Source organism: Anser brachyrhynchus, assembly GCF_964034855.1.
Source record: "Anser brachyrhynchus genome assembly, chromosome: 26".
In the NCBI taxonomy this organism is placed as follows: Eukaryota; Metazoa; Chordata; class Aves; order Anseriformes; family Anatidae; genus Anser; species Anser brachyrhynchus.
The window spans coordinates 2,090,722-2,159,955 of record NC_137719.1 but is presented as its reverse complement, the minus strand read 5'-3'; the positions used below and the strand labels follow the sequence as shown (position 1 = coordinate 2,159,955).

General features: G+C 55.8%; 2 protein-coding genes and 1 long non-coding RNA gene across 6 annotated transcripts; 1 reads left to right on the top strand and 2 right to left on the bottom strand.

The window, feature by feature from the left end:
• Positions 1 to 12,192: 12,192 nt before the first annotated feature.
• On the bottom strand, positions 12,193 to 17,058 carry LOC308182953 (uncharacterized protein; the record flags this gene model as incomplete). The annotated part of the gene is made up of 10 exons (XM_080568378.1): positions 12,193 to 12,229; positions 12,533 to 12,657; positions 12,900 to 12,974; positions 13,634 to 13,771; positions 14,267 to 14,381; positions 14,832 to 14,949; positions 15,892 to 15,962; positions 16,168 to 16,285; positions 16,582 to 16,682; positions 16,889 to 17,058. The coding sequence occupies 10 exons, from the start codon at positions 17,056 to 17,058 to the stop codon at positions 12,193 to 12,195; spliced, it is 1,068 nt and encodes a 355-aa protein (XP_080424504.1).
• An 8,257-nt stretch (positions 17,059 to 25,315) lies between these two features.
• Positions 25,316 to 35,619, bottom strand: ANXA4 (annexin A4). 4 transcript variants are annotated; one of them, XM_080568584.1, is made up of 14 exons: positions 35,407 to 35,619; positions 32,423 to 32,479; positions 31,202 to 31,277; positions 30,341 to 30,435; positions 29,944 to 30,057; positions 29,691 to 29,781; positions 29,152 to 29,231; positions 28,718 to 28,774; positions 28,156 to 28,249; positions 27,521 to 27,616; positions 26,987 to 27,045; positions 26,542 to 26,664; positions 26,205 to 26,274; positions 25,316 to 25,687 (listed from the first exon to the last, which is right to left on the bottom strand). In XM_080568584.1, the coding sequence occupies exons 2-13, from the start codon at positions 32,423 to 32,425 to the stop codon at positions 26,215 to 26,217; spliced, it is 948 nt and encodes a 315-aa protein (XP_080424710.1). In that variant the 5' UTR covers positions 32,426 to 32,479; positions 35,407 to 35,619; the 3' UTR covers positions 25,316 to 25,687; positions 26,205 to 26,214. The 4 variants fall into 4 exon arrangements, with proteins under 4 accessions (XP_080424710.1, XP_080424709.1, XP_080424708.1 ...); XM_080568583.1 differs by adding an exon at positions 33,569 to 33,705 and having other exon boundaries at positions 25,316 to 26,274; positions 35,407 to 35,617; XM_080568582.1 differs by adding an exon at positions 33,569 to 33,626 and having other exon boundaries at positions 25,316 to 26,274; positions 35,407 to 35,617.
• Positions 35,620 to 62,137: 26,518 nt separating this feature from the next.
• LOC308182854 lies at positions 62,138 to 64,195 on the top strand. The gene is made up of 2 exons (XR_013942132.1): positions 62,138 to 63,220; positions 63,334 to 64,195. It is a non-coding gene; the product is annotated as an uncharacterized lncRNA (long non-coding RNA).
• Positions 64,196 to 69,234: the final 5,039 nt, after the last annotated feature.

The window sequence follows — 69,234 nt, the reverse complement described above, 5'->3', positions numbered from 1 at the left end:
AATCTTTGTCCATGGGTTCTGCCGAAAGGACAGAGATGTGGCAGATGAGGCCCGAGAAAGGGTCCCATTGCCCACAAAGGCAGCACGCCTTGCCACTGCTCAGCGTAGCTCCCTCAGGGAAACCCTCCCCCTGCACCCCTTTTGCTGGCAGCACAACAGAACTCGCCCTGCTCTTGTGCTCTGTCCCCAAGCTGCTGGGAGTGGGATCCCAGGCTAGGGAGGTGTCTGGCTTGAGCCTCAGAAAGAGCCCTGGAAAAAATGTTAAACTTACGGAGAGCAGACATTCTAAGACAGTTCCAGTCCCATCAATGGCGAGGAGAAACTGTGTGTGGTATCTCATTGTGAGGATCTTGTTTCGGCTCATCAGACAACCGATGCCCTTGAAAACAAGGTCGTAATCCTCCCCCAGTCCGGCACCCCAGCTGAAGAGTACCACGATGTCGTTCACACACTCCTTCACCAGCTTCTCGGGAATGGATGTCTTTTGTGACAATTGAGAATAGTCCAGGGGGACAACTTTGAGATCATCTAGAAAACAGCAAAAGAGGAACAGCGTCAGGTGGGCAGCGGCTCAGCAGCCCGACGGCGCCGCAAGGCTTAGCAAAGGCTTTGTGCCTTCAGCCTACCGGGGATGTCGCTGCTGGTGTAGCTGAGCCCCTGCGCCTGCGCGACCCTCTCCGACAGGTGAAACCTGGGCACAACCATGTCCCTGTTCACCTCGCTGCTGTGCTTCCGCTGTATGTAGAAAACGCCAAGCACATCTACGGCCACACCCTGCGGAGAGCAGAGAACAGGAGAAGTGCTTTTAGCAGGACAAATGGACTCGTCGGAGTGAGATGCTGGCATTCTGTGCTTCCTCCGCTCCGGAGGTGCGAGGAGGTGGGATGGGGCTCTTCAGAAAGAGTTGGAGAAGAGCCGCTGAGCAGAAGACGTGTTCTTTTCTCCTGTCTCCTCTTCCCCCTTATAGCACAGAAGGAGAGTAAAAGCCAAACAAGCATCTTGGAGCTCTGTAAGGCCCGAGGGGTGCTCTGTAAGGCTCACCGAGGGGTGATCCCTGAGAAGTGCCCCAGGCTTCCTGCTGGGCCTCTGCCTTCCAGCAGTGAGGGCTGGGAGGTGCCAGGAAGGCTTGAAGCCTCTCTTCTACCAGAGCCAAATTCCCTCCTTGGCATCGGATGCCACAGCAGCAGCGCTGCCCCACCTCCATGCCCTTCAGGAGCATTTCAGAGAATTGGGTGGACGGCTGCATTCGATGGCAGCGGGGCTGCCAGGACTGCGGAAAGCATCCACGTGCCAGGAGGAATAGGAGGAACAGCTCACCTTTTTCAGTGCAAACTGCTGGAGCATGTACTGGGACACACCGTCCCAAATTCTTATGACATCTGAAAAGCAAGGGAGAGACACGTCAGGCTCTGGGCCAGCAAGCCCACCGCCATTCAGCGCCTGCCCAGGCACGGAGCTGGCACGCGCAGCGGTCGGCAGAGGTGTCAGCAGGAGCAAGTGTACGCGGGGGCTGCAGGGCCGAGCTCTTGGCGGCCTTCAGGCTCTCAGCCTCAGGGTGAGCCCGAGAGAGGGCTGGGCTCAGCCAGGGGCAGCAGAAGGGACTTGGGCACTGGCATCCCACCAGCTGGCATCTGCAAGGGGAAGCGGCCCCGCAGCTCCAGGCCCCTTCTGCCCGCCTGGAAAGACCAGAAGAGCCAGCGGGGAACAGCCAGAGGCTGTGACTGGTTGCAAGGAAAGCCCAGATCGCCAACACATGCGTTTCAGGCGGTGTCTAGAAATGCAGGGAGGTCAGCCGGCCTTCAACAGGATCCCCTGCCCTTCCCTTCTCTGCCCTTCTCTCCCCTTCGCTTCTAATGCTGATTTCCAGAGCTGACCCTCTCCCTGGGGAAGTGTTACCACAGATTTCCTGCCACTGTCACCCCTCAGCCATACGGGACAACCACTTGGGGCCCCCTGAATTTCTCCCCAGCCCTCCCCGCCGCTGCAATTTTGGGTACTGATATCGCCCAATAACACTGGTGGCAGAGCTCCTGAAGGCCTTACCGTCCAGGCTGAGCACCCGCAGCGCGGGGAGCTTGACAAAGGGAAACTGCATCCTTGTGGTGGGGATTCCCAGTAGGAAACTCCTTCTCCACTCTCCTCCTCTGCACTTCTGCGCAGTGTGGACAGTGCATATGGTGATATGGCAGCTGTCATTGTGACATAAAGGGTCCCACTCTGACCTCAAGCATGACAGCACTGTGATGCTGTCACAGACCGTGTCAGAGATGGGGCAGAGCACGGCCCCACAGACAGGACCCCGGGCAGCCACATGGAGCCCTACGGGACAATCGGTCCCCGCTGCATCGCAGAGGGCAGTTCTGCCCCTTCTGCTCTCAGGTGCATTTGGGGTGTGTTTTTTTGTGTGCTTTAAAGTGGCAATTTGAAGCACTTGCGTTCCCGTGAAATCCGAATCCAAACAGTTACTCCTCCAGTTACTCACCAGCCTCGGGGAGAGATCCCTCCCTGCTGCGAGCTCTTGATGTGTGCAGAGCCAGCTCTGCCCCATGTGTCACCAGGGGACCTGCTCAGCCAGCTCGTCCCAGGGCAGAGCTCTGCAGGGCGCCTTTGGGCCACCCAGTCCCTCCTCCTGTCTCTGTTCCTCGGGAGGAAGTTGTAGACCTCACTGAGGTCTGCCCTCAGTCTCCTCTTCTCCAGGCCGAACAGTCCAACTGACTTCAGCCGCTCTTCATATGTATACCCCTGGAGACCCTTTCCCATCTTTGTTGCCCTCCTTTGGACACTCTCTAATAGCTTTATACCTTTCTTTGGCACCCAGAACTGTACACAGTACTGGATGTGAGGCCGCACCAGCACAGAGTAGAGTGGGACAGTCACTTCACCAACTTGCAAGGTCTTTCTCGATGCACCCCAGGACCCAGTTGGCCCACCTGGCCACCAAGGCACTCTGCTGGCTCATGCTCAGCTCGCTATCAATCAAAACTCCCAAATCCCTCTCTGTGGAGCTGCTCTCCAGCTTCTCATCCCCCAGTCTGTATGTACAGCCAGGGTTGCCCCTTCCCAGGTGCAGAATCTGGCACTTGCTCTTGCTGAACTTCATACTTTGGTGATTGCCCAGCTCTCTAATTTGTCCACATCTCTCTGCAAGGCCTTACCACCCTCGATGGAGTCAACAGCTCCACCCAATTTTGTATCATCCATGAACTTACTCAAAAATCCTTCAAGTCCTACATCCAAATCATTTTCACAAACACTGAAGAGGATTGGTGCTAAAATGGAGCCCAGGGGAGCCCCACCAGTGACAGGTCACCAGCCTGATGTAACCCTATTTACAAGAACCCTCTGGGCCCGACCCATCAGCCAATTGTTCTCCCATCTTATTATGCTTTTATTCAACTGTATTCTGGTTGTTTTGTCCAGAAGGATACTGTGAGAGACAGTATTGAAAGCTTTACTGAAATCCAGAACAATTACATCGACTGACTTCCTTTGGTCAACTAGCCGGGTGATCTCGTTGTAGAAGGAAATTAAGTTGGTTAGACGTGACCTTCCCCTAGTGAACCCGTGTTGGCTCTGACCAAGGTCTGCATTGTCATTTAGGTGTTTTTCAGTAAATCCCAGAATAATCTCCATAATTTTGCCAGGCACTGAAGTGAGACTGACAGGCCTGTAATTGCCAGGATCTTCTTTCTTGCCCTTCTTGAAAATTGGGACCACATTTGCCAGCTTCCAGTCAACTGGGACCTCTCTGGATTCCCAAGGGGAAATACTAGGGCCCTGTGGCACCAACCTCCTTGGAGAAGGAGGCACCATGGCCTCTTGTGACCCATGGGAGCAAGATATCGCCTCACTCCTCTTCCATGTATGTAATAACCAGCAACAGATATGAAGCCTTGTCAGTGGACAAAAATAACGAGCAAGATTTGCAGGGATAAACCGCACAAGCAGCATACAACAAAGGCTGCAAAAGGAAGTGGTGAGTGCTGGTAGTGGATGGCCCTGCTGAGAGGCACTGAAGCACCCATCTGCCGACCTGGGACACAGTCGAGGGAAGTCTGCTGATGGCCAGGAACCGCGATCCTGGGGTGTCACAGAGAGACTGCCACTACTAGTTAAAAGCCCATCCTGCTATCCCCTGCTTCTTTTCTGTGTGGGCACCAATGACACGTTAAAGCAAAACATGGGCAAGATCAAGCAGGACTTCAGAGCACAGAGGGCACAAGAGAGAGGGCCGGTGCCCAATGATCTCCATCTTGCCAGAGGTGCTGGCAGAAGTTGGCACATCGTGCAGATCAATGCCCAGTTTTGTGGCTGGTGCCACCACCAGAGCTTTGGCTTCTATGATCATGGATCCACCTTTGAGAATCCGGGTCTTTTAGGAGCTGATGAGCTTCACCTTACCAAGGGGGGAAAGAGTCTTCACCAACAAGCTGGCTAGACTTACAAGGAGAGCTTCAAACTAGACAGAGCCAGGGAAGGGGATGGAGTTTTGGGTAACAGAGAAGAGGCAGGGGCTGCTAATGTATTAAGATCCAACAGTGAAACTCCTTTGAATTGCCTCAAAGGAATTAGGGCGTGCTCCTCTATAAAGGTGACATGGCTGATAGCCTGACTGAAGAGCCTCTGCAGCAATGCACGTAGCTTGGGTAACAAACAGGAGGTGTCAGAAGCCACTGCAGCTAGAAAGCTCTGATCTAATCGCTATTGCTGAAACTTGGTGGGATGAATCACAAAACTGGAGCGCTGCAATGCATGGCTATAAAATGTTCAGAAGGGACAGGCAAGGAAGGAGGGGCAGGCGGGTGCCCTGTACGTGAAGAAGTGGATTGACTGTACAGAGCTGGCTTTGGAAAGCGGCAATGGTCAGGTTGAGAGCTTGCGGGTAAAAATTAGAGGCCAAGCCAACAAAGGAAACCTCATGGTCAGTGTTTACGACAGGCTGCTTCATAAAGAGGAGCCTGCTGATGAGCGTTCTTACTTCAGCTACAGGAAGCATCACGCATGCAGACACTGATCTTGGTGAGCTGCTCTGCAGAGCTGCTCCCAGCCGGGCTTTCACCTGGACCGGCTCAGGGACCCTTTTTCTCCTCGTCCTGGTGAAGCAGCCCCCGGCTCCAGGCCCCTTCTGCCCATCTGGAAAGACCAAAAGAGCCAGCGGGGAACAGCCAGAGGTCGTGGCTGGTTGAAAGGAAAGCCCAGATTGCCAGCACGGGAGTTTCAGGTGGTCTCTAAAGACCCAGGGATGTCAGCCTGCCTCTGGCAGGACCCCCTGCCCTTCCCTCCCTGTGCCCCGCTGATCTCCAGGGCCGACCCTCTCCCCCAGGCTCTCCCCAGCCGGGGACAGCTGTCCCCCAGGGGACCCAACACAGCCACCCGAGCGCCTCCAGCTCCTTCACCAGCCAGGAGCTCGGGGCCAGCACCCGCTGTGACGCACGCAGTAACCCTCGGTGCCGGGACTTCTGCCAGGACAAGGCACCGGCAGAGCCCGGCCCCGCAGCCAGGACCCTGGGCAGCCACCCGGAGCCATACGGGACAGTCGGTCCCCGCCGAGTTCTGCCCCTTCTGCTCTCAAATATCTCCACGGTGTTTTTTCTCTGGTTGTTTTAAAATGGCAATCCAAGCACGTGGCACTCAGCGAAGTCCCAAATCCAAACAGCCGCCTCCAGCTGCTCAGCAGCCAAGGGAAGGAACGCCTTGGTGGTGTGGGCCCATCCTTCATGTGACCTGTCTCTAAATTTGCCTCCCGGCCCTCGCCATGTCTTCCAAGACTTGGTGCCCTCTCCCATACATGCAAAGCAGACCGTGCCCTCCAGGCAAGCTCACAACCCCTCCGCCCTCCCAGCCTTGGGCATGCCCCAGTGCCCGCCCTGCTTGCTCACATCCCTTCTCCTCCCCGAGCACCCGCGTCCTGTTCCTTCGTGCTCACATCCCATTTATTCTCCAGCCTGGAGCTCTCACGTCTCCTCCTTTCTTGGGATGCTCTGAATCCCTTCTCGCTCTCCCCGCATGCTTACATCTCCTCCATTCCCCTCGCTGAGCAAAGACACTCTGCTTGCCACCGTACCTGCTCAGATCCCTTCCATTGGGCTCCTCTCTTCCCCTCCCTGCACACCCACACCCACATGTGCGTGGCCACCCCAAGGGCTGCTGCTGGGCCTCCCCGCTGTCCCCGTGCCCGTCCTTGCCCAAACTCTTCCTTTGCCCCCCTGCCACCCCTTCCAACACCAGACAAGCTTCAGGCCCTGGCTGGGGGCTGCCAGACACCGCTGTTGGAGGTGCCCAGGGCAGCCCTGTGCCAGGGGAAAGCAGGGGGGCACCCCCCAGCTGTGGGATCCCGGACATGCTCATGGCAGCGCTGCTGTCCCCGGCCACGGGGCTGCTGTGATCCCGTCCCTGCTCCAGGCGGGGAGGCAGAAGCCTCCTTCCTGGCAGCCTCCTCCCCGAAGCTGGTTTTCTCTTTGCCTGCCTGTACCCCACCCTCTCCTCCCCGCTGTTCCCGGGCCGGGGGCAGCCCGGTGGCAAGTCTTGGGGTGTCACCGACTGCTGCTTCGCCCGCAGGGGAAGCAGAGGATGGTCGGAGCCTCCATCCCGTGCCCGCACCACCCAGCACGAGAGGAGCCGCCACGAACTCTCTGCCCTGGCCACAGAAACCTGCGGCGAGGAGCAGTCTTGCAGCAGGGATGCTGGGGCTGGGAGCCAGGAGCCGCCTCAGCAGCCTGCGGGGCACCACCCGGGTGCCGCTGGTGGCACCAGAGTCGGGGCAGGGAAGGGCTATTTGCAGAGCAGGAACAAGGCAGGCAAATCCCACGGCGGTTCCAGTCCAGGGGTGTGAATACCGGCGATGCCGCCGAAGAGCCCGGGAGCCCTCTAGTGATTGTACAGCCAGCTCCGCAGCGCCCAGCTCTGAGGCCGCTTTTCTCCACCCAGTCAAAATTCAAGGCTCCATCCCTCGCCCACTGAAGCTAGCGGACGTTTTCATTTCTTCTTTCGGATGGATTTTACGCCACCGTGCTTGGGAGACTAGACCTACTTCTTCGCATTAAAACCAACATCAGCACAGACTTCCAAACCATGTCCTATTCGTAAAAGAAAGCTGCTAGTCACACCACTGGAAGTCTGGTGAATAAACAGGCCCCGGGGAGCTCCCTGCTGCAGTCTGGCTGCAGCCACCTCCAGCTGGGGCCTCGAGCAGCCTGAGCCAAGCTCCGGGGCGAGCTCCGAAGGACCAGCGCAGCGCCATGGAGCCATGGGATCGGTCGGGTTGGAGATCTAGGACCTCTAGGATCTTGGATCTCTAGGATCATCCAGTCCAACCCTTTAACCCAGCCCTGACAAGCCCACCGCTAAACCGTGCTACCAAGCTCTGCATCTCCACGCTTCCTGAAGACCTCCAGGGATGGTGGCTCAGCCACTGCCCCGGGCAGCCCGTCCCACTGCCACACAACCCTTTCGGGAAAGACATTTCTCCTCCTATCCAACCGAAACCTCTCCTGGTGCAACTTGAGGCCATTTCCCCTCGTCGTGTCCCCTGGAGCAGAGCCCGATCCCCACCTCGCCCCAACCTCCCTTAAGGTCACTGTAATTCACACTAAGGTCTCTCCTGAGCCTTTCTCCGAGCTAAACAACCACGGCTCCCGCCGCCGCTCCTCGTAAGCCTTGTTCCGCGCCCTACAGAGGCGGCGCTGCCCATCCCTGGGGACGTTCACAAGTCCTGGGCTCTGGGGGGCCCTGCCTGAGCGAAGTTTGGGGCTGGAGGAGGGGGAGTCTCGGCAGGAGGGCTCCTTCGCTGCCGCAGAAAGCACCCCAGCGGCACCCAGCGGCCCCAGGACGTGGCCTTGGCCCGAGGGCCCCCAAATCCCTGCAGGGGCGCTCAGAGCCCGGAGCCCCCCCCTCGGGGCCGGGCCCTACACCTCCCCCCGGCGGCGGCCGGCAGGGGGCGCTGCGGGCACCTGGCGAGCGCGTCCCCGCGCGCAGGGCGCGTGCGCAGCGCCCCGCGGCACGCTGGGAGATGTAGTCCGCGGCGCGCCCCCTGCTGCTGGGGAGCCCCGAGGGAGGGGGGCTCCGCTGGCCTGGCCACGCGCGTGGGAGAGATTTCCGTCCCGATTCCTGGTGTAGACCTACCCTGCCTGAGCTTAAAGCTGCCCCCCTTGCCCTAGGACTCTCTCAGAGGCCCCTTTAGGTCATGGCAGGGTGCAATGAGGTTTTCCCCAAAGCCTTCCCCCATCAGCCCGCTGCCCGTGCTCCTCCTGGGGCAGCCCGGGTTGTGGTTGGCTTTCTGGACCGCAAGCGGACGTGCTGGCAAATCATGGAATCATTAAGGCTGGAAAAGACCTCCAGGATCATCTGGCCCAACCGTCCCCCTACCACCGTCACCCACTAAACCATGTCCCTAGGCACCACGTCCAACCTTTCCTTGAACACCCCCAGGGACGGCGACTCCAGATTCGTGGAGGAACTCCAAGCAAATGAGTTATAAAGTAGGCATGTGGTTTATTTCGGCGCCGGGCGCATGCGGGATAGCTCCCAAAGGCATGCGCGCCCCAATGCAGCAACTTGCCTTGGTTATATGCAGTAAAGAGTTACATATGCATGAACTTTCCCAATACGCCTATACATATGCGTAACCTATCCCCGCTTCGTATTAAAATTAGTTCCAAGAAGTCATTTCCATAAACTCCTCCTGTCTGCACTTGCGCAGTGCCTTCTGGTGGTGGTCGCTGGGGGTTGTGGGGATGAAGGCTGATAACTCTTCTTCATCACCGCTAGTTGACCCCCTGCCTTTGTGCAGACTCAGCTGCTCCTTGGCTCTTGTCCAAACCACAAGGTCGGTCTCAGCTGCTTTTTGAGACAGGTTCCCCATTTTTGTCAGGAACCATCCTTTATGAGGGGCCCCAAGTCTCCTTGTTTCAGTTAATTTGCACAGTAGTAAGCAAAGACATTCAGCAACATCTATTTTTAATGTGATTAAGCAAGCCCCCATTCTTCCATTCCTGGCTTTAATAATTACGATTGTTTTATTTAGAAATCATTAATGCGATTAAGCAAGCCCCCGTTCTTCTATCCCTGGCTTCACCACCACCTCCCTGGGCAACCCATTCCACTGCCTGACTGCTCTTTCTGAGAAGAAATGTCTCCTCATTTCCAACCCAAACCTCACCTGGTGCAACCTGAGGCCATTCCCTCTAGTCCTATCACTAGTTACCTGCGAGAAGAGGCCGACCCCCAGCTCCCCACACCTTCCTTTCAGGCAGTTGCAGAGAGCAATAAGGTCTGCCCTGAGCCTTCTCTTCTCCAGCCCAAACACCCCCAGTTCCCTCAGATGCTCCTCACAGGACTTGTGTCCCAGGCCCTTCACCAGCTTCGTAGCCCTTCTCTGGACACGCTGCAGGGCCTCGATGTCCTTCTTGTAGTGAGGGGCCCAAAACTGAGCACAGCACTCGAGGTGCGGCCTCACCAGAGCAGGACACAAGGGGAGTATTGTCGAGTTTGCCATCCACAAGGATCCCGCCGAGTCCTGCTCTGAGCAGAGCTGCTCTCAATTCACTCACCCCCCAGCCTGTGCTGATGGCTGGGATTGCCCTGACCCAGTGCAGCACCTTGCGCTTGGTCTCGTTGAACCTCACACGGTCCCACCTCTCAGGCCTGTCCGGGTCCCTCTGGACGGCAATGTTGTGTTTCCAAAGTGAGTTTTTCTGCTTCTCTCTGCCAACTGAGTGAGCCACTGCTGTGCTTGGGACGCTGTCCAGGACTAACCCCTTCCAAGGAATGGTTCCCAAGGAACACCATGCTTGCTCTGTCTGTTTTGTGATAGGGGTGTCTTCATGGGCAGTCTCATGGAGCAGCGGTGGTGAACTTTCACAGCACACACTTGAAATGCAAAGGAACAGAGAACACCTCCACAACATTGCCCTCATTGCTAATCAAGTGCAAAAAGTTTGGGCAGCACCAGGAGCATATGCAACTGCCAAAAGAGTAACCAATAGCTGCCCAACCTGTCAATGAGGTTTTGAGACCCACCTGTGAATTAGGGAGCGGCTGTGGGCCTAATTCCCTTTTCAAAGACTACAGATAGACAGAATGGAAAATGGTTAAAAAAATCTACTGCTAATAGCAGATCAATTGTCTGGATGGGTGGAGCTTTCCCTGCAAGAAAGGCCAGTGTAAAATGGGGTAGCTAAGGCTCTGTTAAATGATATAATGCCAAGATATGAAGTCTCACAAATGATCGAATCAGAGGGACTCATTTTATGGCCAGTCATAAAACAACTTTATAAAATCTCAGGGATCAAACAGGACCTACACACTCCCTATCGCCCACCTCAAAATGGTGGAGCGAATAAATCAGACATTAAAAGAGAAAAATAACAAAAGTATGTATCCATACAGGATTAAGGTGGCCAGAAGCCCTGAACTTAGCCCTATGGGATGTCTGGAATGCCCAAGGCGAACCCAAGGGCTAACACCAGCCAAATTCTCTTTGTTAGACATTTGGCTATACCAGGAACTTTTATCCCAGCTAAGCCCAGCCTGTTGGACAGAGATGAATGAGTAACCCAATACATAATGTAGTTGCCAAAGCTGAGAGCAGACATAAATATGCACAACGGTATCAGCTGGTACCACCCGGATTATAGGTGCATGACATACAGCCAGGGAATGAGGTAGTAATTAAAATATCTCCAGAGAAAACCAAGCTAGACCCAAAATGGGAAGGACCGTATACGGTCAATGATTTACACAAATTATTAGAGCATATATGAGATAATGGACAGAAAATCTTTATCACCGTCCGTCATGATACAAAGGAAATACACCATGTTCTGGAGAGGGTTAGGAAGGATGGTGGATACCACTCGTGGGAAGTACTGTTGGGATGGTCTTCCACTACTACCGGGGTTTGAAATCTTATGTTACATTCAGTCCTCGTATTGATTATAATGTTAGTCTTGGTGTGCTTGCTTCCTATAATCCTCTATTGCACGTGTGTGGAGATTATACATAAAAACACAGAGGCAGAGCGAACGTTTGAAATGTATGTATTATAGAATGCAGGGATACTCGTAAAAACAAAGGGAGGACACTATAAGAGAAACAAGGTGCTGGTATGTAAGGAATTTGAGTCTAGAGGAGGGCTACAAAGATGATCAGAGGGTGGGAGCACCTCTCCTATGAAGAAAGGGTGAGATAGCTGCCCATACTCAGCCTGGAGAAGGCTCCAGCGAGACCTCATTGTGGACTTTCAATACTTAAAGGGGTCTTATAAAAGGGATGGAGAAGGATTCTTTACTCGGGTAGATAATGATAGGACAAGGGGGAATGGTCTTAAACACAGAGGGAACAGATTTAGATTAGACATTAGGAGGAAATTCTTCACTGTAAGGGTGGCGAGGCACTGGAACGGGTTGCCCAGAGCAGCTGGGGCTGCCCCATCCCTGGAGGTGTTCAAGGCCAGGCTGGATGGGGCCTTGGCCAACCTGATCCAGTGGGTGGCATCCCTGCCTATGGCAGGGGGGTTGGAGTTGGATGGTCTTTGAGGTCCCTTCCAACCCAAGCCATTCTATGATTCTATGAATTCGGGTGGCTGTTGTTTCACATTCGTAGAGTAAATTTAGTGAAGCCTTAGGCCATGGCATGAGCTCTGCGTCACCTGGTATGTAGTGCTGACTGAGCACCAGTGAGTGGCATTGTGTGGGGGCCTGGGTGGCACTGATGGGGAAGGGGGGACGTGCTGACCGGAGCCTGCAAGATAGCAGAAGCCACCTTGCCTTGGGAGGTAACAGGAGCCATCCTGTCCTGCAATAAAGAACCACCAATCTGAAGGAACAAAACGTATCTATATATTCAGAACTGAGTATAGCGGACAAAATGAAGGTTGTATGGGTATAAGAAGCCAGAGAAAGTGTTGGGTGGGGTCCTTGCAAGGTTTCTTGCTGCTTTAACTAAGAGTTGACTCTGGGTGAATCTCGGACGGCTGGGGAGACCCATTTGGCTAGTTGGAAACAACAGGATTCCTTCACAGCGGTGTCATTCTGCAGCCAGCTGGTGTTGCTGGTGCCTCCTCCCCCTGCAGGAAGGCAAGGCACCAGCCCTGCTCGGATACACCAGAGGAACCAGGCACACTCTTGTTGTGAGCCCTGAATGGGTTTTGCTCTTTCTGTTCTTCTGCTCTTCCCCAGCCGGCTCCGTCGACCTCTAAAACTTTGCCCGGATGGCTGGCAGTGCTTGATGGCTGCAACAGAGGGACAACGTTGCTCTCACCTGCTGGCTCAGGCCCCTCCTGCCCTAGGCCTGCCCCACCCCTCACACCCATGGTCCCATTTGTTCCCACACCCTTGAGGTTAGAAGCCCTAAGAATTCACTTGGAGTTGTAGAGAGGTACCTGGAGCCAGGGGTAAGACAGGGACATACCCAGGCCAGGAGAAATTGCAGGATGCTGCATGCAGCCCCTGAGCTGTGCCAGGGACGGGGTCCTTGGCCCAACGCTGTCTCGCTGCCACTGAACCAGGACATGGCAGGAGCTGTGCACACTTACCACTGCAGTGAGGTCTTCACTGGTATATGCTTTGGCTCCTTTCCCCACACCTCCCTCCTCTCCTGGAGCTCTCTGTCATACTCCCTTCTTATGGTGTAGGATGGAGGAGGGGACCAGTAGGATTTCTGGAGAGAGAGAGAGGCTTATCAAGCAGCGGGCAAATGAGTGTGCCCAGAAGCACCAGCCCAGTGGGGGACTGCATCAGGGACACTGCAGATGTGCTGGGGGATTTTGGAGAATCACCGCTGCAAATCCCCATGGAGGTGCCAAGGTCAGAGCAGGGGCTCGCTGCGCTTCCCAAGTGGCACAGCTGAGACACCGCAGTTACCTGCTGGGGACCTCATTTTATTTTGTATAAACTTCTTACCAGGTTATCGTCGTTTTCTCTTTTCTCCGTTTTGGCTATTTTAGCAATCTCCAGCTTCCATGCAGCACGTGCTCTCTGTTGTACAATGAGGGAAAGAAAAAAAAGGAGAGTATTTTGGCTCGAGGGGCCAGCAAAGGAACGATCCCTGCACAGCACAGCACAGGAGGCACCTGGGGATCACACAGCCTTTCTCCGGACACTCAGCCTAGTCTGCTCTTCCAAGCACAAGAGCATTGAAGGCATCATCTTTCAAGCACTGAAGCCAAAGGAACAAATTTCTTTCTTTTTATATCAGGGTGGCTGGTGAAGTCCAGAGGCTTCGGTCACAAATCAGACTTAAAAACCTTACTGTACTACGAGGGAAAAACGAGTACATCACGCCTGTAGCAGAACAGGTGAGCACGAAGAGCTGCCCTGCGCCCAGCTCTCCCCTGCAGGCAGCAGCCCGGGGCTGGGATAGCCCTTGCCTGGGAGAGCTCCTGCTCCAGTGCCAGGGCTGGCAGCCTTGGCGGAGCCTCCCCAGGTTCAAGGCAGGAAGGAGAGGGCTGTTTTTGTCTGCTAGTTGACGAATTGTCCACTGAGTCTGGTATTGACCGATTCTCTCTCCTGGACAGGAGCAGAGGAGACTCAGAGACAGCAGCGAGTTGCCCCCCGGGTTTTGGGGAAACAACTCGGCAGCCCTGCCAGGGGAGAGAAATGCCAGTCCTCCGCGTGGCTGAGGTCACTGTGCGTACCTGGGCGTGCAGCGCTGCCATCCTGGCCTTCCAGGCCTGCAGTTCTGCCCGCTCAGCCCTTTCTTGCTCTTCCTTCTGCTTCAGCAGGGCTGCCCGCAGACTTTGTTCCTCTTGCTGCATGCACAGGTAGCAGACCTCCTGGGGGGCGACAGACACACAACAGACAGAGTTAATCTCAGGGCTGGGGGGCTCCTGTGCCTCGTACTGAGCACCCCGCTCCTAATGCCCTGCTCTGAACAAGGCACAACAGGGAGCGTCTTCTTCCTTCCCACGGACACCTAACTGCTCCCCTTTGGTCCTAAGACCTTCTAGCAAGACGAAACTTCGCTCAGTGCAACTTGTACCCACTGCCCCTTGTCTTCTCCATGTTCGCCCTTGTGAAAGGAGAGCTTCTGTTGGCTTTGTAGCCACCCTTTAAATACTGGAATACTGTGATGAGGTCCTCCCAAGCCTTCACTTTTCAAGGGTGAAAAGACCCAGGTTCCTCAGTCTCTCCTCGCAGGGCAGATTCTCCAGCCCTTTGATCATCTCCGTGACCCTCCTTTGGACTCCCTCCAGTCTTTTGGGCACGACCATAAGCGCTTCTCCACTCCTCAATGCAACGCAGAAGTGACATGGGGCAAGACCACGTACCTGTCCTGCTCTCTGATGGCCTTTGCAGGCAGGGATTTCAGTTTTCCTCCTGACGCGGTGCGTCATTTTGCTCTTGCCCTCCTTGGAATAGTCCCTCTCAATGTCTGGTAGCACACTAAAAATACAAAGTGGGTAGTGTTGGGACTCCACCAAATATACTTGCGTCTACTTTGCAAGCCCGTGCCTCTGCAGCAGAAGGTGGTTGTTGAGCAGAGCTGGGTAGCCAATGCCTTGTGTTCTCAAAGACAGAGAAAGAGGTGCTCAGGACTAAGCCCTCTCTGAGTGGGACAAAGAGAAAGACAGCATCATCTGAGATGATGGTCTCGTGCAAAGGCCCCAGCTGACAGTGACTTGGAAGACTGTCGGGTGGTCACGCTGCTGTTCTTAGGGTTGCAGGGACAGTGTGAAAGGAGACAGGGATGTAGGGAGAAAAGCAGCACTGCCAGTTATCTCCTGCAGGAAAACTTCCATGCCCTTTTGCCCAGCAGTGTAGCTGACACAAACATCTCCCTGCCACCAGGACCAGGGCACACCGGTGCTCGCTGCGTCTCTCCAAAGCTCTCACCTCTCAGGAGGATTGTCTCCTGCAGCTTGCTCTCCCCGTCCGTCCTCTGGTTTCAGCACAGGAAGTGTCACCGGGGAAAGCCTCCTTCGGGGCAGCAGGGGCTTCTTGGGAGGACGCCCTTGAAGCAAAACATGAGAAAGGCCTTCAGACCTTCAGGCCAAAGCCACGTCCTTGGGGCAGCTCAGACCAGAGGCGCATGCCGAGCTGCTGGGTGCCGTTGGGATGCTTTCTGTGGCAGCGACCCCAATGGCCCTGGAGTCACATTTCGTTGTGGGGTGGAGGCCCCTGAGAACCCTTTATCTCATCCAACTCTGCAGGTCCAGAGAGCAACTCTCACCCCTGGGTTTTCTTTGTCCAGTATTCTTTTCCCTAGGACACCTCCTGAGGAGCAGGGCCTGCCAGGGAGTGCTGGAGACCTCACAGAGACTTGGTGGGGCAGATGGCATCAGGCATGGGGAGGAGATTCCCGCCTGCCTGCACTGCTCCCTGGGACACGTTTGCTCCTAGGGGCACGGTCTGCGCAGGGCCCTGTTTGTGAGCAGCCCGGGAGCAGCTCCACCAGGAGGGAGCGAGTCACCAGCTCCCAAGCTGAAATGGTGTTTGAGCACCCGCCGGGAGACTTCTGACAGTCTTCCCAACACATCCTTCCTCATCAGATGAAAGCGCACTGAATCTCTAGGATACGCCCCCCGCCTCGACCTTCCCTCAAGGCAGAAGGTATCTGCAGTGAGGACGGACAGCCCGCCTTCCTTTCTCCCCCCAGCACAAGCCCACCCCTCACGCAGAGCTTGGCGAGTCACGCTAGGGCACGGGGCGCAGCGGGGACGTCCCTCAGCAGAGCAACTGCAGCGTGGGGCATGGTGCTGGGCCAGGGTCCTCCTCCACCGTGAGCCCTGAAGATGGACCCTCTGGGGCAAACCCAGCCGTGTGAGAGACATTTTGCTGTCCCAGCAACCACACAGAGCCCTGGCTGCCTCTGCACACACTAAGGCACGAGGGAAGCCCACAAGCCTGTGCCAGGGCCCATCCGCTACCTCTCCTTCTTTCTCACCCTCCTTACCTATGCCTTCTTTTCCACGGGGGTGTTGGAGCAGCCCCGGAGTGGCAGATGGTGTTTGGCAGGGCTCAGACCTGGGAACAAGACAGGCACAAAGCTGAAGCTGACACGATGCGGGGGTCTCACCGTGCCACGCCGTGCCGGGCTCTCCAGCAGGAAATGTGCACACGTCCAAAGAGCCCTCCCGAGCTGACAGAGGCGACACGGCCAACACAAACATCTCCCTGCCACCAGGACCAGGGCACACCGGTGCCCGCTGCGTCTCTCCAAAGCTCTCACCTCTCAGGGGGCTTGTCTCCTGCAGCTTGCTCTCCCCGTCCGTCCTCTGGTTTCAGCACAGGAAGTGTCACCGGGGAAAGCCTCCTTCGGGGCAGCAGGGGCTTCTTGGGAGGACGCCCTTGAAGCAAAACATGAGAAAGGCCTTCAGACCTTCAGGCCAAAGCCACGTCCTTGGGGCAGCTCAGACCAGAGGCACATGCCGAGCTGCTGGGTGCCGTTGGGATGCTTTCTGTGGCAGCGACCCTGATGGAGTCGCATTTCCTAGGAGGCCCCTCGGTCCTGTGACAGTGCTCAAGTGAAAGAGCACTCGGCAAGCTCTGCTCGGGAATGGGGTGGCGTGGGGAAGTGTCCTTCTGCAGAGGAGCCGCAACTTGGGGCAGTGGGCATGCTTTAGGTAGTCTGGGCTTGCATTACCTTCACTCTCTCTCTCCTTCGCCAGGTCTTCTGCCAAGACTTCCTGTTTTTCAGCCTCAAACTTTGTCTGCAGGCTGGCTAACAGTACGCTAAACTCATTGCTGGATAGACAGAAGGTGAAAAGGAATGAGGCTGACCCCCGTGTCTCACAGAACACTGCCGTACACCTACAGTCTGGCTGGCAAACACCAGCCCTTCTGAGATGTGCTAATAGCCTTTCAGAGCTAACAGAGATGGCATGTCCAAGAGAAATCTCTCGCTCCCGTGACCATCTCATTGCCCTTATCTGCTTGCCCAAGAGCCTTACCTGTCCGGAGTCTTCCTTCTACTGTCCTGTTGCCCTTTCTTGTCCTTCGCCGCTTTCAGGACGTTTCTTTTCAGTGGACGTTTCTTTTGGTGGTGGAGAGGCTTAGCCTGAGGGCTGCCTGCTGCTGGGAAAGAAGACACCTCTTCAGAACAGCGTCTTTGTGACCACATGGACAAGAGGAGGTGCAGACCTGCTCAGTCCTTACTCGGACAGTCCTTACTTTCTTTCTCACTGTCTCGCTCAGTGGAGGAAAGCTCTTCGGCTTTTCTGCCAGGGGGTAGCTTAATCTTAAACCTAGAAAGAAGAAGACATGAGCTGGAAGAAAGGGCTCCACCTCCCCTGAGCAGGCGGTGACAGTGATAGCTGGCGGTCACTACAGGGCCTCCAGATCACTAAAGCAGTGTGTCCAGACTATTTACCACCTTGGAGGGCTCTCACTGGGTGGCACAGACCAGAGCCCCTCGGCCTCCAGCAGTCCCTCCCTGCTGCAAGCTCTTGATGTGTGCAGAGCCAGCTCTGCCCCTTGTGCCATCAGGGGACCTGCTCAGCTGGGCTTGTCCCAGCGCAGAGCTCTGCAGGGCCCCACTGGACCCCAGAGCCGCCCTTCGGGCCACCAAGTCCCTCCTCCACTCTCTGTTGCTCCAAGAGGAAGAAGGCCTTTAGGAGACCTTTCCTTCACTGCAGTCTGAGGAAAGTCTGGGAAATGTCCCCAGCACGACTTGTACCAGGCCTTTGAGCAGCTGAACTACCCTTGAGAGGCCTCTCAGGTACAAGCCAGGAGAGAGGACACTTGAGAAGCTGCCTTTTCAAATGCTTTTTGCCACCGCCCCACCAAGAAAGGGAACGAGGAGATGAATCTCGATGGGAAAGGATGCCTGAATTGCTCTCCAGGTCCAATCCATGCTGGCAGTGCAGAGCACAATCCCTCCTCCATACTAAAGCAGGTGAGGACAGCCAGCGTCCAGAAGCAGAAAGCACGCGTGGAGGAAGCTGGCCGTCCTTCCATCACGGAGGGATTCCTGGCTATCCGCAGGAGCAGGCAGCTCTGGCGACAGCCCTACCAAGGAGGAGCTGAGGAGCCAAGGGCTGCACAAGTGCATGTACTCACGCTGGAAGCACGCGGATCCCACCGGGACGCACGTGGAAAGGTTCGGGTTCTTTGCCTGATAGCACGCAAATCTTTGTCCATGGGTTCTGCCGAAAGGACAGAGATGTGGCAGATGAGGCCCGAGAAAGGGTCCCATTGCCCACAAAGGCAGCACGCCTTGCCACTGCTCAGCGTAGCTCCCTCAGGGAAACCCTCCCCCTGCACCCCTTTTGCTGGCAGCACAACAGAACTCGCCCTGCTCTTGTGCTCTGTCCCCAAGCTGCTGGGAGTGGGATCCCAGGCTAGGGAGGTGTCTGGCTTGAGCCTCAGAAAGAGCCCTGGAAAAAATGTTAAACTTACGGAGAGCAGACATTCTAAGACAGTTCCAGTCCCATCAATGGCGAGGAGAAACTGTGTGTGGTATCTCATTGTGAGGATCTTGTTTCGGCTCATCAGACAACCGATGCCCTTGAAAACAAGGTCGTAATCCTCCCCCAGTCCGGCACCCCAGCTGAAGAGTACCACGATGTCGTTCACACACTCCTTCACCAGCTTCTCGGGAATGGATGTCTTTTGTGACAATTGAGAATAGTCCAGGGGGACAACTTTGAGATCATCTAGAAAACAGCAAAAGAGGAACAGCGTCAGGTGGGCAGCGGCTCAGCAGCCCGACGGCGCCGCAAGGCTTAGCAAAGGCTTTGTGCCTTCAGCCTACCGGGGATGTCGCTGCTGGTGTAGCTGAGCCCCTGCGCCTGCGCGACCCTCTCCGACAGGTGAAACCTGGGCACAACCATGTCCCTGTTCACCTCGCTGCTGTGCTTCCGCTGTATGTAGAAAACGCCAAGCACATCTACGGCCACACCCTGCGGAGAGCAGAGAACAGGAGAAGTGCTTTTAGCAGGACAAATGGACTCGTCGGAGTGAGATGCTGGCATTCTGTGCTTCCTCCGCTCCGGAGGTGCGAGGAGGTGGGATGGGGCTCTTCAGAAAGAGTTGGAGAAGAGCCGCTGAGCAGAAGACGTGTTCTTTTCTCCTGTCTCCTCTTCCCCCTTATAGCACAGAAGGAGAGTAAAAGCCAAACAAGCATCTTGGAGCTCTGTAAGGCCCGAGGGGTGCTCTGTAAGGCTCACCGAGGGGTGATCCCTGAGAAGTGCCCCAGGCTTCCTGCTGGGCCTCTGCCTTCCAGCAGTGAGGGCTGGGAGGTGCCAGGAAGGCTTGAAGCCTCTCTTCTACCAGAGCCAAATTCCCTCCTTGGCATCGGATGCCACAGCAGCAGCGCTGCCCCACCTCCATGCCCTTCAGGAGCATTTCAGAGAATTGGGTGGACGGCTGCATTCGATGGCAGCGGGGCTGCCAGGACTGCGGAAAGCATCCACGTGCCAGGAGGAATAGGAGGAACAGCTCACCTTTTTCAGTGCAAACTGCTGGAGCATGTACTGGGACACACCGTCCCAAATTCTTATGACATCTGAAAAGCAAGGGAGAGACACGTCAGGCTCTGGGCCAGCAAGCCCACCGCCATTCAGCGCCTGCCCAGGCACGGAGCTGGCACGCGCAGCGGTCGGCAGAGGTGTCAGCAGGAGCAAGTGTACGCGGGGGCTGCAGGGCCGAGCTCTTGGCGGCCTTCAGGCTCTCAGCCTCAGGGTGAGCCCGAGAGAGGGCTGGGCTCAGCCAGGGGCAGCAGAAGGGACTTGGGCACTGGCATCCCACCAGCTGGCATCTGCAAGGGGAAGCGGCCCCGCAGCTCCAGGCCCCTTCTGCCCGCCTGGAAAGACCAGAAGAGCCAGCGGGGAACAGCCAGAGGCTGTGACTGGTTGCAAGGAAAGCCCAGATCGCCAACACATGCGTTTCAGGCGGTGTCTAGAAATGCAGGGAGGTCAGCCGGCCTTCAACAGGATCCCCTGCCCTTCCCTTCTCTGCCCTTCTCTCCCCTTCGCTTCTAATGCTGATTTCCAGAGCTGACCCTCTCCCTGGGGAAGTGTTACCACAGATTTCCTGCCACTGTCACCCCTCAGCCATACGGGACAACCACTTGGGGCCCCCTGAATTTCTCCCCAGCCCTCCCCGCCGCTGCAATTTTGGGTACTGATATCGCCCAATAACACTGGTGGCAGAGCTCCTGAAGGCCTTACCGTCCAGGCTGAGCACCCGCAGCGCGGGGAGCTTGACAAAGGGAAACTGCATCCTTGTGGTGGGGATTCCCAGTAGGAAACTCCTTCTCCACTCTCCTCCTCTGCACTTCTGCGCAGTGTGGACAGTGCATATGGTGATATGGCAGCTGTCATTGTGACATAAAGGGTCCCACTCTGACCTCAAGCATGACAGCACTGTGATGCTGTCACAGACCGTGTCAGAGATGGGGCAGAGCACGGCCCCACAGACAGGACCCCGGGCAGCCACATGGAGCCCTACGGGACAATCGGTCCCCGCTGCATCGCAGAGGGCAGTTCTGCCCCTTCTGCTCTCAGGTGCATTTGGGGTGTGTTTTTTTGTGTGCTTTAAAGTGGCAATTTGAAGCACTTGCGTTCCCGTGAAATCCGAATCCAAACAGTTACTCCTCCAGTTACTCACCAGCCTCGGGGAGAGATCCCTCCCTGCTGCGAGCTCTTGATGTGTGCAGAGCCAGCTCTGCCCCATGTGTCACCAGGGGACCTGCTCAGCCAGCTCGTCCCAGGGCAGAGCTCTGCAGGGCGCCTTTGGGCCACCCAGTCCCTCCTCCTGTCTCTGTTCCTCGGGAGGAAGTTGTAGACCTCACTGAGGTCTGCCCTCAGTCTCCTCTTCTCCAGGCCGAACAGTCCAACTGACTTCAGCCGCTCTTCATATGTATACCCCTGGAGACCCTTTCCCATCTTTGTTGCCCTCCTTTGGACACTCTCTAATAGCTTTATACCTTTCTTTGGCACCCAGAACTGTACACAGTACTGGATGTGAGGCCGCACCAGCACAGAGTAGAGTGGGACAGTCACTTCACCAACTTGCAAGGTCTTTCTCGATGCACCCCAGGACCCAGTTGGCCCACCTGGCCACCAAGGCACTCTGCTGGCTCATGCTCAGCTCGCTATCAATCAAAACTCCCAAATCCCTCTCTGTGGAGCTGCTCTCCAGCTTCTCATCCCCCAGTCTGTATGTACAGCCAGGGTTGCCCCTTCCCAGGTGCAGAATCTGGCACTTGCTCTTGCTGAACTTCATACTTTGGTGATTGCCCAGCTCTCTAATTTGTCCACATATCTCTGCAAGGCCTCACCACCCTCGCTGGAGTCAACAGCTCCACCCAATTTTGTATCATCCATGAACTTACTCAAAAATCCTTCAAGTCCTACATCCAAATAATTTTCTCAAACACTGAAGAGGATTGGTGCTAAAATGGAGCCCAGGGGAGCCCCACCAGTGACAGGTCACCAGCCTGATGTAACCCTATTTACAAGAACCCTCTGGGCCCGACCCATCAGCCAATTGTTCTCCCATCTTATTATGCTTTTATTCAACTGTATTCTGGTTGTTTTGTCCAGAAGGATACAGTGAGAGACAGTATTGAAAGCTTTACTGAAATCCAGAACAATTACATCGACTGACTTCCTTCGGTCAACTAGCCGGGTGATCTCGTTGTAGAAGGAAATTAAGTTGGTTAGACGTGACCTTCCCCTAGTGAACCCGTGTTGGCTCTGACCAAGGTCTGCATTGTCATTTAGGTGTTTTTCAGTAAATCCCAGAATAATCTCCATAATTTTGCCAGGCACTGAAGTGAGACTGACAGGCCTGTAATTGCCAGGATCTTCTTTCTTGCCCTTCTTGAAAATTGGGACCACATTTGCCAGCTTCCAGTCAACTGGGACCTCTCTGGATTCCCAAGGGGAAATACTAGGGCCCTGTGGCACCAACCTCCTTGGAGAAGGAGGCACCATGGCCTCTTGTGACCCATGGGAGCAAGATATCGCCTCACTCCTCTTCCATGTATGTAATAACCAGCAACAGATATGAAGCCTTGTCAGTGGACAAAAATAACGAGCAAGATTTGCAGGGATAAACCGCACAAGCAGCATACAACAAAGGCTGCAAAAGGAAGTGGTGAGTGCTGGTAGTGGATGGCCCTGCTGAGAGGCACTGAAGCACCCATCTGCCGACCTGGGACACAGTCGAGGGAAGTCTGCTGGTGGCCAGGAACCGCGATCCTGGGGTGTCACAGAGAGACTGCCACTACTAGTTAAAAGCCCATCCTGCTATCCCCTGCTTCTTTTCTGTGTGGGCACCAATGACACGTTAAAGCAAAACATGGGCAAGATCAAGCAGGACTTCAGAGCACAGAGGGCACAAGAGAGAGGGCCGGTGCCCAATGATCTCCATCTTGCCAGAGGTGCTGGCAGAAGTTGGCACATCGTGCAGATCAATGCCCAGTTTTGTGGCTGGTGCCACCACCAGAGCTTTGGCTTCTATGATCATGGATCCACCTTTGAGAATCCGGGTCTTTTAGGAGCTGATGAGCTTCACCTTACCAAGGGGGGAAAGAGTCTTCACCAACAAGCTGGCTAGACTTACAAGGAGAGCTTCAAACTAGACAGAGCCAGGGAAGGGGATGGAGTTTTGGGTAACAGAGAAGAGGCAGGGGCTGCTAATGTATTAAGATCCAACAGTGAAACTCCTTTGAATTGCCTCAAAGGAATTAGGGCGTGCTCCTCTATAAAGGTGACATGGCTGATAGCCTGACTGAAGAGCCTCTGCAGCAATGCACGTAGCTTGGGTAACAAACAGGAGGTGTCAGAAGCCACTGCAGCTAGAAAGCTCTGATCTAATCACTATTGCTGAAACTTGGTGGGATGAATCACAAAACTGGAGTGCTGCAATGCATGGCTATAAAATGTTCAGAAGGGACAGGCAAGGAAGGAGGGGCAGGCGGGTGCCCTGTACGTGAAGAAGTGGATTGACTGTACAGAGCTGGCTTTGGAAAGCGGCAATGGTCAGGTTGAGAGCTTGCGGGTAAAAATTAGAGGCCAAGCCAACAAAGGAAACCTCATGGTCAGTGTTTACGACAGGCTGCTTCATAAAGAGGAGCCTGCTGACGAGCGTTCTTACTTCAGCTACAGGAAGCATCACGCATGCAGACACTGATCTTGGTGTGGGATTTGAACCACCCTGACATCTGCCAGAAAAGTAGCACAGCAAGCTGCAAGCAGTCCAAGAGACTGCTGGAGTGCATGGAGGTTAATTTCTTAACGCAGGTGATAGAGAGCCCAACCAGAGAAGAAGTGTTACTGGACGTGCTGCTTACAAACACGGATGAATTGGAGAGGTCAGGATTGTTGGCAGCCTGGGCTGCAGTGACTCCGCCTGGTGGAATTCACGATCCTGCGAGATAAGGGCCAGGTGTAAAGTCAAGACCCTGAATTTTAGGAGAGTGAACTTCCAGTTTAAAGAATTAGCAGTTAGTACCCTCTGGAAAACTGCCCCCAGGAGCAGAATAGAGCCAGTAGGTCTTTACGAGCGTTTTTCTTAGAACACAAGAGCATTCAATTCCCACGTGTCAGGCAAAGAAGGCCAGGGATTTTGCCAAATCAGGCAAAGAAGGCAAGGGAGCAGCATGGCTGAATCAGGAACTCCTGGTCAAAGTAGAGTGCGAGAAGGAAACGCACAGGAACCAGGGATGTGTATCCTGGGAAGAATACAGGGACGCTGCCTGCGTGTGCAGGAATGGGATCAGCAATGTTAAGGCAGAGCTGTGAGCTTGCCTTTCACCCTCCTCCTTGCTTCAGGGGTCCTGACCTCCACCTTCTCTCACGGCTCCACCATGACAGGGTGGAGTTCACATTCCCCACAATTCCCTTCACATTCCCCATAAGCCCCCAGCTTGCTGCTGAGCACAAGGCCCAGCAGAGCTCCTCTCCTCGTTGGCTCCCTGTCATGTGCAGGAGAAGTGACCGCGGTGCTCCAGGAACCTGGACAGCCGGCATCCTGCTGTGCTGTCCCTCCAACAGACCCCAGGGTGGTTGAAGTCCCCCCACAAGGACCAGGCCTGCGTATGTGCGGTTGCACCTATCTGTCTGTAGAGGGCTTCATCTGCTTGTTCTTGTCAGGTGGCCTGTAGCAGAGTCCCACTACAATGTCACCTAGCCCTGTCCTCCCTTTAATTTTAAGCCATAAACTCTCGGCCAGCTCCTCATCCATCCTCAGGCAGAGCTCCGTGTGCTCCAGCAGCTGTCACACAGAGGGCAGCACCCCTTCCTCATCTTCCCAGCCTGTTCCCAAACAGCCCGCGTCCTTCCATTGCAATACTCCAGTCATGGGAACCATCCTGCCACGTCTCTGTGATCCCAGTATGATCATGGCCCTGAAACTGTACGCACATCTCTAAGTCATCACATTCATTCCTCATACTACATGCATCAACGTACATGGACTTCAGGGACACACCCCAGCACACTGGGTTCCTAGAAAGGGTTTGGGGGATTTCTCCACAATGGTGCCTCGTAGGCATTTCCTAGCTAACCTGCAAGTGCTGGAGGACTCCATTTAATCCTCATTGTTGATTTTGTGATCCCTCCCTAGCGCTTAACCCCAAGCCCTTTGCTCAGCAGCCCTGTCCATCAAACCCTCACAGTGCTGCTGGTTACTCCCTCCCACCTCATTCCTAGTTTAAAGCCTTCCTCATGAGGTTGGCCGTCCTGTGGATGAAAACATCCTTGCCCTGCTTAGTGAGGTTGATCCCATCTCTCCCAAGCAGACACTGATCCGCAAACAGGTCCCAGGCAACTTTCAGCAGCCCCTCCACATCCTGGATTGAAGGCCCTGGCAGGCAGCAAACCTCTCCAGTCTATGTCAGCCTGACAGGGGGGTGTCTCTGTCCCACCAGGACGGAGTCACTCATTACGACGACTTCCTGTTTCTTCCTGGCCTTGCACAGTAAACCACACAAGTGGTTTAGGGTTGGACTCGTTGCTTGGAGGCACATTTGCCCCCTCTTCAGCATTGAGGGCAGTGAACCTACTTTGTCGTTTTGAATCTTTAAATGGGGCAGGAGACTTCCTCTGGTGCCAGAAGTCACCAGCTTAAGGCACAGTTACCAGATTAGAGGCTGCGACGTGGTGCTGCAACGTGGGGCTTGCCTGGAGCTTGGTAAAGCCTGTCCAACGCCCTGGAGCACTCTGGAGGCAAGCATGGCCCTGCTTGGAACAAAACAAGTGACAGAATGGCACACAGACCATAGTGACATCGTGCCCTCAAATTCCAGTGTCAATCTGTGATGCCTTCAACAGAGCATTATACACCAACAGTTAAAAAAAAAAAACTTGAAAAAGCAAACAGGAAACACATTTTGTAGAGAAAAGAATGCTCAGCTTAGCAGACAGGTGTGTAGGGCTTGGAAAAGTTTATTTCAGCAGTTGGTATGGAATTCCATGTCACACTGGCACCCAAACTGGAGTTTCTAACCGTAGTGTTATACAGGAGTCCCACCAGCCAGCGCCGGTGAGACTTAGTAAATGACTCCAGTACAAGGCATCCCACTATAAGGCATCAGGTAGTGCTGTTAAGACGTGCTTTGGGGACAGGCCATTCCTTAATGTTACTGCTTTATCCAAAGTAACTGCTTGTAATAAATATAAACATGATGATTTACACTCCCAAGTAGGACAGACCAAGACTACAGGGCTGACCTGTAACCAGGCCTAGGGCAGCAAGAGTTCTTTCTGATGTCACCAGTGTCAGCTTCCCGATCTTCAAATCTACAGGCAACATATACATAAAGCACAACAAGGCTGTTAAGGTTCCACACTAGCAGAGAACAAGTTAAGATTTAAATATGATTGTATTTTACATGATTAATTTTCTTTGGTTTTTAATTATCTTGCAAAAGCTGAAGCAAGTCTATATTCTGCACTCTCCCTGTATTGATGAGGTTAATTTTTCGCTCTGCAGCTTCCTACATTCTGTGTCCAAATTTGCTTCAGTTGATAAGTTTTGCTGGTAAATGCAAAGGCAGAGGGACAGCTTGTCAGGAAGCAAAAACAAAGTAGATTTGTTTAAAGTGATTTGTTTAAGATGGGCTTTACTAGCCAAAGTAGTATATAAACAGGTGTTGCAAGCATAAAAGCTTATCGTAAGCATTAAATGGAACTGCCGTTATCCAACCAGATCATTAATTAACCTAAGTCAGTATTCATAGCAATTAATAAGCTATTTGGGGAAAAAAATAGAAAGAGCGCAATCCTTATGATGCTTCCCATCATCCAGGCAATATACCAGGCATCATTTAATCCTCTCCACCGCAGAGTCTGAGCAGAACTTTCCTGTAGTCTCCTGAGCAATCTCCCTGGAAAGAAAAGAAAAAAAGGATCATGATTTGTTTTACAGCTCTATGAATGGCTGGATTCTTCCAGCACATACATTTTTCCCCCCCTTCTTTTTTTTCAGGGTTTGTATCGTTTTTGACAATGAACATTCAGGAACAGTTTTGGTACATTATTCTAGTGTCTTCTTAATCTCAGCTGCTCTAAAATACCCAGTAGGTGTCAAGTAGCTGTCTCCTTTAAGCCACTTAGCAAATCCAGCTCTTTGTTTCTAACACCAAGAAGTTTACCTTAATGAAGGAGTAGAGAGATTTCCCATACATGGTCAGGAATTCCCTTCTGATATCCAGCATATCTATTTCAGAGCGGGACACCATCACTCGGATCAGCGTGTTGTCATCTGTTCCCAGGCCCTAAAAAGTAATCCAACCACATACAACTAACTACAAAATGTTTTGGATAAACCAGTGAGAGACACAAAGGTTTTATTGCTCAGTCTTCTGCAGAATCTGTTGCTAATTAGAGCATTTTTGCATTAAAATTGTGCCCAGCTTTCTGCTGAGGAAGAATATTGCTTTGAGCTTCAGGAAAGTCTGAGCTCTTCCAGAAAAGCTCAGACCTATTTCCCCATTAACAGTAGAGGTTATCTAATGATTGCTATGATGCTACTGACTTGAGCGTGGAAATACAAGCCAAAAAAGAAACACATCAAAAAAAAAAAAAAAAGCTCTTTACCTTCATGGATTTGTACAATCTTTCAGCAAAATACGCAGGTTTATTGCGCATGCACTTTACTGTAAGAGAGACAAGAACAAGAAATGAAGGTCAATAAAAACAGGAAGAGGAGGTTTTCCACACCTTTGCAGCACTTTCTTGGTGGAGGTGTTTGTTCTGTGAAGATACAATTAAAGGCTGACAAACAGCAGGTGCAATGCAGAGACATCACAGAATGGTTTGGGTTGGAAGGGACATCCACAGACAGCGACCTGCTGTGAGCTGACGTCTCTGTGCCTAGTGCACAGCTGTATATTCTTTAATGCTTCACTACCTCCTGACAGCAAATGTCAGCTGCCAAAGCATCACTTGGCCAAGTAAACTACTTGATAAAGCACAACACTTTCTCACCTGATTGTATCTGTAAAGCATAAAAAAAAAACAACAAACAAATCACGTCTGCCTCCTGTAGCTATGTAAAGCAGTCAAAGCAAGATGCAACATCTCTAATTATGTAATTACTTTGCAGACAAAGTTTAAAAGCAGGGCACTCACCCACAGCTAGCAAAGCGTCTTCGAGGTCTCCTGACATCTCAGATTGAATGCTGTCTGTTATGTCCTTATTAGCAATCCCTCTGTATACATCAAAAACTAGGAGGAAGAATCCATGATAAAAAGTCAGAGAAATTCCTTGCGGCATGAAGCATGCAAACCACAAAGGATCACTTTGCAAGATCAAGCACCTCATATTCTGCCTGATCACTGTTTCATTACTGCAGCATTGTAAGCTAAATCAGGGCTGTCACACAGAAATAATTCATTTTAATTATTAACTGTGTTGCTAATTGACCCACCATAGCTGCTAGCATTTTCAAGACCTGCTAGTTAATTATGGCAGTTTAAAAGCTTAGCTTCTTTCCTCTCTGCCCCAATGGGAGTCAGACTTTATTATCTCCAATTTAAAAGCTGGAGCAGCAGCAAGTTGTACCTATGTTTTTTCTCAAGCCCCTTTTAGTCTCAGGAGGGAACAAAACAGCCTGAAAGAAATGGATACAACTGGGCTCTCTCCAGGACACCTGCTGTCTCAGAGGAGTTCGCAGTTACTGGACACATATGAAGCACCTACAAAAGCATCATGCTCATACAAGGAAGGAAAAAAAAATATTCCAGGACACTGTGGAGGGTCCTACCTCTTAGCAGGTGACACCTGTTCCGTGTACAGAGGATGGACATAAATTGCACCTCATCTGTTCCCCACTTCTTCTCCCCCGCTTCATACAGGCACTTAAAGACAATGTGAATAGACAAAATAAGGCTAATGGGGAAGACCGGGTGTGCATAAGATGAGATTTTTACTTCCTTGGTGCTTGAGCACTGCTGGCCTGTGGCCTGTCTAGATCACAGATGTTTTGCAACAAGTACTGATGAAGCACAGCAACTCTCAACTGAATTGTCATCTCCTCTGCCAAACACCCAGCCTGTTTAGGGATCTCTCATCAGAGCCTCACAAAGAAGGCTTGAACCATTACCCCCATATCACAGCCTGAGTCACAGAACAGCAAAGAGGCTTCTCTAAGGGTCAAAACTGAGAACAGAGACCAGGTCTCCGTCTAGGGTGCTGCTGTCTAGCACAGCTTCAGGTTCATTCTCTTGCCTTGAATAAAAAAGAGAGGTCTTGGAAAAGCAGGGATTCACCATGCATCAAGTAGACATGAACAGACTGTTCTTGCAAGGAAGAAGATTACTACACACCTGAGCATCTTGGTGAGCAAGGGCATCATTCACATACATCCCCTCATCTCTGTTTCCCTGCAGACATACAAGGACAAAAGACTCAGTTCACCACAACAACTACTGGAAGCAATTCCCTATTCAAAAGAAAAGTTACTGTAGGAACATAATGGAGTCCTTAAAAGTAAACAGTAGCTTACAACTACAGTGAAATACAGCTCAGATGTTATTGTGCTTCTGAGATGAGCAGCAATCCGCTTTACCTGGGCCATTTTAAAAAGAGCCCATTGCATGAATGCATGCACAGACTCCTCTCCCTGCAGAAGCTGGGTTTGAAAAGCAGGCAAGGTGACACACGAGGTGAAAAGTGAAATAAAAGCCATCACCACTGAACAGAGAGGCATGCCTATCAGCCACAGTAAGATTCACCCCCATTTCCCCTAGACTGGGCTTACTGTTGCAAGGGACACGAGGACTCTGCGAAACATGGAAGACGTGTCAGAAACAATGTCCTCCTCGAGGGAAGAGCCATATTCTAGAAGGAGCACACACACGGATGGCATCTGTTAGTAACAGGTCCACCTGGATGCTGTCCTCAACATTTGCCAGTCATAAGCTATGTAAGTACAGAACTGTGCTCAGGGTTCATCATTACAGCTCTCCAGCCATCATAATTAGTGCTACAGCCCCAAATTAGGAAAAACACACAGTATACAACTAGCAATAGATCCATACATCCATAACGTCCCACCCCATTTTATCTACACTAATTGAATTTTCAGTGAAGTTCTAGCTCCTGAGGCTGTTAGCAATCTTGTGGTTGACATCAGTTTCTTTCAGAGGTTCTCTCTGGACAAACGGTAATAACTGGTCTGGCCAATTTGTCACACTTAAAGGCTAGCGGACCCCTCTTCTTCCTCTCTGTGTGCGTATGCTTGCACACAAGACTGACTTTTAGGCAGTGTGACAAGGGCTGTCAGTGTGCACTACTTACGAAGCCTGTAGTTCTCATTAATGCGCCGAATCTCTTCATTTGTGCGAGAAGCCAGAATTTCGATCAGGCAACCTTCATCTGTTCCGGCACCCTAGGGGATTGCCAAGACAAGATCCAAGATGATACCGAAAACTGCTTCTGATGTGCAACCAGGATTCTTCATATAATAGTTAATAATTAATAAGAAATTAATTAATCCATATCATACTAACTTGACCAGAACTTAAGCAATACGAAAGGAAGATTTCCACACCTTCATAGCTCTCTTCAGTTCCAGCACATCGTACATGGTGGTAGGAGTCATCATCCCGATGATCACCCTTTCAAAATTCCCACTCAGCTCAGACTTCAAGTCATCAATCAAATCCTGGAGGGCCAAAAGAGGAGAAAGGAGTTGGGAGAAGGTACAGCCTTTGAGAACAGAAGGAACTAACGCATTCGCCACTTTTCTTCAGGCTCCAACCCTCCTTGCATGAACAGTTGCTCTGAAGTGAACACAAACAGAATAAACTTGGCCGGGGAATGGCTCCGCTAACCGTACTGTTACGGAGACTTGATTGTTTTTCACTTTTCACCCAAGCGACGTAACCTAAAAGTTGTCCCCATCTCCCAGTTAAAACCACAGCCACTAATCTCTGCAGACTACCTACCCTGCCGATAGTGCTTTTATAGGTGATCAGAACTTGCTGACGCTGTGAAACGTTTAGTTTGGTCAAGATGTCGATGATGGCATCTTCATCCGTGCCTGAAAGAAACAAACGAAAGCTAGCCTGGCTGCTTGCACGAGCACCAGAAGTGTCCCCTGGCCTTGTGCCATCTTCTGTCCCTTACGCAGCCTGCTCCTCTAGCACTGGCACTAGATCGGTGTACAGACGTGCCTCAACCCGGCCAGCGGCATGGCAGTACCATACTGCAGGAGAGAAAAGAGACTGCCTAAGGATGTTCTTGTGGCCAGACTTGGATTTCAAGTTGGGTTCAAATCTCAGCACGACCAAGTCATTCGATTCCTCTCAGTGCTCTCATATCACATCAGAAAAATCAGTGTAGCACCTCAGACCAGGTACAGGGTCCCCAGTCTGTGGGATTACCATCATAAAATACCTATGAGCAGCTTGGAGACAACACTGAGAGAGACCACACACAAATTCACAAATAAACAGGCAGGCTACCAGCAAGGAAACATTAAAAAATCACCCTTCAGCACACACTGTGGTCATCAGTGCTGTCCCCACTCTGCCATTACCTTCCATCCCTTTGCACTCCTGACTTTATCTCCACCGACCAGACTGACTCCGTGTATTTAAGAGCACAGAGGGTGCCAGGATCCACACCACCAGAGGAGGCTGCATTTCAGGGGGACAGGACGCCTCTTTTCATTTTCAAAGAGTTTTGGGGTGGGCGGTGCAGTGGGGCAATGCAAACAGCTAGACTTCCCCTCTAACAAACCACCAGGCCAAACGTTCTCAGTGCCGGGGAAAAAAAGGTTTAACCATGGAGGGAGATCAACTTACCAAATCCCTTCATAGCCTTCCTTAGTGCCTGTGCTTCCTGCTCAGCACTGAAACTTGAGACCCCCTTGATTGTTGCCTAAAGCCACAGGAAAGGAGTTATCAAAGGCAGACATACAGTGATACATGCATACAGTAGAGTTGAATTGAAAAAAAAAAAAGACATAAAAGATGCAAATATAGCAACAGCAAGTAAACTCCACCCACACAAGTGATTTTATATCAGGCTCCCATCCCACCCAAAAGAGAAACAGTCTGTTCTAGAGGGACTTCCCAGGCACATAAGAAATAAGCCACAAGGACGGAACTACACAGAGAAGGTATCTCCGTATTGCTGCCTGCGTCGTATCTGGTTTGCAATTAAACAAAGGCTGGACACCTGACATCTCTGTTCAAACCCTCCAGGGGTCTGAACATTGGTAGCATTTTTCCATGTAAATAGCAAAATAATCTGTTCCCATCGAAGGGGACGGAGCCGGGCTCCTTCCAGCGGTGCCCAGTGCCAGGCCCAGCGGCGCTGGGCACAAACTGGAGCCCGGGAGGCTCCCCGTGAGCAGCACAAAGCGCGGCCGTGCCGGGCGGGTGCCGGAGCCCTGGCACAGGTCCCCCAGGGAGGTGCCGGAGCCTCCTCCTCGGAGCCTTCGCACCCGGCTGGACGTGGCGCAGGGCTCTGGGTGGCCCTGCTGGAGCCGGGTGGCACCAGAGGGGCCCGGAGGTGCCCCCAGCCCCCACCGTTCTGTGATTTTGTAATGCCCAGGACGTGCAGTGTTTTGCTCAAAATGGTGATTTACAGACAGGTTCCTCCTGCCCGGTGCCATCTCTGTGGGATGACCCCGTCTCCTCCAGGTGTCTGTTTCCACGAAGAGCCAGCAGCAAAGCAGCGCTGAACATTCACGTAGGCCAGGCTTTTGAGAACAAGGCATTGGAATAACTACTGTACAGATGGCAACCCTGCAGGTTGAACCAGGAAAGAAGAGTATGCCCAGAGAGTTTACCCAAATACTTGCCCTGTGAATTAATATCTGATTGGGTTTTCCATTAACTCTCAAAGAGGAAAAGCCCATACGTGTGGATCATTGACCTCTAGCATGAGGAAACAGGGAAGTGATAAACTCACCCCCCAATAAAAAGACAGTGTTCTTCCTGCTCCATCTACACTCCCCACATTTATCTGATCCGAGCGAACGCCTGGCACATCATGGTACAGAAAACAAGCACACTCACCATGGCTCTAGCTTTTGGTCAATCTGTTATTGTACAAGTCCCTCGGCAGCTCGACAACTGCAATAACAAAAAGAGGGAGTGTCAGTTTTCTAGCAAATAATTAATACCACCCTTGCCACCCATACTACCCTTGCCGGTTAATGGCCCTGGTTAAGTAATTGGGACTGTAAAGTATGATTATAATCAAATAATTTCTCTGAGGTCTTCACCGAACGCCCGCAGCCACGACGGCAGCCCTGGGGTGCCTGCTTTGTAACGCCCGAACAAAGGCCGGCGTGCAGCAGGACGGGGCTGGGGCATTGCTCCACAGAGGCTCTGCCTGAGAGAGGGATGTGGTGCACCACTCTAGAAGAAGCTTCTATGGCTAGTGTGATAGCCTGGTTGAGGCTACAAGGAGAAACAGCGATGCTGCCCTGGGAGCAAAGAGACTCAGCTCCCGTCCCCTTCAAAACTCGGGGCTGTGACCTCGCCAGGGGACAGCGTGGAGGTGGGTGCAGGTACGGACGTGTGCAGCCCCACCAGCATGCACAGATATTCCCTGGAAGGCAAAGACAGCCCTGGGGTGCAGGTAAGGATGCCACGGATAAGCTCACTCGAGGACTGGGAGAGAAGCATTTTCCCTCTTCCTTAGAATCTGCTGCATTCAACAGCTCACTTTGCTGCAACGTGTAATTCCTTGTGGCACCGCGGTTTTAACTATTAAACCTCACCAAAAATCCCCCAAAAAATGCTTATTTGCCACCTCCCCAGACTTTATTTCTCCTGCTCATGCTTTTGTTTTCGTGTGCAGAGCCTGTCCCTGCACACAAACATCCCTAAGGTCTTTCCTGCACCCCTCTCCTACACCCTACACCCACAGGCTGGGTGTCCAGCACGAGGACCGGGTCCATCTCCCCGCACCTCGAGTCCAGCACGGCCTGAGCTGCTCTCCTTGCACTGAAGCCCTGCAGCAGCAGCGACGCCACGGCTGTCAGATCGCTTCCTGGTCCTGCCCACGGTGCTTCGGAGCTGCTATCAGCGAGCCCAGATCCTTGTGCAAGAGCAGCCGAGCCTGTGCTCACGCTGCACATGACTCTTACAAATCTGGAACACCATCGGGGCGTTGCTGTCCAGGCAAGTTAGCTCAGCACGACATTGGCCACTTACGTGTTACACACAGGCACTCTTCCGCGCTCTCCTGTTTTTCTGTGCATTATTACAACACCTGCAGTCAGGCAGCACACGGAAAATTGAGCTTGTTTTCCCTTTCGTGTGATTATAGATATCAGCGGACAGATTATGACCTAGACTGCAGGAAAATCTCTTACAGAAATATAAAGGCAGCTTTCTATTTCTTTTTTTAATTTGCTTTACCCAGAACCTAAATAATGGCTTAGAATTTCACAGAGGCTTTTCCAACTGTTTTACCATTCAGTTGGTTTGCACACAGAAGCAGAACAAGCTGGTTTAACAAGCAGATTTGATGGCAAAAGAAATGTCAATAAACAAGGAAAAGAGGAAGAGAGGCAGAAAAGTTTTGAGTGAAATGCGATGGCAGAAAGAAAGCCAAACCGAAGGAAATGATACATGCGCTGGATTCAGGGCAAATGTCCCTGCGATAGGAAACTACAGCAGCAATAAAACAGAAATGTCACACTGAATAGTGACTGTGTTAAAGATTCCGATTTCTTCATCCAGATTAAACATCCCTGTGAATAAAAAGAGCAGAGCACTGCAAAAGGCAGCGGTGTTAACCCTGCTGTGCAAGCTGGAAACGCTTTTTTGTTCCAGCGTGTTTGTGTATGTGGTGCCGTAAGGAAAAAGGCACTGAGGTTACGGGGGAAGAGCTCAGCAGTTTTTTGGCAACGGTCCCTGCCCCTGAACACCTTCCGCAGGCAGCAGTGTCCCCATCAGCAGCTCAGGCCGGGGCACTGGAAGGATAAAGCTCCCCTGTGCGCTCCCTTTGCTAGTGCAGGGAAGGAAGGAACTGCTCGGTCAGATTTGTCACTGCTCTGCCACTTACCACAACCCCTCGCCCACAGCTCGGATGGCAAAAAACAGCTTCAGGGCTGGAGGAACACTTAACTCTGTGTGCTGAAGAATTCAATTACGCACGCATAAAGCCAGCTAGCAAGGCACCAAGGTGCCCCGGCCAACCCCGTCCCGATCGTGTCTGCTCCAAACTGGACCGAAGGGCTGGGCTTGCTGACACACCACGCCTGGTGCCCTGCCTTGGAACGGGCTCAAGGCACGGCGGCCAGGTGGCAGAACACATCCCCTCCCTTATTCCAAGCTCTGCCACAGCCGAGCTTTTTTCATGGCAGGCTTTATCAGAGAAGCACGGAATTTCTCGGTCTGCGCCGATGCCCTTTAAAAGCAGAATCCAACGCGAACGTCGTTTCTCAGAGAACAGCCGAAACTTGGGTGTCTTCTGGCCGATTCCAACACCCGGCCGCGTTTCCCTGACCGCGCGCTGAGCGCCCACAGCTCCGCAGGACGTAACCCCAAGCCTTTTACCCCAGCCTGGAGCACAGGGACGCTGCCAGCCCTGCACCCAGGGCCTGGGGTGGAAAACCCCAGGGCACCCAGCGGGCTCGTCCCTTCGCTGGGGGGCACCTCCGGCTTCTCCAGCCAGCCTGCTCCCCCCTAGCCCTGTGCTGCCCCCCAGGGATACCCGGGGACCCCCAGGGCTGCCCGGGGACCCCAGCGAGCGGCAGCGCCCCGAATCCCCTCTGCGCCCCCCAGACCCCTCCGCAGCGCCCAGCGGGGAGGGCCCGCGGCCGCCACAGGGCGCAGCGGGGCTCGGAAGCCACACGGGGGGCACCGGCCCCGTGCCCCCTTCCCGTGACCGGGCCCCCCCCCCACCCCCGGCCCGTGCCCTCCGGGGCTGTCCCCGCAGGCCCGGTCCCAGCGCTTCGGCCCGGCCCGGGACCGCCCCAGGCCCGCGGAGCCGCCCGGGGGAACCGGAGGGGGGGAGAGGGGGCCGCAGGGGGCCCGGCACTCACCGGCAGTCCCGGGGGAGCCTGGGCGGCGGCGGGGCACGGCTCGGCACGGCTCGGCACGGCCGGGGCAGGGCTCGGCACGGCCCCCGCCCCGCCGCGGGGAGGGACTGCCGGGGCCGAGCCGCTTCTCCCGGCTGAGCCCGGCCCCCGGAGCCCTGCTTGGGGCCTCGAGGGGGGGGGGGCGGGCAGCGCCCGGTGCCTCCCCCCATTTCCCCCGCCCATTTTTTCCAGCACCCCCCGCAAAGGGCTTTTATTTATTTATTTATTTTTCTCGGGGGGGGGGGGGGGGACCGCAAAACGTGCCGCAAAAAAGCCGCAAAACGTGCGGGGGAAACTCGACTCCAGCCCCCCCGCCCCTGGTGCTGGACCCGTGCTGCGGGCAGGATGCGACACCGGGACCCTGGGCCAGGCCGGAGGCGGCTGGGGGGGGGTGGGTGGGTTTGGGGACCTGTGGGGGGGCTTTGGGAGGGCTGTGGGTGGGGTTGTGGGGAGCTGTGGGGGGGCTGCGGGGGGCTGCGGGGGGCTGCGGGGGGCTTTGCGGAGCTCTGGGGGGGCTCTGGGGGGTGATGGGGGAGCTGTGGGGGAGCTGTGGGGGGGCTGTGCGGCCCGCGGGGACCGGGGGCGCTCGGTGCCGGGGCTCCTTTAGGGAGCTCCGGGTGGCGCTGGGCGCCGGGGGACCGGGGGGGGGGCAGTCCGGGCCCGACCGCGGGGATCGTGGGGGGAGGAACGGGGACGGAGGGGATGGAGGGAGCGCTGGGCACCGCCCTGACGTCACGCGGGCGTGACGTCACCCGGGCGTGACGTCACCCGGGGGCCGCCGCCGCACCGCGCCCCCTGGCGGAAGGCACCGCGGCGGTCCGCCGGCCGCTGACGTCATCGGCGCTGTAGTGGCGTCACCCAGTGCATTTCTTATTAGCGCAAATTTTTTCCACTTTATTGCCATTTCTCGTATCCATTGCCTTGTTACAGAGATTCATCATAGCGCTCTTGGTACCGGTGATCTGTGTTGCTCTGGAATAAAGTGCAATCGTTAGCACGCCAAGTGTCCATGCCCTTGCATCTACCAGAATCGTGCAAATCCCTGTTGGGATCTCTGTCTAGCTGTGGGCTGGCTAAGCTGTCTTTTGGATGGTGAAAATGGGAAATCGTGGGGATGGGAAATGATGAGTGGGATGAGAAATGATTGCTGGGATGGGAAGACTTCCTTGGGCTGGAAAGCCATGGGGCTAGGAAATGAAAGAGATGGGAAATCTTCCTTGGGATGGGAAAGCTTCCTTGGGAAGGAAAAGCATTGGGATGAGATACCTTCCTTGGGGAGGAAGGCATCCTTAAGGAAAGGCATTGGGATGGGAAATCTTCCTTGGGGAGGAAATCATTGGAAAGGAAAAGCATTGGGGTAGGGAAATCTCTCTTGGGATGGGAAATTATTGGGATGGGAAATCTTGAATGGGGTGGGTACGATTCGTTGCGGTAGGAAATAGTTGGAAAAGAAATGCAAGGGATGGGAAGTCTTTGGGATGAGATCTCATGGGATTAAGAAACGCTTCGTGCTGATGGGAAATAGTTTGCATGGGAATCTGTTGGGCTGTGAAACTGTCGGGATGGGAAATCGCCGGCAGGATGAAAAGTCTTGGGATGGAAAAGTCTTGGGATGGAAAATCCTTGGGAGGGGAAAGTGTTGGAGTGCGAAACCCCCCTGGGCCTGGCAAATGAGGACTGGGACGGGAAAGGCTCATGGGGATGGAAACTGATGGCGCTGGGAAGCCTGCTTGGGTAGAGAAACTGCAGTCCTCACCAAGATGGCGGTGAGGGGCTGGTCAGCCGTTGGGGCGGAGCCCCCGTTGCCCGGGTTCCCCAACGAACCGCCCCACTCTCCAGCGACCATGGCAGGTACAGCAGCGGGCTCCCGCTCCTCCCGGGGCTGCGGCCCTGCCGGCGAGCCCAGCGCCCGAGAGCTCAGCCCAGCGCCCTTTTTCCTCACAGAGAGATTCCCCAGACGGCTGCCGCCGGTGCCGCAGACGCCCAACTCCCCCTTCGTTGTCCCAGCTGAGCCGCCAACGGTGGCTGCCTGGCTGCTGCCCTCCTTCCCCGGAGCGATGGCGGTGCCCTTGCAGCCCCCCCAGGTACCCACCCTCTCCTACGCGCTGCCCCAGGCCACCGTCTGGCACGTGGTGCCGGAGGTCCAGGGGCAGGTGCTGCAGCTCCCACCCGTGGCGCAGCTGCCACCTGGGGGGCACCTCCCACCCGAGGGGCACCACCTGCAGCTGGTGCAGCTCCCCCCCGTGGGGCATATCCTGCAGCCGGTGCAGCTCTCCCCCGTGGGGCATAACCTGCAGGTGGTGCACCTCCCACCCGAGGAGCATATCCTGCAGCCGGTGCAGCTCTCCCCCGTGGGGCATAACCTGCAGGTGGTGCACCTCCCACCCGAGGAGCATAACCTGCAGCCGGTGCAGCTCCCCCCCGTGGGGCATAACCTGCAGCCGGTGCACCTCCCACCCGAGGAGCATAACCTGCAGCCGGTGCAGCTCCCCCCCATGGGGCATAACCTGCAGGTGGTGCAGCTCCCACCCGAGGAGCATATCCTGCAGCCGGTGCACCTCCCACCCGAGGGGCACCACCTGCAGCCGGTGCAGCTCCCCCCCATGGGGCATAACCTGCAGCCGGTGCAGCTCCCCCCCGTGGGGCAGCTCCCCCACACCGCTCTTCCCTGTGCCCCTGTCTGCCAGTGCGGACAGCCCATGGTGACGGGGACACTGGTGCCCCACCATGCGCTGGGGCTGGGGCCCAGGGCCGTGCTCCACGGGGAGCCCCTGCACCCCGCAGGCACCTGCCTGTTGCAGGCCCCCGCCCACCGCAGGCCCCCGCCACCCCTCGTCCCGGGGCCTCGGCTCCGGGGGCAGGCGCTCCCCACGCCCCGCACCGTGACCAGCAGCCAGGGGCAGCTGCCGGAGCCCTGCGACCACGCCGTGGGGCTCAGCGAGGACCAGGGGCCCCCGCTGCCTGACCCCACTCCCCCCGAGCCTTTCCTGGCTCCATCGACCCGCAGCACCCAGACGGCGACGCCCGACGGTGAGTTTGGCGCTGGCACAGCCGCCCGGTTGTCGCCCCACACCCATGAGCCATGGGAAAGCTGACATCGCCCGTCTTGGGGGATTTTCTTGCTTCGTCCTCAGCGGCGACAGCCCCGCAGGTGCCTGAGGAGCCCCCGCAGCTGCCCGAGCTGGGCCCTGATGCCTTCGCCGAGGCCTTTCCAGAGCTGGCAGGGGACAGCCAGCTGCTGCAGCACCTGCAGGACCAGCTCCTGGCCGACCTGGACATCCCTGGCACGGAGGAGCTGTTCAGCTGGCTCGAGGCCGTGGAGCCCCAGGACGCCTTCCCCGATTCGCCCAGCAGTCCTGCCCTCAGCCGCCTCCTCTCCCAGCTGCCCGACCTCTCCGAGGACATCGAGGAGCCGAGCACGCAGGGACTGGAAGCCACAGGAGCCCTCGGTGAGGTACCCTCAACCCCTGGGGTGTACCCCGAGAAGGTTGGGGGTGGGCTGTTGGTGCAGTCCCCTATTGTGCTGGCATTGAGCCCCCCGCTCAGCCCTGCAGCCAGTCCCCTGCCCGGTGCCCTTAGTAGACCCCTACCCAGTCCACCCCTGAGTCCCCCCAGGAGGTCCCCTGACACCCAGGTCCTCAGTTCCCCTAGTAGACCCCTGCCCAAACCCCCCCTGAGTCCCCCCAAGAGGTCCCCTGACACCCAAGTCCTCAGTGAGCAGAGGACACCCCTGCCCAAATGCCCCCTGGGTCCCCTCAAGAGCCCCCTGGCTGCCCCTGCATCCACCGGCACCAAGCGGGGGGCCAAGCGCCCCGCGCCCACCAGCACCCCCGGGACAGCGGAGAGCTCCCAGCCCAAGAGGCCAGCAACAGAGAAACCCCCCGGCAAGGAGAGGAAGATGCTGCTGGGCCAGGGTGTCCAAGGCCCCGAGACGCCTTGCCAGGGACGCCGTGCCAGGGACGCCAGGATGTCCAAGGCCCCAGGACGCCGTGGCAGCAGCAGGAAAGACGGCAGTGGCAGGCAGCAGCCAGTGACCAACAACAGCCGGGCGCCCAGCAAGAGAGCCCGAAGCCCGGGGGCTGCTGGGGGGCAAGGAGCAGCGTCGCCGCCTCCCCGCAGAGCGCGGCTGCTGCCGGAGACTCCGAGCGCGGAGCCCGGTGCCGTGCGGCCCCAGGACAGCCTCTGTCCCCAAGGCGTCAGGGCCAAGACGCTGCAGGGCCAGCGCCGGGGCACAAAGACCCCCAGCGAGACTTTGCAGCCGCTGGGGGCCAGGGCGAAGGCGCTGGGGCCAGGGCGCCAGCTGCCCTGCGTGCAGCCGCAGCCCACCTCCAGCAGCCCCAGCACGATGCCCAGCGCCACGCAGACAGTGCCAGCTGTGCCCGCTGCCCCCCAATCCCCAGCTGGCGGCAAAGAGAAGGTGGTGCCAGCACCACCAGGCAGCACGGCGTGAACAGGGGACGCTGCCCTAGAGCAGGCGCCCAGAGCGCTGTGCCTGCCAGCCGCGGGGGGCCAAGCGCAGCGGGGGGCTCTGCCCACACAGCCGCGCATGCTGCAGCCCCTGGCACGGCCCTGCGTGGACTACGTGCCCTGCGTGGGGCCCTGGGCAGGCGGTGACGCGGCGCCCACGCCGCTGGAGGAGCAGGAGGAGCCGGTGCCCATCACGCTGCAGCAGCGTCCCGAGCGGGAGCGCCTGAAGCAGCTGGCCCAGGAGGAGCGGCAGCGGGCGGCCCACCAGATGAAGATCGGCCCTGTGCAATTCTTCGCGCAGCGGCAGAAAGACGGGGCCATAGCCAAGTATGCCGGCTACCCGTGACCCTGCGCTCCTCGACGGCCCCTGCAGCACCCAGTGGCGCTGAGCTCAGCACGCAGGCACAGAGACCTCTGCAGGCACCTGCTCCAGCTTGAGCCGCACTCTTCAGCCCTTTCCCCTCTCGCTTGCCCTTACCCTTCTTTAGTGCTGTAGCTAGTCAGTGTTTCTCACTGTCAGGGATGGGCAACGGGGGGGGATGGGAGATGGGGGGGTCACGAATGAGTGTTGGGAGTGTTGCGATGGAAGCTGTTGGGATGGGCAATACCTGGCATGGGCAAGTTTGGGCATGGGAACTGCTTGTTGGGACACAAAATGGCAGGGATTGAAAGCTTATTTCTTCCTTTCTGGTCCTTTCTCTGCTTTATAGCCTTTTTTCTTAAATTCCTCTAGTGTAGGTGTTCACTCAGCAACGCCTCTGCCTGCAGTTGTTCTGGCAGTGGGATGCCGAGGGGATTTAATGCAGCCCGCTCCCGCTGCCCATGCTCAGTCCGTGAATGGATGTGGGCATGGCCAGCACGGACGGGAGAAAATGGGTGGATGGATGGATGGATGGATGGATGGATGGATGGATGGATGGATGGATGGATGGATGGGAGTTGGGAACTGAGCCTTGGGATCAGCAATGGGAGGTTGCTGGGATAGGAAATGATCAGTGGGATGGGAAGTCATGACGGTGATGGGGATTCATTAGTGTGAAATGATGGGAAATTGCTAGGTGATTTTGTGATATTGTGATCATGGTGGATTTTTTGTGATATTTTGTGATGTTGTGATCATGGTGGTGATAGGAGAGCATTAGGCTGGGAAAAAATTGTTTACATTAATAAATTTTATTGATTGTCTTTTTAATGTATTGTATGATTTGTATTATTATTTTCTATTCCTTTATTATTAAACTCTTTATCAATGCCTATGAGCTTTTATTTTCCTTCCGATTCTCTGCACGTTCACTCAGGATGGGGGGACGTGAGCGAACAGATGTGTGGTGCTGAGCGGCCTGCCGGGTTACACCACAACAGACTTTTTGGCAGCCAAGCTGGGGCACAAAGGGTTGAGCTAACGTCACATCTGACCGGAATGTTTTAAAAGAGTGTTTCTTATAAGCTTTCTCTGAGATTGATAGTTGCTGGTCACAATGTTGATTTTTTCCTTTCTGGTGTTGTTTTTCTGTGCTTTTTAGGTGCTTTTTCTTAATCCCTTTCTTGTTGTTTATGATCCCTGGGGGCTGGCCTATGTTTGCTGATGGTTTTGCCCACTTGCAGGTAGCACGTGCTCCTCTTGCACCGACGGTGAACTTAACCCAGTATTTGTCCCCGAATGACAACCTCTGTGGTTAGACAAGGAGTTAAAAATTCCAGCCAGCGATCAGCCCTGAGGCAGGATGGCTACAGGTGGCAAGGGCTGGGGGGGGATGTGGGCCGGTTTTTATCACGATTGCCACCTCCGATGGCTTTGGAATTCAGCCCTGAACAAATGTGGTATCCTACGGCGCTGCTAAAAGGTTTTAGAAAGGTGTGCCCCGATGCTGGCAGTGCCAGAGATTTACAGCTCGCCAAGTTGTCCGAGAAAAGTTTGGATTTGTTACCCGATGCGCAAGAAGCCAATCCAGACACCAGGTCGAGACACAGTTTTCTTTCAGAACTGCGCGAGTCTGGGTACCAGGTGGTTTCCCACAAAGCCAGCACATGGAAAGATTTTCCACGCCACGCTTGATACAATCTTTTATCACTACATTTCCATGCTAGTACAATCCCCTAACTTCTCACAGGTTCCAGAATTAGCCTACGGCTGACATGACAAAATGATTCTGCGCATCCTCAGAGGGGAAGGGTCTCCTGTTGGGCTGGGGTCTCTCACTCTAGGGCTGTGATTTTTTGCATTAGAATGAGGGTACTTCGTATTAGAATAGCTTTCCATTGTTTTCCAGTGGTTTCCAACAAATGGATTAGTATCAAACTCCAGTGCACGTGTGTAGGATTTTTCCTTACAAAAGGGTCTTCTCGAGTAAATAGATTCCTAGTTATTCATCCTTTAGATAGCTCCAACTCCAGGGTCATCTTTGCCCTTGCCTGAAAATACCCATTTGGTATCTGTTCTCATGAAACAAAGTTAACGAAAAACGAACAAACAAACAAAAACAAAACCCAGTTCCTAGCACCAGCGGCTTGTTTGCTGGGTCTGCTCTATGTGTTTTGAAGACTATTCAGTCCAATTCAGCACCTTCAAGAGAAATTGTGTGGGTCTATGAAAATGTGTCTTGATCTGATGCAAGCCTGTGACGCACCCTGAAGGCCCTCCAAGCCCTGGGATGGGCTCTGAGGCCCTTCCGAGCCCTGGGATGTTACCCGCAGCCACTCCAACCCTCTGACGGACCCTACAGCTGGCTCCGGGGACTGCCCTGTGGCATTCCCAGGCACCGATACACACAAGATGAAAGAATGGATGCACAAGTCATCTCGTTTAGTAAGGGAAGAGAGTCCTACTGAGAAGGGGAAGGAGCAATAGGAAGGCGAAGCAGACTACCCCAGTGGAGGGCCGTCCTAGGGAACAGCAGGCTGAAGACCACCATCTAAAAGCAGCAGTAACCAGGTGATCCCGATCTCTGGGTGAGCTGTGAGACATGCGGAAAGATTTCAGCTGTCCTCCAGGCGAGCACATTGTCACCTTGCTGCTGCCATGCTGGGATAACGGCTCCGGTGTCCGGGCTGTGTCTGTGCTGTGCCTGTGCTCTGTGCTGGGCCTGTGCTCTCTGTGCTCTGTCCGGGCTGTGTCCGGGCTGTGTCCGGGCTGTGTCTGGGCTGTGTCTGGGCTGTGTCTGGGCTGTGTCTGGGCTCTGTCTGTGCTGTCTGGGCTCTGTCCAGGCTGTGTCTGTGCTCTCTGTGCTGTGTCTGTGCTGTGTCTGGTCTCCGTCTGGGCTGTGTCTGTGCTCTCTGTGCTCTGTCTGTGATCTCTGGGCTCTGTCTGGGCTGTGTCTGGTCTCTGTCTGGGCTGTGTCTGTGCTGTGTCTGTGCTCTGTCTGTGCTCTGTCTGTGATCTCTGTGCTCTGTCCGTGCTGTGTCCGTGCTGTGTCTGGGCTGTGTCTGGGCTGTGTCTCAGCTGTGTCTCAGCTGTGTCTGGGCTCTGTCCGTGCTGTGTCTGGGCTCTGTCCGTGCTGTGTCTGGGCTCTATGCTGAGTGTGTGCTCTCTCTGCTCTGTCTGGGCTCCGTCTGTGCTGTGCCTGTGCTGTGTCTGGGCTCTGGCTGGGCTGTGTCTGTGCTGTGTCTGGGCTCTGTCTGTGCTGTGTCTGGGCTCTGTCCGGGCTGTGTCTGTGCTCTCTGTGCTGTGTACGTGCTCTGGCTGGGCTGTGTCTGGGCTGTGCTCTGTGGTCTGTCTGTATTGGCCTCCTTTCTCCCCAGTTCTTCTCAGAGCCTGTCTTCAGATGAACAGTCTCAGTCCTTTGTCAGCCATCCCGAGACAAGCCACCACCCCCGACGGGACCGCTGAAATCAGAGGGTGCACCTTCCTGTCTGTGGTAGCAAGAACTCTCTGGTAGGCAACAAGATCCGGGACGAGCCCCTAAACCCTGAGAAAAATCTCAGTAATTTTCTTCAGACAGGATCTTCTGTGGAGCTTTTTTATTCGCGATTGCAATGGCGGGCGTCCTGCAAGCAGGAGCGCGCAGTAAAAGTTTATCATAACCGTGTATTCCCTATTACCCGACACCTGATTTCTCCCCTGTTTCTTCATTGGCTGAGTACTACAGGTTCACAGCCTACTCGACGCACTACTATACCATATACGTACAATTTTATTTGACCAACCGTTAATTTCTCCTTATCCTTTTATTTTTTCCTTCTTCTCTTGTGACTAGAGGGCCCGTGATCTTTGCTTTTACTGATCTCGCACTGCTCATCCTGTTTTTCTTAGCTATCCTCGTTATTTTGGGACAGTGGGACCTTCCCCTTATCTGCTTAACGGATTCCCCACTGCTATGCCACACAATGCCACTTTTGCATATGCAAGGTTAGTGGATTTTTCCACTGCAAAAACACCTTCTATTGCAAAAACACAACTTTGTTTCTCACGAGCAGCACCGCCTCCCGCACCTGCTGGTGGCTCAGAGACGGACTCCCGGCTTCTCCCCGTGAAACGATTTTGGGGTTATTTATAGTGATATCGGGTCTGCTCCCCCTGCCCTGTTGGAGGAGGGGGTCACACGCACGTGGTTTCCTGGAGCCGTTGTTTTTTGTTGCGTTCGGTATGGTTTGTTCCTGCCAGTTGTGTTTTTCCCATTGTGTTTTTATTTTAAATAATGCAGTGTTGTCCATTGCAATTAAAAACTGTATATATTTTTTCTTCTCTCTAACTGTGACACCACCACTCAGGAATAAAAGAGGAGGCAGCTGGGGCCACCCAAAGTCACCACATGCAGCAAGAGCATTAACAACCCGTCTGCATTTGGGGCAGAAAAGTGTCCATTTACTTTCTCTTCACATATTTATGGTTTACCCTTGCTTGGGCAGGGTTTCTCACCTCAGAGCTACACTTTCAAGCATCTTGTGAGGGTTCTGTCACGTCCTGCTCAACAGAAATTACCACGAGGAACCCTACTGTGACAACTAAGGGAAAGAGATGTATGGATATTGCTGAGCTCTTCTAGATTGTACCAGGTAGGAAAGATACCTATGGAGCAGATGTTAAGACCATAGCACTAATTAATTAGATTAGAAGTGGAGGAAAGGCATTTAACGGTAGTAAAAATCAGTTACCATAATGTTCAAAGGAAGATTCAGTCTGCTTAAGGAGAAAAAACAACACGCCTAAAGTCGAAGCCACATGCTAGAAAGAGAGGAGGATGCGCAGCACGGGAAGCTTCCCACAGAAAGGAGCTGCATTTGGGGTAAAAATCTGTCCCTTTTTATGTCATTGAGACATACGAGGGCGTAGGACACCAGCACTTCAGGTAACCAGGAGATGCTGTGCGTTTCGATCCGTCCCCCTGAGACAGCCACTAGGTGACGATGTTTCCAATTTTCTTTCAAGAAACCTTGCTTTCTCAGGCCCAGGTGTCCAGCTGCACATCGAGGACGTCCCTGGCTCCCAGGCGCAGTTCCCAGGCCGAAGGCCGAGCTCCCATCCGAACCCCCGGCCCGGCAGACATTGCTCCTGGCGTTGCGCAGCAGCCATTTCATGTCAGCCTTTGCTCATGGCAGTCAGCTTAGCGCCGTCAGTGCTGCCATCGGGGTGCCCGAGAGCCGTGTGAGGTCAGCAGAGAGTCACTGTCAGCCTTTGACCTCACAAAGGTGGGTGGCCATAAGTGCCCTGAGCGTCCAGCTCGCATGGAGTACTGCTGGTGGCACTCAAGGCATGGAGGTCTGCATGGTGCAATGGGAGACGCCGATGTCCTGCTGGTGGAACAAGAGACGCTGACGTCCTGCTGGTGGAAGAGGAGACTTCAGGGTTAGAGGTCCTGCTGGTTAGAGGTGCTTAGGAGTGGGCAGCCTCCATCCCGGTGGCCGAGCATCTCCACGGCAGGGAGGCCGCGGGCAGCACAAGCCAGCCGCCCCGCGGGCTGACAGCAGAGGCCCCCGGGGATGAGATGTGCCCCACCTGCCTGGGCCTGCTGGCCGAGGCAGCACCTGAGTCCTACGGGCACAGCTACTGCTGCGGAGAGCTTGAACCTCTTGTAAGTTTAGTCTTGACAAAGAAAACCCATCCTAAGTGCATTTGCCTTGCAGGCATTGGTAAGTTGGCCCTCCTGATGGATTTTCACTGACACAGTAGTGCCTCTAATAATGCTACTGTTAATTAGTGCTCTACCCTTCCGATCTTTTACTAAGGTAGCTAGAGAGAAGTGCAGACACCTGTTTATTTCCTGGTAATACCTGCAAGAACCATCTATCTGCATCTTCGCCAGATTCATCATAGCGCTCTTGGTACCGGTGATGTGTGTTGCTCTGGAATAAAGTGCAATCGTTAGCACGCCAAGTGTCCATGCCCTTGCATCTACCAGAATCGTACAAATCCCTGTTGTGATCTCTGTCTAGCTGTGGGCTGGCTAAGCTGTCTTTTGGATGGTGAAAATGGGAAATCGTGGGGATGGGAAATGATGAGTGGGATGAGAAATGATTGCTGGGATGGGAAGACTTCCTTGGGCTGGAAAGCCATGGGGCTAGGAAATGAAAGAGATGGGAAATCTTCCTTGGGATGGGAAAGCTTCCTTGGGAAGGAAAAGCATTGGGATGAGATACCTTCCTTGGGGAGGAAGGCATCCTTAAGGAAAGGCATTGGGATGGGAAATCTTCCTTGGGGAGGAAATCATTGGAAAGGAAAAGCATTGGGGTAGGGAAATCTCTCTTGGGATGGGAAATTATTGGGATGGGAAATCTTGAATGGGGTGGGTACGATTCGTTGCGGTAGGAAATAGTTGGAAAAGAAATGCAAGGGATGGGAAGTCTTTGGGATGAGATCTCATGGGATTAAGAAACGCTTCGTGCTGATGGGAAATAGTTTGCATGGGAATCTGTTGGGCTGTGAAACTGTCGGGATGGGAAATCGCCGGCAGGATGAAAAGTCTTGGGATGGAAAAGTCTTGGGATGGAAAATCCTTGGGAGGGGAAAGTGTTGGAGTGCGAAACCCCCCTGGGCCTGGCAAATGAGGACTGGGACGGGAAAGGCTCATGGGGATGGAAACTGATGGCGCTGGGAAGCCTGCTTGGGTAGAGAAACTGCAGTCCTCACCAAGATGGCGGTGAGGGGCTGGTCAGCCGTTGGGGTGGAGCCCCCGTTGCCCGGGTTCCCCAACGAACCGCCCCACTCTCCAGCGACCATGGCAGGTACAGCAGCGGGCTCCCGCTCCTCCCGGGGCTGCGGCCCTGCCGGCGAGCCCAGCGCCCGAGAGCTCAGCCCAGCGCCCTTTTTCCTCACAGAGAGATTCCCCAGACGGCTGCCGCCGGTGCCGCAGACGCCCAACTCCCCCTTCGTTGTCCCAGCTGAGCCGCCAACGGTGGCTGCCTGGCTGCTGCCCTCCTTCCCCGGAGCGATGGCGGTGCCCTTGCAGCCCCCCCAGGTACCCACCCTCTCCTACGCGCTGCCCCAGGCCACCGTCTGGCACGTGGTGCCGGAGGTCCAGGGGCAGGTGCTGCAGCTCCCACCCGTGGCGCAGCTGCCACCTGGGGGGCACCTCCCACCCGAGGGGCACCACCTGCCTCTGGTGCAGCTCCCCCCTGTGGGGCATATCCTGCAGCCGGTGCAGCTCTCCCCCGTGGGGCATAACCTGCAGGTGGTGCACCTCCCACCCGAGGAGCATATCCTGCAGCCGGTGCAGCTCTCCCCCGTGGGGCATATCCTGCAGCCGGTGCAGCTCCCACCCGAGGGGCACCACCTGCAGCTGGTGCAGCTCCCCCCTGTGGGGCATATCCTGCAGCCGGTGCAGCTCCCCCCCGTGGGGCATAACCTGCAGCCGGTGCAGCTCCCCCCCGTGGGGCATAACCTGCAGGTGGTGCAGCTCCCCCCCGTGGGGCAGCTCCCCCACACCGCTCTTCCCTGTGCCCCTGTCTGCCAGTGCGGACAGCCCATGGTGACGGGGACACTGGTGCCCCACCATGCGCTGGGGCTGGGGCCCAGGGCCATGCTCCACGGGGAGCCCCTGCACCCCGCAGGCACCTGCCTGTTGCAGGCCCCCGCCCACCGCAGGCCCCCGCCACCCCTCGTCCCGGGGCCTCGGCTCCGGGGGCAGGCGCTCCCCACGCCCCGCACCGTGACCAGCAGCCAGGGGCAGCTGCCGGAGCCCTGCGACCACGCCGTGGGGCTCAGCGAGGACCAGGGGCCCCCGCTGCCTGACCCCACTCCCCCCGAGCCTTTCCTGGCTCCATCGACCCGCAGCACCCAGACGGCGACGCCCGACGGTGAGTTTGGCGCTGGCACAGCCGCCCCGTTGTCGCCCCACACCCATGAGCCATGGGAAAGCTGACATCGCCCGTCTTGGGGGATTTTCTTGCTTCGTCCTCAGCGGCGACAGCCCCGCAGGTGCCTGAGGAGCCCCCGCAGCTGCCCGAGCTGGGCCCTGATGCCTTCGCCGAGGCCTTTCCAGAGCTGGCAGGGGACAGCCAGCTGCTGCAGCACCTGCAGGACCAGCTCCTGGCCGACCTGGACATCCCCGGCACGGAGGAGCTGTTCAGCTGGCTCGAGGCCGTGGAGCCCCAGGACGCCTTCCCCGATTCGCCCAGCAGTCCTGCCCTCAGCCGCCTCCTCTCCCAGCTGCCCGACCTCTCCGAGGACATCGAGGAGCCGAGCACGCAGGGACTGGAAGCCACAGGAGCCCTCGGTGAGGTACCCTCAACCCCTGGGGTGTACCCCGAGAAGGTTGGGGGTGGGCTGTTGGTGCAGTCCCCTATTGTGCTGGCATTGAGCCCCCCGCTCAGCCCTGCAGCCAGTCCCCTGCCCGGTGCCCTTAGTAGACCCCTACCCAGTCCACCCCTGAGTCCCCCCAGGAGGTCCCCTGACACCCAGGTCCTCAGTTCCCCTAGTAGACCCCTGCCCAAACCCCCTCTGAGTCCCCCCAAGAGGTCCCCTGACACCCAAGTCCTCAGTGAGCAGAGGACACCCCTGCCCACATGCCCCCTGGGTCCCCTCAAGAGCCCCCTGGCTGCCCCTGTGTCCACCGGCACCAAGCGGGGGGCCAAGCGCCGCGCGCCCACCAGCACCCCCAGGACAGCGGAGAGCTCCCAGCCCAAGAGGCCAGCAACGGAGAAACCCCCCGGCAAGGAGAGGAAGATGCTGCTGGGCCAGGGTGTCCAAGGCCCCGAGACGCCTTGCCAGGGACGCCGTGCCAGGGACGCCAGGATGTCCAAGGCCCCAGGACACCGTGGCAGCAGCAGGAAAGACGGCAGTGGCAGGCAGCAGCCAGCGACCAACAACAGCCGGGCGCCCAGCAAGAGAGCCCGAAGCCCGGGGGCTGCTGGGGGGCAAGGAGCAGCGTCGCCGCCTCCCCGCAGAGCGCGGCTGCTGCCGGAGACTCCGAGCGCGGAGCCCGGTGCCGTGCGGCCCCAGGACAGCCTCTGTCCCCAAGGCGTCAGGGCCAAGACGCTGCAGCGCCAGCGCCGGGACACAAAGACCCCCAGCGAGACTTTGCAGCCGCTGGGGGCCAGGGCGAAGGCGCTGGGGCCAGGGCGCCAGCTGCCCTGTGTGCAGCTGCAGCCCACCTCCAGCAGCCCCAGCACGATGCCCAGCGCCGCGCAGACAGTGCCAGCTGTGCCCGCTGCCCCCCAATCCCCAGCTGGCGGCAAAGAGAAGGTGGTGCCAGCACCACCAGGCAGCACGGCGTGAACAGGGGACGCTGCCCTAGAGCAGGCGCCCAGAGCGCTGTGCCTGCCAGCCGCGGGGGGCCAAGCGCAGCGGGGGGCTCTGCCCACACAGCCGCGCATGCTGCAGCCCCTGGCACGGCCCCGCGTGGACTACGTGCCCTGCGTGGGGCCCTGGGCAGGCGGTGACGCGGCGCCCACGCCGCTGGAGGAGCAGGAGGAGCCGGTGCCCATCACGCTGCAGCAGCGTCCCGAGCGGGAGCGCCTGAAGCAGCTGGCCCAGGAGGAGCGGCAGCGGGCGGCCCACCAGATGAAGATCGGCCCTGTGCAATTCTTCGCGCAGCGGCAGAAAGACGGGGCCATAGCCAAGTATGCCGGCTACCCGTGACCCTGCGCTCCTCGACGGCCCCTGCAGCACCCAGTGGCGCTGAGCTCAGCATGCAGGCACAGAGACCTCTGCAGGCACCTGCTCCAGCTTGAGCCGCACTCTTCAGCCCTTTCCCCTCTCGCTTGCCCTTACCCTTCTTTAGTGCTGTAGCTAGTCAGTGTTTCTCACTGTCAGGGATGGGCAACGGGGGGGGATGGGAGATGGGGGGGTCACGAATGAGTGTTGGGAGTGTTGCGATGGAAGCTGTTGGGATGGGCAATACCTGGCATGGGCAAGTTTGGGCATGGGAACTGCTTGTTGGGACACAAAATGGCAGGGATTGAAAGCTTATTTCTTCCTTTCTGGTCCTTTCTCTGCTTTATAGCCTTTTTTCTTAAATTCCTCTAGTGTAGGTGTTCACTCAGCAACGCCTCTGCCTGCAGTTGTTCTGGCAGTGGGATGCCGAGGGGATTTAATGCAGCCCGCTCCCGCTGCCCATGCTCAGTCCGTGAATGGATGTGGGCATGGCCAGCACGGACGGGAGAAAATGGGTGGATGGATGGATGGATGGATGGATGGATGGATGGATGGATGGATGGATGGATGGATGGATGGGAGTTGGGAACTGAGCCTTGGGATCAGCAATGGGAGGTTGCTGGGATAGGAAATGATCAGTGGGATGGGAAGTCATGACGGTGATGGGGATTCATTAGTGTGAAATGATGGGAAATTGCTAGGTGATTTTGTGATATTGTGATCATGGTGGATTTTTTGTGATATTTTGTGATGTTGTGATCATGGTGGTGATAGGAGAGCATTAGGCTGGGAAAAAATTGTTTACATTAATAAATTTTATTGATTGTCTTTTTAATGTATTGTATGATTTGTATTATTATTTTCTATTCCTTTATTATTAAACTCTTTATCAATGCCTATGAGCTTTTATTTTCCTTCCGATTCTCTGCACGTTCACTCAGGATGGGGGGACGTGAGCGAACAGATGTGTGGTGCTGAGCGGCCTGCCGGGTTACACCACAACAGACTTTTTGGCAGCCAAGCTGGGGCACAAAGGGTTGAGCTAACGTCACATCCGACCGGAATGTTTTAAAAGAGTGTTTCTTATAAGCTTTCTCTGAGATTGATAGTTGCTGGTCACAATGTTGATTTTTTCCTTTCTAGTGTTGTTTTTCTGTGCTTTTTAGGTGCTTTTTCTTAATCCCTTTCTTGTTGTTTATGATCCCTGGGGGCTGGCCTATGTTTGCTGATGGTTTTGCCCACTTGCAGGTAGCACGTGCTCCTCTTGCACCGACGGTGAACTTAACCCAGTATTTGTCCCCGAATGACAACCTCTGTGGTTAGACAAGGAGTTAAAAATTCCAGCCAGCGATCAGCCCTGAGGCAGGATGGCTACAGGTGGCAAGGGCTGGGGGGGGATGTGGGCCGGTTTTTATCACGATTGCCACCTCCGATGGCTTTGGAATTCAGCCCTGAACAAATGTGGTATCCTACGGCGCTGCTAAAAGGTTTTAGAAAGGTGTGCCCCGATGCTGGCAGTGCCAGAGATTTACAGCTCGCCAAGTTGTCCGAGAAAAGTTTGGATTTGTTACCCGATGCGCAAGAAGCCAATCCAGACACCAGGTCGAGACACAGTTTTCTTTCAGAACTGCGCGAGTCTGGGTACCAGGTGGTTTCCCACAAAGGCAGCACATGGAAAGATTTTCCACGCCACGCTTGATACAATCTTTTATCACTGCATTTCCATGCTAGTACAATCCCCTAACTTCTCACAGGTTCCAGAATTAGCCTACGGCTGACATGACAAAATGATTCTGCGCATCCTCAGAGGGGAAGGGTCTCCTGTTGGGCTGGGGTCTCTCACTCTAGGGCTGTGATTTTTTGCATTAGAATGAGGGTACTTCGTATTAGAATAGCTTTCCATTGTTTTCCAGTGGTTTCCAACAAATGGATTAGTATCAAACTCCAGTGCACGTGTGTAGGATTTTTCCTTACAAAAGGGTCTTCTCGAGTAAATAGATTCCTAGTTATTCATCCTTTAGATAGCTTCAACTCCAGGGTCATCTTTGCCCTTGCCTGAAAATACCCATTTGGTATCTGTTCTCATGAAACAAAGTTAACGAAAAACAAACAAACAAACAAAAACAAAACCCAGTTCCTAGCACCAGCGGCTTGTTTGCTGGGTCTGCTCTATGTGTTTTGAAGACTATTCAGTCCAATTCAGCACCTTCAAGAGAAATTGTGTGGGTCTATGAAAATGCGTCTTGATCTGATGCAAGCCTGTGACGCACCCTGAAGGCCCTCCAAGCCCTGGGATGGGCTCTGAGGCCCTTCCGAGCCCTGGGATGTTACCCGCAGCCACTCCAACCCCTTTGACGGGCCCTGCGGCCTCTCCAGCCCCGCTGACAGGCCCTGCAGCCACTCCAACCCTCTGACGGACCCTACAGCTGGCTCCGGGGACTGCCCTGTGGCATTCCCAGTCACCGATACACACAAGATGAAAGAGTGGATGCACAAGTCATCTCGTTTAGTAAGGGAAGAGAGTCCTACTGAGAAGGGGAAGGAGCAATAGGAAGGCGAAGCAGACTACCCCAGTGGAGGGCCGTCCTAGGGAACAGCAGGCTGAAGACCACCATCTAAAAGCAGCAGTAACCAGGTGATCCCGATCTCTGGGTGAGCTGTGAGACATGCGGAAAGATTTCAGCTGTCCTCCAGGCGAGCACATTGTCACCTTGCTGCTGCCATGCTGGGATAACGGCTCCGGTGTCCGGGCTGTGTCTGTGCTGTGCCTGTGCTCTGTGCTGGGCCTGTGCTCTCTGTGCTCTGTCCGTGCTCTGTCCGGGCTGTGTCTGGGCTGTGTCTCAGCTGTGTCTGGGCTCTGTCCGTGCTGTGTCTGGGCTCTGTGCTGTGTGTGTGCTCTCTCTGCTCTGTCTGTGCTCCGTCTGTGCTGTGCCTGTGCTGTGTCTGGGCTCTGGCTGGGCTCTGTCCGTGCTGTGTCTGGGCTCTGGCTGGGCTGTGTCTGTGCTGTGTCCGTGCTGTGTCCGGGCTGTGTCCGTGCTGTGTCTGTGCTCTCTGTGCTGGGTACGTGCTGTGTCTGTGCTCTCTGTGCTGTGTCCGTGCTGTGTCTGTGCTGTGTCCGGGCTGTGTCTGTGCTCTCTGTGCTGGGTACGTGCTCTGGCTGGGCTGTGTCTGGGCTGTGCTCTGTGGTCTGTCTGTATTGGCCTCCTTTCTCCCCAGTTCTTCTCAGAGCCTGTCTTCAGATGAACAGTCTCAGTCCTTTGTCAGCCATCCCGAGACAAGCCACCACCCCCGACGGGACCGCTGAAATCAGAGGGTGCACCTTCCTGTCTGTGGTAGCAAGAACTCTCTGGTAGGCAACAAGATCCGGGACGAGCCCCTAAACCCTGAGAAAAATCTCAATAATTTTCTTCAGACAGGATCTTCTGTGGAGCTTTTTTATTCGCGATTGCAATGGCGGGCATCCTGCAAGCAGGAGCGCGCAGTAAAAGTTTATCATAACCGTGTATTCCCTATTACCCGACACCTGATTTCTCCCCTGTTTCTTCATTGGCTGAGTACTACGGGTTCACAGCCTACTCGACGCACTACTATACCATATACGTACAATTTTATTTGACCAACCGTTAATTTCTCCTTAACCTTTTATTTTTTCCTTCTTCTCTTGTGACTAGAGGGCCCGTGATCTTTGCTTTTACTGATCTCGCACTGCTCATCCTGTTTTTCTTAGCTATCCTCGTTATTTTGGGACAGTGGGACCTTCCCCTTATCTGCTTAACGGATTCCCCACTGCTATGCCACACAATGCCACTTTTGCATATGCAAGGTTAGTGGATTTTTCCACTGCAAAAACACCTTCTATTGCAAAAACACAACTTTGTTTCTCACAAGGAGAAAAAACAACACGCCTAAAGTCGAAGCCACATACTAGAAAGAGAGGAGGATGCGCAGCACGGGAAGCTTCCCACAGAAAGGAGCTGCATTTGGGGTAAAAATCTGTCCCTTTTTATGTCATTGAGACATACGAGGGCGTAGGACACCAGCACTTCAGGTAACCAGGAGATGCTGTGCGTTTCGATCCGTCCCCCTGAGACAGCCACTAGGTGACGATGTTTCCAATTTTCTTTCAAGAAACCTTGCTTTCTCAGGCCCAGGTGTCCAGCTGCACATCGAGGACGTCCCTGGCTCCCAGGCGCAGTTCCCAGGCCGAAGGCCGAGCTCCCATCCGAACCCCCGGCCCGGCAGACATTGCTCCTGGCGTTGCGCAGCAGCCATTTCATGTCAGCCTTTGCTCATGGCAGTCAGCTTAGCGCCGTCAGTGCTGCCATCGGGGTGCCCGAGAGCCGTGTGAGGTCAGCAGAGAGTCACTGTCAGCCTTTGACCTCACAAAGGTGGGTGGCCATAAGTGCCCTGAGCGTCCAGCTCGCATGGAGTACTGCTGGTGGCACTCAAGGCATGGAGGTCTGCATGGTGCAATGGGAGACGCCGATGTCCTGCTGGTGGAACAAGAGACGCTGACGTCCTGCTGGTGGAAGAGGAGACTTCAGGGTTAGAGGTCCTGCTGGTTAGAGGTGCTTAGGAGTGGGCAGCCTCCATCCCGGTGGCCGAGCATCTCCACGGCAGGGAGGCCGTGGGCAGCACGAGCCAGCCGCCCCGCGGGCTGACAGCAGAGGCCCCCGGGGATGAGATGTGCCCCACCTGCCTGGGCCTGCTGGCCGAGGCAGCACCTGAGTCCTACGGGCACAGCTACTGCTGCGGAGAGCTTGAACCTCTTGTAAGTTTAGTCTTGACAAAGAAAACCCATCCTAAGTGCATTTGCCTTGCAGGCATTGGTAAGTTGGCCCTCCTGATGGATTTTCACTGACACAGTAGTGCCTCTAATAATGCTACTGTTAATTAGTGCTCTACCCTTCCGATCTTTTACTAAGGTAGCTAGAGAGAAGTGCAGACACCTGTTTATTTCCTGGTAATACCTGCAAGAACCATCTATCTGCATCTTCGCCAGATTCATCATAGCGCTCTTGGTACCGGTGATGTGTGTTGCTCTGGAATAAAGTGCAATCGTTAGCACGCCAAGTGTCCATGCCCTTGCATCTACCAGAATCGTACAAATCCCTGTTGTGATCTCTGTCTAGCTGTGGGCTGGCTAAGCTGTCTTTTGGATGGTGAAAATGGGAAATCGTGGGGATGGGAAATGATGAGTGGGATGAGAAATGATTGCTGGGATGGGAAGACTTCCTTGGGCTGGAAAGCCATGGGGCTAGGAAATGAAAGAGATGGGAAATCTTCCTTGGGATGGGAAAGCTTCCTTGGGAAGGAAAAGCATTGGGATGAGATACCTTCCTTGGGGAGGAAGGCATCCTTAAGGAAAGGCATTGGGATGGGAAATCTTCCTTGGGGAGGAAATCATTGGAAAGGAAAAGCATTGGGGTAGGGAAATCTCTCTTGGGATGGGAAATTATTGGGATGGGAAATCTTGAATGGGGTGGGTACGATTCGTTGCGGTAGGAAATAGTTGGAAAAGAAATGCAAGGGATGGGAAGTCTTTGGGATGAGATCTCATGGGATTAAGAAACGCTTCGTGCTGATGGGAAATAGTTTGCATGGGAATCTGTTGGGCTGTGAAACTGTCGGGATGGGAAATCGCCGGCAGGATGAAAAGTCTTGGGATGGAAAAGTCTTGGGATGGAAAATCCTTGGGAGGGGAAAGTGTTGGAGTGCGAAACCCCCCTGGGCCTGGCAAATGAGGACTGGGACGGGAAAGGCTCATGGGGATGGAAACTGATGGCGCTGGGAAGCCTGCTTGGGTAGAGAAACTGCAGTCCTCACCAAGATGGCGGTGAGGGGCTGGTCAGCCGTTGGGGCGGAGCCCCCGTTGCCCGGGTTCCCCAACGAACCGCCCCACTCTCCAGCGACCATGGCAGGTACAGCAGCGGGCTCCCGCTCCTCCCGGGGCTGCGGCCCTGCCGGCGAGCCCAGCGCCCGAGAGCTCAGCCCAGCGCCCTTTTTCCTCACAGAGAGATTCCCCAGACGGCTGCCGCCGGTGCCGCAGACGCCCAACTCCCCCTTCGTTGTCCCAGCTGAGCCGCCAACGGTGGCTGCCTGGCTGCTGCCCTCCTTCCCCGGAGCGATGGCGGTGCCCTTGCAGCCCCCCCAGGTACCCACCCTCTCCTACGCGCTGCCCCAGGCCACCGTCTGGCACGTGGTGCCGGAGGTCCAGGGGCAGGTGCTGCAGCTCCCACCCGTGGCGCAGCTGCCACCTGGGGGGCACCTCCCACCCGAGGGGCACCACCTGCAGCTGGTGCAGCTCCCCCCTGTGGGGCATATCCTGCAGCCGGTGCAGCTCTCCCCCGTGGGGCATAACCTGCAGGTGGTGCACCTCCCACCCGAGGAGCATATCCTGCAGCCGGTGCAGCTCTCCCCCGTGGGGCATAACCTGCAGGTGGTGCACCTCCCACCCGAGGAGCATAACCTGCAGCCGGTGCAGCTCCCCCCCGTGGGGCATAACCTGCAGCCGGTGCAGCTCCCCCCCGTGGGGCATAACCTGCAGGTGGTGCAGCTCCCCCCCGTGGGGCAGCTCCCCCACACCGCTCTTCCCTGTGCCCCTGTCTGCCAGTGCGGACAGCCCATGGTGACGGGGACACTGGTGCCCCACCATGCGCTGGGGCTGGGGCCCAGGGCCGTGCTCCACGGGGAGCCCCTGCACCCCGCAGGCACCTGCCTGTTGCAGGCCCCCGCCCACCGCAGGCCCCCGCCACCCCTCGTCCCGGGGCCTCGGCTCCGGGGGCAGGCGCTCCCCACGCCCCGCACCGTGACCAGCAGCCAGGGGCAGCTGCCGGAGCCCTGCGACCACGCCGTGGGGCTCAGCGAGGACCAGGGGCCCCCGCTGCCTGACCCCACTCCCCCCGAGCCTTTCCTGGCTCCATCGACCCGCAGCACCCAGACGGCGACGCCCGACGGTGAGTTTGGCGCTGGCACAGCCGCCCCGTTGTCGCCCCACACCCATGAGCCATGGGAAAGCTGACATCGCCCGTCTTGGGGGATTTTCTTGCTTCGTCCTCAGCGGCGACAGCCCCGCAGGTGCCTGAGGAGCCCCCGCAGCTGCCCGAGCTGGGCCCTGATGCCTTCGCCGAGGCCTTTCCAGAGCTGGCAGGGGACAGCCAGCTGCTGCAGCACCTGCAGGACCAGCTCCTGGCCGACCTGGACATCCCCGGCACGGAGGAGCTGTTCAGCTGGCTCGAGGCCGTGGAGCCCCAGGACGCCTTCCCCGATTCGCCCAGCAGTCCTGCCCTCAGCCGCCTCCTCTCCCAGCTGCCCGACCTCTCCGAGGACATCGAGGAGCCGAGCACGCAGGGACTGGAAGCCACAGGAGCCCTCGGTGAGGTACCCTCAACCCCTGGGGTGTACCCCGAGAAGGTTGGGGGTGGGCTGTTGGTGCGGTCCCCTGTTGTGCTGGCATTGAGCCCCCCGCTCAGCCCTGCAGCCAGTCCCCTGCCCGGTGCCCTTAGTAGACCCCTACCCAGTCCACCCCTGAGTCCCCCCAGGAGGTCCCCTGACACCCAGGTCCTCAGTTCCCCTAGTAGACCCCTGCCCAAACCCCCCCTGAGTCCCCCCAAGAGGTCCCCTGACACCCAAGTCCTCAGTGAGCAGAGGACACCCCTGCCCACATGCCCCCTGGGTCCCCTCAAGAGCCTCCTGGCTGCCCCTGTGTCCACCGGCACCAAGCGGGGGGCCAAGCGCCGCGCGCCCACCAGCACCCCCAGGACAGCGGAGAGCTCCCAGCCCAAGAGGCCAGCAACGGAGAAACCCCCCGGCAAGGACAGGAAGATGCTGCTGGGCCAGGGTCTCCAAGGCCCCGAGACGCCTTGCCAGGGACGCCGTGCCAGGGACGCCAGGATGTCCAAGGCCCCAGGACACCGTGGCAGCAGCAGGAAAGACGGCAGTGGCAGGCAGCAGCCAGCGACCAACAACAGCCGGGCGCCCAGCAAGAGAGCCCGAAGCCCGGGGGCTGCTGGGGGGCAAGGAGCAGCGTCGCCGCCTCCCCGCAGAGCGCGGCTGCTGCCGGAGACTCCGAGCGCGGAGCCCGGTGCCGTGCGGCCCCAGGACAGCCTCTGTCCCCAAGGCGTCAGGGCCAAGACGCTGCAGCGCCAGCGCCGGGACACAAAGACCCCCAGCGAGACTTTGCAGCCGCTGGGGGCCAGGGCGAAGGCGCTGGGGCCAGGGCGCCAGCTGCCCTGTGTGCAGCTGCAGCCCACCTCCAGCAGCCCCAGCACGATGCCCAGCGCCGCGCAGACAGTGCCAGCTGTGCCCGCTGCCCCCCAATCCCCAGCTGGCGGCAAAGAGAAGGTGGTGCCAGCACCACCAGGCAGCACGGCGTGAACAGGGGACGCTGCCCTAGAGCAGGCGCCCAGAGCGCTGTGCCTGCCAGCCGCGGGGGGCCAAGCGCAGCGGGGGGCTCTGCCCACACAGCCGCGCATGCTGCAGCCCCTGGCACGGCCCCGCGTGGACTACGTGCCCTGCGTGGGGCCCTGGGCAGGCGGTGACGCGGCGCCCACGCCGCTGGAGGAGCAGGAGGAGCCGGTGCCCATCACGCTGCAGCAGCGTCCCGAGCGGGAGCGCCTGAAGCAGCTGGCCCAGGAGGAGCGGCAGCGGGCGGCCCACCAGATGAAGATCGGCCCTGTGCAATTCTTCGCGCAGCGGCAGAAAGACGGGGCCATAGCCAAGTATGCCGGCTACCCGTGACCCTGCGCTCCTCGACGGCCCCTGCAGCACCCAGTGGCGCTGAACTCAGCATGCAGGCACAGAGACCTCTGCAGGCACCTGCTCCAGCTTGAGCCGCACTCTTCAGCCCTTTCCCCTCTCGCTTGCCCTTACCCTTCTTTAGTGCTGTAGCTAGTCAGTGTTTCTCACTGTCAGGGATGGGCAACGGGGGGGGATGGGAGATGGGGGGGTCACGAATGAGTGTTGGGAGTGTTGCGATGGAAGCTGTTGGGATGGGCAATACCTGGCATGGGCAAGTTTGGGCATGGGAACTGCTTGTTGGGACACAAAATGGCAGGGATTGAAAGCTTATTTCTTCCTTTCTGGTCCTTTCTCTGCTTTATAGCCTTTTTTCTTAAATTCCTCTAGTGTAGGTGTTCACTCAGCAACGCCTCTGCCTGCAGTTGTTCTGGCAGTGGGATGCCGAGGGGATTTAATGCAGCCCGCTCCCGCTGCCCATGCTCAGTCCGTGAATGGATGTGGGCATGGCCAGCACGGACGGGAGAAAATGGGTGGATGGATGGATGGATGGATGGATGGATGGATGGATGGATGGATGGATGGATGGGAGTTGGGAACTGAGCCTTGGGATCAGCAATGGGAGGTTGCTGGGATAGGAAATGATCAGTGGGATGGGAAGTCATGACGGTGATGGGGATTCATTAGTGTGAAATGATGGGAAATTGCTAGGTGATTTTGTGATATTGTGATCATGGTGGATTTTTTGTGATATTTTGTGATGTTGTGATCATGGTGGTGATAGGAGAGCATTAGGCTGGGAAAAAATTGTTTACATTAATAAATTTTATTGATTGTCTTTTTAATGTATTGTATGATTTGTATTATTATTTTCTATTCCTTTATTATTAAACTCTTTATCAATGCCTATGAGCTTTTATTTTCCTTCCGATTCTCTGCACGTTCACTCAGGATGGGGGGACGTGAGCGAACAGATGTGTGGTGCTGAGCGGCCTGCCGGGTTACACCACAACAGACTTTTTGGCAGCCAAGCTGGGGCACAAAGGGTTGAGCTAACGTCACATCTGACCGGAATGTTTTAAAAGAGTGTTTCTTATAAGCTTTCTCTGAGATTGATAGTTGCTGGTCACAATGTTGATTTTTTCCTTTCTGGTGTTGTTTTTCTGTGCTTTTTAGGTGCTTTTTCTTAATCCCTTTCTTGTTGTTTATGATCCCTGGGGGCTGGCCTATGTTTGCTGATGGTTTTGCCCACTTGCAGGTAGCACGTGCTCCTCTTGCACCGACGGTGAACTTAACCCAGTATTTGTCCCCGAATGACAACCTCTGTGGTTAGACAAGGAGTTAAAAATTCCAGCCAGCGATCAGCCCTGAGGCAGGATGGCTACAGGTGGCAAGGGCTGGGGGGGGATGTGGGCCGGTTTTTATCACGATTGCCACCTCCGATGGCTTTGGAATTCAGCCCTGAACAAATGTGGTATCCTACGGCGCTGCTAAAAGGTTTTAGAAAGGTGTGCCCCGATGCTGGCAGTGCCAGAGATTTACAGCTCGCCAAGTTGTCCGAGAAAAGTTTGGATTTGTTACCCGATGCGCAAGAAGCCAATCCAGACACCAGGTCGAGACACAGTTTTCTTTCAGAACTGCGCGAGTCTGGGTACCAGGTGGTTTCCCACAAAGCCAGCACATGGAAAGATTTTCCACGCCACGCTTGATACAATCTTTTATCACTACATTTCCATGCTAGTACAATCCCCTAACTTCTCACAGGTTCCAGAATTAGCCTACGGCTGACATGACAAAATGATTCTGCGCATCCTCAGAGGGGAAGGGTCTCCTGTTGGGCTGGGGTCTCTCACTCTAGGGCTGTGATTTTTTGCATTAGAATGAGGGTACTTCGTATTAGAATAGCTTTCCATTGTTTTCCAGTGGTTTCCAACAAATGGATTAGTATCAAACTCCAGTGCACGTGTGTAGGATTTTTCCTTACAAAAGGGTCTTCTCGAGTAAATAGATTCCTAGTTATTCATCCTTTAGATAGCTCCAACTCCAGGGTCATCTTTGCCCTTGCCTGAAAATACCCATTTGGTATCTGTTCTCATGAAACAAAGTTAACGAAAAACGAACAAACAAACAAAAACAAAACCCAGTTCCTAGCACCAGCGGCTTGTTTGCTGGGTCTGCTCTATGTGTTTTGAAGACTATTCAGTCCAATTCAGCACCTTCAAGAGAAATTGTGTGGGTCTATGAAAATGTGTCTTGATCTGATGCAAGCCTGTGACGCACCCTGAAGGCCCTCCAAGCCCTGGGATGGGCTCTGAGGCCCTTCCGAGCCCTGGGATGTTACCCGCAGCCACTCCAACCCCTTTGACGGGCCCTGCGGCCTCTCCAGCCCCGCTGACAGGCCCTGCAGCCACTCCAACCCTCTGACGGACCCTACAGCTGGCTCCGGGGACTGCCCTGTGGCATTCCCAGTCACCGATACACACAAGATGAAAGAATGGATGCACAAGTCATCTCGTTTAGTAAGGGAAGAGAGTCCTACTGAGAAGGGGAAGGAGCAATAGGAAGGCGAAGCAGACTACCCCAGTGGAGGGCCGTCCTAGGGAACAGCAGGCTGAAGACCACCATCTAAAAGCAGCAGTAACCAGGTGATCCTGATCTCTGGGTGAGCTGTGAGACATGCGGAAAGATTTCAGCTGTCCTCCAGGCGAGCACATTGTCACCTTGCTGCTGCCATGCTGGGATAACGGCTCCGGTGTCCGGGCTGTGTCTGTGCTGTGCCTGTGCTCTGTGCTGGGCCTGTGCTCTCTGTGCTCTGTCCGTGCTGTGTCCGGGCTGTGTCCGGGCTGTGTCTGGGCTGTGTCTGGGCTGTGTCTGTGCTGTGTCTGTGCTCTGTCTGTGCTCTGTCTGTGATCTCTGTGCTCTGTCCGTGCTGTGTCCGTGCTGTGTCTGGGCTGTGTCTGGGCTGTGTCTCAGCTGTGTCTCAGCTGTGTCTGGGCTCTGTCCGTGCTGTGTCTGGGCTCTGTCCGTGCTGTGTCTGGGCTCTGTCCGTGCTGTGTCTGGGCTCTATGCTGAGTGTGTGCTCTCTCTGCTCTGTCTGGGCTCCGTCTGTGCTGTGCCTGTGCTGTGTCTGGGCTCTGGCTGGGCTGTGTCTGTGCTGTGTCTGGGCTCTGTCTGTGCTGTGTCTGGGCTCTGTCCGGGCTGTGTCTGTGCTCTCTGTGCTGTGTACGTGCTCTGGCTGGGCTGTGTCTGGGCTGTGCTCTGTGGTCTGTCTGTATTGGCCTCCTTTCTCCCCAGTTCTTCTCAGAGCCTGTCTTCAGATGAACAGTCTCAGTCCTTTGTCAGCCATCCCGAGACAAGCCACCACCCCCGACGGGACCGCTGAAATCAGAGGGTGCACCTTCCTGTCTGTGGTAGCAAGAACTCTCTGGTAGGCAACAAGATCCGGGACGAGCCCCTAAACCCTGAGAAAAATCTCAGTAATTTTCTTCAGACAGGATCTTCTGTGGAGCTTTTTTATTCGCGATTGCAATGGCGGGCATCCTGCAAGCAGGAGCGCGCAGTAAAAGTTTATCATAACCGTGTATTCCCTATTACCCGACACCTGATTTCTCCCCTGTTTCTTCATTGGCTGAGTACTACAGGTTCACAGCCTACTCGACGCACTACTATACCATATACGTACAATTTTATTTGACCAACCGTTAATTTCTCCTTATCCTTTTATTTTTTCCTTCTTCTCTTGTGACTAGAGGGCCCGTGATCTTTGCTTTTACTGATCTCGCACTGCTCATCCTGTTTTTCTTAGCTATCCTCGTTATTTTGGGACAGTGGGACCTTCCCCTTATCTGCTTAACGGATTCCCCACTGCTATGCCACACAATGCCACTTTTGCATATGCAAGGTTAGTGGATTTTTCCACTGCAAAAACACCTTCTATTGCAAAAACACAACTTTGTTTCTCACGAGCAGCACCGCCTCCCGCACCTGCTGGTGGCTCAGAGACGGACTCCCGGCTTCTCCCCGTGAAACGATTTTGGGGTTATTTATAGTGATATCGGGTCTGCTCCCCCTGCCCTGTTGGAGGAGGGGGTCACACGCACGTGGTTTCCTGGAGCCGTTGTTTTTTGTTGCGTTCGGTATGGTTTGTTCCTGCCAGTTGTGTTTTTCCCATTGTGTTTTTATTTTAAATAATGCAGTGTTGTCCATTGCAATTAAAAACTGTATATATTTTTTCTTCTCTCTAACTGTGACACCACCACTCAGGAATAAAAGAGGAGGCAGCTGGGGCCACCCAAAGTCACCACATGCAGCAAGAGCATTAACAACCCGTCTGCATTTGGGGCAGAAAAGTGTCCATTTACTTTCTCTTCACATATTTATGGTTTACCCTTGCTTGGGCAGGGTTTCTCACCTCAGAGCTACACTTTCAAGCATCTTGTGAGGGTTCTGTCACGTCCTGCTCAACAGAAATTACCACGAGGAACCCTACTGTGACAACTAAGGGAAAGAGATGTATGGATATTGCTGAGCTCTTCTAGATTGTACCAGGTAGGAAAGATACCTATGGAGCAGATGTTAAGACCATAGCACTAATTAATTAGATTAGAAGTGGAGGAAAGGCATTTAACGGTAGTAAAAATCAGTTACCATAATGTTCAAAGGAAGATTCAGTCTGCTTAAGGAGAAAAAACAACACGCCTAAAGTCGAAGCCACATGCTAGAAAGAGAGGAGGATGCGCAGCACGGGAAGCTTCCCACAGAAAGGAGCTGCATTTGGGGTAAAAATCTGTCCCTTTTTATGTCATTGAGACATACGAGGGCGTAGGACACCAGCACTTCAGGTAACCAGGAGATGCTGTGCGTTTCGATCCGTCCCCCTGAGACAGCCACTAGGTGACGATGTTTCCAATTTTCTTTCAAGAAACCTTGCTTTCTCAGGCCCAGGTGTCCAGCTGCACATCGAGGACGTCCCTGGCTCCCAGGCGCAGTTCCCAGGCCGAAGGCCGAGCTCCCATCCGAACCCCCGGCCCGGCAGACATTGCTCCTGGCGTTGCGCAGCAGCCATTTCATGTCAGCCTTTGCTCATGGCAGTCAGCTTAGCGCCGTCAGTGCTGCCATCGGGGTGCCCGAGAGCCGTGTGAGGTCAGCAGAGAGTCACTGTCAGCCTTTGACCTCACAAAGGTGGGTGGCCATAAGTGCCCTGAGCGTCCAGCTCGCATGGAGTACTGCTGGTGGCACTCAAGGCATGGAGGTCTGCATGGTGCAATGGGAGACGCCGATGTCCTGCTGGTGGAACAAGAGACGCTGACGTCCTGCTGGTGGAAGAGGAGACTTCAGGGTTAGAGGTCCTGCTGGTTAGAGGTGCTTAGGAGTGGGCAGCCTCCATCCCGGTGGCCGAGCATCTCCACGGCAGGGAGGCCGCGGGCAGCACGAGCCAGCCGCCCCGCGGGCTGACAGCAGAGGCCCCCGGGGATGAGATGTGCCCCACCTGCCTGGGCCTGCTGGCCGAGGCAGCACCTGAGTCCTACGGGCACAGCTACTGCTGCGGAGAGCTTGAACCTCTTGTAAGTTTAGTCTTGACAAAGAAAACCCATCCTAAGTGCATTTGCCTTGCAGGCATTGGTAAGTTGGCCCTCCTGATGGATTTTCACTGACACAGTAGTGCCTCTAATAATGCTACTGTTAATTAGTGCTCTACCCTTCCGATCTTTTACTAAGGTAGCTAGAGAGAAGTGCAGACACCTGTTTATTTCCTGGTAATACCTGCAAGAACCATCTATCTGCATCTTCGCCAGATTCATCATAGCGCTCTTGGTACCGGTGATGTGTGTTGCTCTGGAATAAAGTGCAATCGTTAGCACGCCAAGTGTCCATGCCCTTGCATCTACCAGAATCGTACAAATCCCTGTTGTGATCTCTGTCTAGCTGTGGGCTGGCTAAGCTGTCTTTTGGATGGTGAAAATGGGAAATCGTGGGGATGGGAAATGATGAGTGGGATGAGAAATGATTGCTGGGATGGGAAGACTTCCTTGGGCTGGAAAGCCATGGGGCTAGGAAATGAAAGAGATGGGAAATCTTCCTTGGGATGGGAAAGCTTCCTTGGGAAGGAAAAGCATTGGGATGAGATACCTTCCTTGGGGAGGAAGGCATCCTTAAGGAAAGGCATTGGGATGGGAAATCTTCCTTGGGGAGGAAATCATTGGAAAGGAAAAGCATTGGGGTAGGGAAATCTCTCTTGGGATGGGAAATTATTGGGATGGGAAATCTTGAATGGGGTGGGTACGATTCGTTGCGGTAGGAAATAGTTGGAAAAGAAATGCAAGGGATGGGAAGTCTTTGGGATGAGATCTCATGGGATTAAGAAACGCTTCGTGCTGATGGGAAATAGTTTGCATGGGAATCTGTTGGGCTGTGAAACTGTCGGGATGGGAAATCGCCGGCAGGATGAAAAGTCTTGGGATGGAAAAGTCTTGGGATGGAAAATCCTTGGGAGGGGAAAGTGTTGGAGTGCGAAACCCCCCTGGGCCTGGCAAATGAGGACTGGGACGGGAAAGGCTCATGGGGATGGAAACTGATGGCGCTGGGAAGCCTGCTTGGGTAGAGAAACTGCAGTCCTCACCAAGATGGCGGTGAGGGGCTGGTCAGCCGTTGGGGCGGAGCCCCCGTTGCCCGGGTTCCCCAACGAACCGCCCCACTCTCCAGCGACCATGGCAGGTACAGCAGCGGGCTCCCGCTCCTCCCGGGGCTGCGGCCCTGCCGGCGAGCCCAGCGCCCGAGAGCTCAGCCCAGCGCCCTTTTTCCTCACAGAGAGATTCCCCAGACGGCTGCCGCCGGTGCCGCAGACGCCCAACTCCCCCTTCGTTGTCCCAGCTGAGCCGCCAACGGTGGCTGCCTGGCTGCTGCCCTCCTTCCCCGGAGCGATGGCGGTGCCCTTGCAGCCCCCCCAGGTACCCACCCTCTCCTACGCGCTGCCCCAGGCCACCGTCTGGCACGTGGTGCCGGAGGTCCAGGGGCAGGTGCTGCAGCTCCCACCCGTGGCGCAGCTGCCACCTGGGGGGCACCTCCCACCCGAGGGGCACCACCTGCAGCTGGTGCAGCTCCCCCCTGTGGGGCATATCCTGCAGCCGGTGCAGCTCCCCCCCGTGGGGCATAACCTGCAGCCGGTGCAGCTCCCCCCCGTGGGGCATAACCTGCAGGTGGTGCAGCTCCCCCCCGTGGGGCAGCTCCCCCACACCGCTCTTCCCTGTGCCCCTGTCTGCCAGTGCGGACAGCCCATGGTGACGGGGACACTGGTGCCCCACCATGCGCTGGGGCTGGGGCCCAGGGCCATGCTCCACGGGGAGCCCCTGCACCCCGCAGGCACCTGCCTGTTGCAGGCCCCCGCCCACCGCAGGCCCCCGCCACCCCTCGTCCCGGGGCCTCGGCTCCGGGGGCAGGCGCTCCCCACGCCCCGCACCGTGACCAGCAGCCAGGGGCAGCTGCCGGAGCCCTGCGACCACGCCGTGGGGCTCAGCGAGGACCAGGGGCCCCCGCTGCCTGACCCCACTCCCCCCGAGCCTTTCCTGGCTCCATCGACCCGCAGCACCCAGACGGCGACGCCCGACGGTGAGTTTGGCGCTGGCACAGCCGCCCCGTTGTCGCCCCACACCCATGAGCCATGGGAAAGCTGACATCGCCCGTCTTGGGGGATTTTCTTGCTTCGTCCTCAGCGGCGACAGCCCCGCAGGTGCCTGAGGAGCCCCCGCAGCTGCCCGAGCTGGGCCCTGATGCCTTCGCCGAGGCCTTTCCAGAGCTGGCAGGGGACAGCCAGCTGCTGCAGCACCTGCAGGACCAGCTCCTGGCCGACCTGGACATCCCCGGCACGGAGGAGCTGTTCAGCTGGCTCGAGGCCGTGGAGCCCCAGGACGCCTTCCCCGATTCGCCCAGCAGTCCTGCCCTCAGCCGCCTCCTCTCCCAGCTGCCCGACCTCTCCGAGGACATCGAGGAGCCGAGCACGCAGGGACTGGAAGCCACAGGAGCCCTCGGTGAGGTACCCTCAACCCCTGGGGTGTACCCCGAGAAGGTTGGGGGTGGGCTGTTGGTGCAGTCCCCTATTGTGCTGGCATTGAGCCCCCCGCTCAGCCCTGCAGCCAGTCCCCTGCCCGGTGCCCTTAGTAGACCCCTACCCAGTCCACCCCTGAGTCCCCCCAGGAGGTCCCCTGACACCCAGGTCCTCAGTTCCCCTAGTAGACCCCTGCCCAAACCCCCTCTGAGTCCCCCCAAGAGGTCCCCTGACACCCAAGTCCTCAGTGAGCAGAGGACACCCCTGCCCACATGCCCCCTGGGTCCCCTCAAGAGCCCCCTGGCTGCCCCTGTGTCCACCGGCACCAAGCGGGGGGCCAAGCGCCGCGCGCCCACCAGCACCCCCAGGACAGCGGAGAGCTCCCAGCCCAAGAGGCCAGCAACGGAGAAACCCCCCGGCAAGGAGAGGAAGATGCTGCTGGGCCAGGGTGTCCAAGGCCCCGAGACGCCTTGCCAGGGACGCCGTGCCAGGGACGCCAGGATGTCCAAGGCCCCAGGACACCGTGGCAGCAGCAGGAAAGACGGCAGTGGCAGGCAGCAGCCAGCGACCAACAACAGCCGGGCGCCCAGCAAGAGAGCCCGAAGCCCGGGGGCTGCTGGGGGGCAAGGAGCAGCGTCGCCGCCTCCCCGCAGAGCGCGGCTGCTGCCGGAGACTCCGAGCGCGGAGCCCGGTGCCGTGCGGCCCCAGGACAGCCTCTGTCCCCAAGGCGTCAGGGCCAAGACGCTGCAGCGCCAGCGCCGGGACACAAAGACCCCCAGCGAGACTTTGCAGCCGCTGGGGGCCAGGGCGAAGGCGCTGGGGCCAGGGCGCCAGCTGCCCTGTGTGCAGCTGCAGCCCACCTCCAGCAGCCCCAGCACGATGCCCAGCGCCGCGCAGACAGTGCCAGCTGTGCCCGCTGCCCCCCAATCCCCAGCTGGCGGCAAAGAGAAGGTGGTGCCAGCACCACCAGGCAGCACGGCGTGAACAGGGGACGCTGCCCTAGAGCAGGCGCCCAGAGCGCTGTGCCTGCCAGCCGCGGGGGGCCAAGCGCAGCGGGGGGCTCTGCCCACACAGCCGCGCATGCTGCAGCCCCTGGCACGGCCCCGCGTGGACTACGTGCCCTGCGTGGGGCCCTGGGCAGGCGGTGACGCGGCGCCCACGCCGCTGGAGGAGCAGGAGGAGCCGGTGCCCATCACGCTGCAGCAGCGTCCCGAGCGGGAGCGCCTGAAGCAGCTGGCCCAGGAGGAGCGGCAGCGGGCGGCCCACCAGATGAAGATCGGCCCTGTGCAATTCTTCGCGCAGCGGCAGAAAGACGGGGCCATAGCCAAGTATGCCGGCTACCCGTGACCCTGCGCTCCTCGACGGCCCCTGCAGCACCCAGTGGCGCTGAGCTCAGCATGCAGGCACAGAGACCTCTGCAGGCACCTGCTCCAGCTTGAGCCGCACTCTTCAGCCCTTTCCCCTCTCGCTTGCCCTTACCCTTCTTTAGTGCTGTAGCTAGTCAGTGTTTCTCACTGTCAGGGATGGGCAACGGGGGGGGATGGGAGATGGGGGGGTCACGAATGAGTGTTGGGAGTGTTGCGATGGAAGCTGTTGGGATGGGCAATACCTGGCATGGGCAAGTTTGGGCATGGGAACTGCTTGTTGGGACACAAAATGGCAGGGATTGAAAGCTTATTTCTTCCTTTCTGGTCCTTTCTCTGCTTTATAGCCTTTTTTCTTAAATTCCTCTAGTGTAGGTGTTCACTCAGCAACGCCTCTGCCTGCAGTTGTTCTGGCAGTGGGATGCCGAGGGGATTTAATGCAGCCCGCTCCCGCTGCCCATGCTCAGTCCGTGAATGGATGTGGGCATGGCCAGCACGGACGGGAGAAAATGGGTGGATGGATGGATGGATGGATGGATGGATGGATGGATGGATGGATGGATGGATGGATGGATGGGAGTTGGGAACTGAGCCTTGGGATCAGCAATGGGAGGTTGCTGGGATAGGAAATGATCAGTGGGATGGGAAGTCATGACGGTGATGGGGATTCATTAGTGTGAAATGATGGGAAATTGCTAGGTGATTTTGTGATATTGTGATCATGGTGGATTTTTTGTGATATTTTGTGATGTTGTGATCATGGTGGTGATAGGAGAGCATTAGGCTGGGAAAAAATTGTTTACATTAATAAATTTTATTGATTGTCTTTTTAATGTATTGTATGATTTGTATTATTATTTTCTATTCCTTTATTATTAAACTCTTTATCAATGCCTATGAGCTTTTATTTTCCTTCCGATTCTCTGCACGTTCACTCAGGATGGGGGGACGTGAGCGAACAGATGTGTGGTGCTGAGCGGCCTGCCGGGTTACACCACAACAGACTTTTTGGCAGCCAAGCTGGGGCACAAAGGGTTGAGCTAACGTCACATCCGACCGGAATGTTTTAAAAGAGTGTTTCTTATAAGCTTTCTCTGAGATTGATAGTTGCTGGTCACAATGTTGATTTTTTCCTTTCTAGTGTTGTTTTTCTGTGC

Bases quoted from the DNA above. Each gene is read 5' to 3' on its own strand.
- ANXA4 (XM_080568584.1), bottom strand. The intron at 30,436-31,201 runs GTAAGTTGATCT...TGTTTCTTTCAG, and splicing joins GAAGGCTATGAAGGGATTTG to GCACGGATGAAGATGCCATC. The intron at 27,046-27,520 runs GTGAGTGCCCTG...TCTCTCTTACAG, and splicing joins AGACGCTTTGCTAGCTGTGG to TAAAGTGCATGCGCAATAAA.